This window comes from Oncorhynchus mykiss, chromosome 8, assembly GCF_013265735.2.
Source record: "Oncorhynchus mykiss isolate Arlee chromosome 8, USDA_OmykA_1.1, whole genome shotgun sequence".
Classification (NCBI taxonomy): Eukaryota; Metazoa; Chordata; class Actinopteri; order Salmoniformes; family Salmonidae; genus Oncorhynchus; species Oncorhynchus mykiss.
This window is the reverse complement of record NC_048572.1, coordinates 52,024,295-52,096,082: the sequence shown is the minus strand read 5'-3', so window position 1 is coordinate 52,096,082 and position 71,788 is coordinate 52,024,295. Positions and strand designations below refer to the sequence as shown.

Genomic DNA, 71,788 nt, shown 5'->3' with positions numbered 1-71,788 from the left:
TCCACTTTGTCAACACTGATTGAAGTGGATTTAACAAGTGACATCAATAAGGGATGCTTTCACCTGGAGTCACCTGGTCAATCTGTCATGGAAAGAACAGGTGTTCTTAATGTTTTGTACACAAGGCAGAAACATTGTTTCCTTGCTGAAAACATCAATGCAACTTTGTAAAAGCTGACCCCGTTTTTCCAAAGCCAAACCCTCCCATTAGCCTCTGAGTCGACATTTTAAGGTGCCAAAATGAAAAATGATATTTTTTTCAGCAATTGTTTTCAGTATCCTAATGTTTTTATGTTGTTGTTTTCTGTTTCAGTGCAAATCTGCTTGAAAATCTGTAGCAAGACTTGAAAATGGTTGTCTGGATATGATCAGCAACCAATTTGACAGAGCTTGAAGAATTCTGAAAATAATAATGGCCAAATATTGTACAGTCCAAGTTTGCAAGCTCTTAGAAATGTACCCAGAAAGACTCACAGCTGTAATCACTGCCAAAGTTGATTCTAACATGTATTGACTCAGGGGTGTGAATACTTATGTACATTAGATATTTCTGTATTTATTTTTCAACACATTTGCAAACATTTCAAAAACACGTTTTCACTTTGTCATTATGGGGTGTGGATGAGTAAGGAAAAATATACATGTGTATTTAATCCATTTTGAATTCAAGCTGTAACACAACAAAATGTGGATGAATACTTTCTGAAGGCACTATATATCAGCCTAATCGAAGTGTAGGTTACATCACACATTCCAATGTTCAAACTTGCAACACGGCTGCATGAGATTTCTACTAATGCAATTCGGTGCATCCTATGGCAATGTCCGTAATAGGTATAATGCCGCAATGATATGTTATGCATTTGCCGCTTGTCGCAGGTTATTGCCAAACTGATTTGAATCCTGGCCATAGTTGAATTCCATGAGAAACTTATGTCCAAGAATGTATCAGTTCCTCCTCGTCTTGTTTGTATGCATACACCTCAGAGAGTGTGGGCACACCTCAGAGACACAATCGCACACCTGTTTTGGAGTTGATTTGTCACCCTACTTTCCACACTCCACTCTAGAAGAACCTTCACTTATGGCCAACACATCACTGGCATATATTCCTACACATACAAGTGATAAAAGTCCAAGTTGCGTTGGTCTCTGGTCTTCAGGCTGTTTTAAGTGACTTGAATTACGGGACAGCCATGCTAGATTGCGCCAGTCACATTCCACCCTCATCAACGCATTGGAAACACCCCTGGTGGTTTTCCACTGGCAATTATAAAATACAGTGCATTCGGAAACTATTCAGACCCCTTGACTTTTTCCAAATTCTGTTACGTTATAGCCTTATTCTAAATTGGAATAAATCGTTTTCTCCCTCATCAATCTACACACAATACTCTATAATGATAATGCAAAAACATGTTTTACCATTTTCTTTGCACATTTATAAAAATAAAAAAAACATATCACATTTACATTTTACTCAGTACTTTGTTGAAGCACCTTTGGCAGTGATTACAGCCTCGAGTCTGACTTGTCGCAAAGCCACTCCTGTGTTGTCTTGGCTGTGTGCTTAGGGTCAATGTCCTGTTGGAAAGTGAACCTTCGCCAAAGTCTGAGGTCCTGAGCAGGTTTTCATCAAGTATCTCTCTATACTTTGCTCCGTTCAACTTTCCCTCACTGAAAGACATCCCCACAGCATTCAGGCCACCGTGGCCTGAATCTTGTTTCTCATGTTCTGAGAGTCCTTTAGGTGCCTTTTGGCAAACTCCAAGCGGCTGTCATGTGCCTTTTTTACTGAGGAGTGGCTTCCGTTTGGCCACTCTACCACAAAGGCCTGATTGGTGTAGTGCTGCAGAGATGGTTGTCCTTCTGGAAGATTCTCTGGAGCTCTGTCAGAGTGACCATGGGGTCCTTGGTCACCACCCTGACAGAGGCCCTTCTCCCCCGATTGCTCCGAGTTTGGCCGGGCGGCCAGCTCTAAGAAGAGTCTTGGTGGTTCTAAATGGAGGCCACTGTGTTCTTGGGGATTTTCAATGTTGCAGAACTGCCCAGATCTGTGTCTTGACACAATCTTGTCTTGGAGTTCTACGGACAATTCCTTCAACCTCATGGCTTGGATTTTGCTCTGACATGCATTGTCAACTGTGGGACCTTATATAGACAGTGATGTGCCTTCCCAAATAATGTCCAATCAATAAAATGTACCACAGGTGGACTCCAATCAAGTTGTAGAAACATCTCAAGGATGATCAATGGAAACGGGATGCACCTGTTTTTGAGTCTCATGTCAAAGGGTTTGAATACTGTATTGTTAGCTCATGTCTGTATAGGACCCTTAAGGCCAAGTGATAAAGCAGCTCAAAGCTTACTCTATATGGATAGCATGTGCCATATGATGGGGAGAATCTTAACTTCTACGGTTTAACTGATGGCCAGATTTACTAGGCGTTTGCAGATGAGTCATCACAGTCTGCAGTCTTACATCATGAGGTATTAAAGTCTGCTTCCTGTTATCTCATGAGGAAATATATACTTAGAAGGTAAATAATAAAGGTTATGAGAAGGAAGAGGATGTGAAGTTTCATGTTTTGACTTTGTTTTTATTTTGCACCCAGTGTGAATGCTCTCCGTTTTGCTATGTGAAAGGACAAATAGATGGCGTGTAAAAGTCTTTCTCACAGTTCAAATTGTAATTTTTTTTTATCTGTATACCTGTATGTCTGAAATTAAGTTTATGGGGGAGTTGTGATAAGCCAATAAAGTAATACTAACCTATTTGAGACATTTTTAGATTCCATTCTTCAAAACAACAAGGGAAAGTATTTTCACAAGTTGAAATAGATGAAATATTGCAGGTGACTCCAACACCTGTCTGTAGGTCTCCTGAGGACACGATCAATGCAGGTTAAAGTTAAATCCATATAGATTGCATATGGCTTATCATGGGTAAATAAACTCAGCAAAAAAAGGAATGTCCCTTTTTCAGGACCCTGTGTTTAAAAGATAATTGCTAAAAATCCAAATAACTTTACAGATCTTCATTGTAAGGGGTTTAAACACTGTTTCCCATGCTTGTTCAATGACCCATAAACAATTCATGAACATGCACCTGTGGAACGGTCGTTCAGACACTAACAGCTTACAAATGGTAGGCAATTAAGGTCACAGTTATAAAAACTTAGGACACTAAAGAGGCCTTTCTACTGACTCTGAAAAACACCAAAAGAAAGATGCCCAGGGTCCCTGCTCATCTGCGTGAATGTGCCTTAGGCATGCTGCAAGGAGGCATGAGGACTGCTGACGTGGCCAGAGCTATAAATTGCAATGTCTGTACAGTGAGACGCCTAAGACAGCGCTACAGGGAGACAGGACGGACAGCTGATCGTCCTCGCAGTGGCAGACCATGTGTATCAACACCTACACAGGATCGGTACATCCAAACATCACACCTGCGTGACAGGTACAGGATGGAAACAACAACTGCCAGAGTTACACCAGGAATGTACAATCCCTCCATCAGTGGTCAGACTGTCCACAATAGGCTGAGAGAGGCTGGACTGGGGGCTTGTAGGACTGTTGTAAGGCAGACATCAATGGCGGTTTTGTCTTACCAAGGGTGATGGTCGGATTCACGTTTATCGTCGAAGGAATGAGCATAACACCGAGTCCTGTACTCTGGAGCGGGATCGATTTGGAGGTGGAGGGTCCGTCATGGTCAGGGGCGATGTGTCACAGCATCATCGGACTGAGCTTGTTGTCATTGCAGGCAATCTCAACGCTGTGCGTTACAGGGAAGACGTCCTCCTCCCTCATGTGGTACCCTTCCTGCAGGCTCATCCTGACAAGACTCTCCAGCATGACAATGCCACCGGCCATACTGCTCGTTCTGTGCGTGATTTCCTGTAAGACAGGAATGTCAGTGTTCTGCCATGGCCAGCGACAAGCCCTGATCTCAATCCCATTGAGCACGTCTGGGACCTGTTGGATCTGAAGGTGAGAGCTAGGACCATTCCCTCCCAGAAATGTCTTTTTTTGACTTTTTTTGATTTTGACCCCCCCCTTTGTTCAGGGACACATTATTCCATTTCTGTTCGTCACATGTCTGTGGAACTTGTTCAGTTTATGTCTTAGTTGTTGAATCTTATGTTCATACAAATATTTGTACATGTTAAGTAAACACAATTGACAGTGAGAGGATGTTTCTTTTCTTGCTGAGTTTATATCTTTCCCATATCATTTTTTTATGGCTATAGTAACTGTTAAAGACAGTTGAACAAATGACGTTGCTGGCATTCGTCGAAATGATACATTATTATAATGTTTTTTTGTGCCCGTTGCCCTCTATTTATTTTACTATAAATACTCGACATTTAAAAGCTTTTTTTTACAGCCCAGTTTAAAGTAGGACTTAATTGTTATTTGCATGTTAACAATGTATACTTTCTGGTACTTATCTAAATGTCTGAAATATAGTTACTTCATGTAATTAAAATACAACATTCGGTCAAAAAAGAAGCATTCCCAATTAAAAGGAAACGGATCAACTTTGTGGCTTCTTGAGGTACGATTTTATCAAGAGAATTAAACAAGATATCCCTTGCAAATGGACTTCTTACCTTCACACTATCTGCGGTGACTGAGCTGAGCCCTATACTACCGTGTGTGGGTTGAGGAGTTAGCGAGGGTAACTTTGGTCAACTCTCAGTTTAACTCCGGATTACCGGTACCACAAAAATGGCTCCCCTTTTAGCCAGGTAAATTTCTATGGCAAAGAATCCTTCAGAACTAACCTCTTCCCGGGCAGACAAACTCAAGGCTAACTCCAATTGTCAGATTCCCTCCCCCTCGCAAAGATCGCGTCATCATCCCCTTCATTTGAGGAAGAGGACTGATTTTAAATAGTTTATTAATTAAATGTTCTTTTGTATTGAAAAAAAAAATATGAATGTTAAAGTACCTATCACATTTTACATTTAGTGATGACAGAATGCATTTGAAACTTCACGCACGGTAAAACTTGTGTATGACCATTGCAATTATTTTATCAATAGGAGAGGCAAAAAAGGTGCTTGTGCATTGATTAAGACGTCATTAACGATAAGTAATCAAATAAAGACGCCACTTCAACAAGCCTTTGTCACACCATAGCCTGCTGAGTTTGCTAGATCACTTTTCTGTCATTTTGACTTCGGCACAAATGAAAATGTGGCAAAATAAATTCAACCACACCTTTGTTTAATCACAAAACCTCTATCTGGTGAAGTTCACGAAGCATATTGTACGTAACAAACAGTTACATGACTTACAGCATGGTCAAGTGTAACAGTATAACTTTAGACCGTCCCCTCGCCCATACCCGGGCGCGAACCAGGGACCCTCTGCACACAACAACAGTCACCCACGAAGCATCATTACCCATCGCTCCACAAAAGCCGCGGCCCTTGCAGAGCAAGGGGAACCACTACTTCAAGGTCTCAGAGCAAGTGACGTCACCGATTGAAACGCTATTTTAGCGCGCACCACCGCTAACTAAGCTAGCCGTTTCACATCCGGTACACAAGCAAGTTAACGTTTTCAACATTTTCGTACCACTTAACAACTATTGATTTAGAACCACAGAGAGTTACCGCAAGTCGTAAAGAAAACAGGAGGTGCCTCCACTATTCCAGCATCATCAAATCACCTCTACTTAGTCTAATACAGTGACAACTAAAAGATACCAGTTTTTGTTGTCCTAGTAGGCCACCTGCCTAAAATGCTTGCTCGCTAGCCTAACTTCCTTTCATGGGCAACGATGAGCCAGCTAGTTAACATTAGCCCACTACATCTAGCTACATAGTGAACCTCCATCCTCTCAAGCCAGGGGCACGATGTATGAATTTATGGTTGGTTTAGAATCGCCGTTTACAATAATTAGCCAGTACAGAGAATGAAGTAAATCCACAAGTCCAAATCCCTATCTCCATCCATGACTAATTTAGAAAAGCTAGCGAGCCACCGGAGGACAACGACAATGAGACGCAACAATTTATTTTTAAAAATTCTGTCATTGTCGTTGTTTTTGATGTGATTGGAGCTGGCTTCCCTTGACACTTTTTTTTGGGTGCGCCAGGACCATTCACAGTTGAGCTCGATGCTGATTGTCTATAAATGCTTGCTGGCTTCCTTTGCATTCAATGCTACGGGCGGCAACAATGGCATACTCTTTTTGACCAGACACATCAGATAGGTGGGCTACACCTAATCTGCAAAATTGTAATTATTCGCCTACCTCATGCCTTTTGCACACATTGTATATAGACTCCCCCTTTGTTTTCTACTGTGTTATTGACTTGTTAATTGTTTACTCCATGTGTAACTCTGTGTTATCTGCTCATACTGCTATGCTTTATCTTGGCCAGGTCGCAGTTGCAAATGAGAACTTGTTCTCAACTAGCCTACCTGGTTAAATAAAGGTGAAATAAAAAAATAAAAAAATAAAACACACGCAGAGACAGAGGGGTGCTTTTTCGCCCAATCGGAAGCTTTCTCCAGTGAGATACATTTAGCCTCTTGCGGATTGACAGAATATGATGAAACACAGAGAGATAAAATAAAAACTTTTTTTGGGGGGGGGGGGGGGGGGGGGGGGATGCATTGGGATGCAAAACTTCAACATGTGATAACATGAAACTACACGTGACAACATTTGAGCAGATGTGAAAACCCAGGGCTCAAATGTGATTTAAAATATTTGACTTTGAAAGGCATAATTGACATTAATTCAATTGGTCATGGTCCGCTGCAGGTTTTGTCTATTTCCCGGGTTTGTTCCAAGGACGTCTTTAGGACGTTCTTAGAACATTGTGTCATGGTCCCATGGAGGTTTGTGTCTAGTTGTAGATTTACCGTATTTTCACCTCAACTAGTTACTGTATTTTTACAGATAAATGCAGGTGTTAACAGACAGTATGCTGCTGTATACTAATATATGTATATATGTATACTAACTCACAACCTCTTTGCTGCTAGCTACCTAAAGTTCCTGCTGTGTCACCACATCTGTGGACATGAGAGATTGGCAAGAATACATATCTGCACTTTGCCTAAAGTTGCAGTAAAAATAAAGTAAATATACACAACTTGATGGTGTTATTTCTATAAAATGACAGTATGCTGCTGTATTCTGATTTAAATTACTGTAAGATATTGTACAATGACAGCAATTGGGACTCTAAGCTTTAAATGGGATTTGAACTCATTACCTCTTGGTTGCTAACAATCTGAAATGTCCCGCAACAGTGCAGCTACACCATCAGATCTGTGAGCATGCAAGAGATTTGGCCACAGACTTATTGACAATAATGGATTTCTGCACTTTGCTAAAAGATGCCCAGAATCAAGTTAATAATTGTCAAATTATCATCACCAACGTTGAACTATCAGTGCTCAAGGACACTTGACGTAGAGTATAAAATCATGATTTGGGGATTTCAACGTGCAACCTTTTGACTAGGAGTGTATCGATGTTTCTGCAGTGCCACGGAGTTCATAAACTGTCAAAAAAGAAGGTTATGGGCAGTGTGCACTACAGTGTTGTAACCTGGGGGCCAAAAACGTCAAAGGTACACTTCACAGGTACATACAGTTGAAGTCGGAAGTTTACATACACCTTTTGGGTAGCCTTCCACAAGTTTCCCACAATAAGTTGGGTGAATTTTGGCCCATTCCTCCTGACAGAGCTAGTGTAACTGAGTCAGGTTTGTAGGCCTCCTTGCTCGCACTCCTTGCTCGTTCTATTTTTGTTTCATCAGACCAGAGGATATTTCTCCAAAAAGTACAATCTTTGTCCCCATGTGCAGTTGCAAACCGGAGTCTGGCTTTTTTATGGCGGTTGTGGAGCAGTGGCTTCTTTCTTGCTGAATGGCCTTTCAGGTTATGTCGATATAGGACTCATTTTACTGTGGATATAGATTATTTGTACCTGTTTCCTCCAGCACCTTCACAAGGTCCTTTGCTGTTGTTCTGGGATTGATTTTCACTTTTCACAACAAAGTACGTTCATCTCTAGGAGATGGAACACGTCTCCTTCCTGAGTGGTATGACGGCTGTGTGGTCCCATGGTGTTTATACTTGCGTACTATTGTTTGTACAGATGAATGTGGTACTTTCAGGCGTTTGGAAATTGCTCCCAAGGATAAACCAGCCTTGTGGAGGTCTACAATTTGTTTTCTGAGATCTTTGCTGATTTCTTTTGATTTTCCCATGATGTCAAGCAAAGAGGCACTGAGTTTGATGGTAGACCTTGAAATACATCCACAGGTGCACCTCCAATTGACTCAAAGGGTGTCAATTATCCCTATCAGAAACTTCTAAAGCCATGACATACTTTTCTGGAATTTTCCAAGCTGTTTAAAGGCACAGTCAACTTAGTGTATGTAAACTTCTGACCCACTGGAATTGTGATACAGTGAATAATAAGTGAAATAATCTGTCTGTAAACAATTGTTGGAAAAAAGGACTTGTCATGCACAAAGATGTCCTAACCGACTTGCCAAAACTATAGTTTGTTAACAAGAAATTTGTGGAGTGGTTGAAAAATGAGTTTTAATGACTCCAACCTAAATGTATGTAAACTTCTGACTTTAACTGTATATGAACTTACACCGTACAGTTTGGTACCTTGTAGGTATAACGGGACATGTTTCTGCCCAATATTTTGAATTTAAGGTACGATTATCACTGTGCTTTGATAGGTGGGGGCAATGTACTGGTGAGGCTCATCAGCATATTTGGGGGCATGGTCAAATATATGTGTATTTTTGCCTATCGTCAGTAGGGGTGGAGTAGCTGTTTAAGTGGTTGATGGTTATTCTGCCAGTAGAGCACCTCCTTTGACGTAGAGCACCTCCGTCTGCTCTGCAAATGGTGTATGAGAATATGTCAGTAATGAGCTGCACTGTGAAGAGGTAATTGTGCATTTTCTAGTAACATAATTGTAACAATTAAAAACATTTTTTTTTTGTATTTTTCATGGTATCCAATTGGTAGATACAGTCTTGTCTCATCACTGCAACTCCCGTATGGACTCGGGAGAGTCAAAGGTCGAGAGCCATGCGTCCTCTGAAACACAACACAACCAAGCCGCACTGCTTCTTGACACAATGCCCGTCCAACCTGGAAGCCAGCCGCACCAATTTGTCGGAGGAAACACCATACACCTGACAACCGTGTTAGCGTGCACTGTGCCTGGCCTGCCACAGGAGTTGCTAGTGCGCGATGAGACAAGGATATCCCTGCCGGCAAAACCCTCCCTAACCCAGACGACGCTGGGCCAATTTTGCGCCGCCCGGTCGGAGCCAGCTGCGACAGAGCCTGGACTCAAACCCAAAATCTCTAGTTAACACTGCGATGCAGAGCCTTAGACCACTGCGCCATTCGGGAGGCCCATAATTGTAACTTTTTGCTGTGAATTTGTCCTCTCTGGAAACTACTTGTTAGTAACTCATTGTAAAAGTCACATGAACTTCCTGGCAAAATCATATCAGTAACCTACAGGACACACTTGCTAGCAACATACTGTGCCTTCACTGACGCTCATGTTTACAACATACACATCACTTGCTGATAGTCACTGTTACAGTATGCTGCCAATCAGAAGATTGCAAGCATGGCTTATTCGAGCCTTTGCTTTCAGCTAGCTCTTTTTGGTCTCACATCAGTGGGAATGTCATCCCAGTTAATGTGCTCTGTTCATAAACATTAAGGTTGGTGCATGTGATACCAAAGAACCATTTTATGTTTAATTTATAGCTAATCACAATGTAATTGTAATACTCACCTTCCTACCAGACAATCAGGTAAGTGAGTGTGATGGATTAGCTACAGTAAGTTACTGTGAATTTTACAACAGCCCAGTTTTTGACAGTAGATTATTGAAAATGTACTTCCTGTGAACAAGCTGCAATTAAGAGTCTGGAAAATGAACTGTAACCTCTTAAAAGTGCCACTCTTGATTGTTACAAGTTCGTACGAAGACAAAGGAACTGGCAATGTCAAAAAATATGCTCAACCTTAACAGAACAATCAAACAACTTAAACGGGTACAACATTTCCACTAATGGATAGCACAATACAAAATATTTTAGACCCTACCCCAAAATATGCTAATGAGCCCCCCGCCAGTACATTGCTGGCACTACCTACATTTCAAAGTACAGTAACAATTGTACCTAATGCTGCATTCGTAACCAAGTGGGGATTTACCACATACGACTGGGAAAAATCCACTTGAATGGTCCTCCAACTGGTAATTACTATTGGGAAACGTGTCTCTCATCCCTGAAATCCGACTTCTCACACATACTGACCTCTGCCGTAACCTACTAAGGTAATTACAACAATAACCACATTTCTTTATGTCAAAAAACAAATCTTTATAAAAAGCAATCTATTCTTGTTTTTTTGTATGATTTTATTTGCTATTTTATAAACAGCAGAAAACATACAAATACAAACAACATCATATCAACATCAACTGCATCACACCTGCCCAGACCCACTAGCACACACCCATTTCTAGCACCCTCATCACTTTCCATTCCATTGCCTAAAACTGCACCATTTAGTTTCTCTCTGTAGACTATGCACTTTCCATTTTTAATAATAAAGCACTTCACATTTCCATTGCATTAACGACTTCCAGATTTGAAGTATAATTTTGTTTAAAGATGATTGACAGGAAAAGTATAGCCCAACCCATCATGTATCTCACTGCATCCTCAAATGCCACGTCTGGAAATATGCAGACAGGCGGATTAAAAGTACATTTACATTCTAATACGTCTGACAGACAACTTTCTAACTCCGCCCATAACGTTTGGACTTTATAACATTGCCAGAAGGCATGGATTATTGAGTCATTTTTTGTTTTAAACCTCAGACATGACTCTGCCGTTCTGTTGTAGAATTTGTGAATTTAGTCTCTTGTATAATACATTATATATATTAATTTATACTGCATTAAGCATACATTTTGGTTAACTGTAATATCATTAGTTATATTCCAACTTTCCCTCAGTATTGTGCCAATATCAGTAATTTTTAAGTCTTGGTTACAATAGTTAATCTTTTTCCTAGGACATTAGTTGGACAGGCTATCTGCAAGGTTTTGTATAGCTTACCTATATGAATATCTTTTTCTGGCTCCCTCAAGATTGCTCTGCTGTCCAAAAGATTTCAAATCTAAATTTTGTGATATAAAACTTTTATGTTCAACGCATTTGAAAATATCTACATTGGTCAATCCAAAATGGCTTTTTAAAGCTGTCATGGAAATACATGTATTTCACTCATACCAAGTCATTTACGGTTTCTATGCCTTTAGTTTTTAATGTGGACCAATTTATCGTGAATTCTGAAAACCTATTGGATTGTGTTTTTAGAGAATAATATACTGTAGGTTCTTGTAGAATACGTTTCATATTCTTCCATATTGTTATAGTGTCCTTTACTATGAAGTCATTCATGTTCTTAGCTTTATCCCTTGACATTATACACGTAAACAGATTCTGGGGATGAGCATGCGCATCTTCAATATGTACCCATTGTTCCTCTTTAATACATGTAACTATGTGCCGCAAGTAAAAGTCTTGGGTAGCGAGTTGATACAATTCCAAGTCGGGAAGGTTAAATCCAGCCTCAGACGTAGGAAGATGTAAAACTGTCCTTTTTATTCTTTGAATTTTATTTACCCATATAAAGTCTGTTATGACAGAGTATACTTTTTTTTTTAAAGAATGTCTTCGGTGGGGTAATTGGTATTACCGAAAATAAATAGAAAACCTTTAGGAGCCATGCCAATGAGGTTTATTTTACCTGTACGATTTATGGGAAGATTGTTCCATTTAATTAGATCTGCTTTCATATAGTTGAGCAATGGAATATAGTTATCTTAATATACGCAACCTTGATCGAAAGTGTGTGGACACCTGCTTCTCAAACATCTCACTCCAAAATCATGAGGATTAATATGGAGTGGTCCCCCCTTTGCTGCTATAACATCCTCCACACTTATGGGAAGGCTTTCCACTAGATGTTGGAACATTGCTGCAGGGACCTGCTTCCATTCAGCCACAAGCATTAGTGAGGTTGGGCACTGATGTTGGGCGATTAGGTCTGGCTCGCAGTCATCATTCCAATTCATCCCAAAGGTGTTCAGGGCTCTGTGCAGGCCAGTCAAGTTCTTCCACACAGATCTCCACAAACTATTTCTGCAGTGGCGATTTAAGCATGTTAATCTTGGTGAGGCAAAAAAAATCTAAGGTTTTAGATGCATTCCAGCAAACCCACGACACAACACAACACTAAACAATACATTAATTGCACTATAACGGTGACACAGTGCCCACAAACTGTTAGGACCTATGTCAAGCTGTCCCAACAGCAAAGCTTTCTTTTCAGCACCAAGGAGTGAATCCTTACCACCGCTACAACTGGCTATCAGCGGAGCCTTGTCTGGCAGGTAAACAGTTCATTCAGCCTCATTTACTGCCTTTTTAACAAATGTGGTTTCTACTGACAATTGAGATGTACAAACTATGACATGGGATGAGGAGCGGATAAGTGGCAATCCGTAAATTCGATTGACATTAATGAGCGAGCTAAGACGGACGTAGTCAATATAACTATTTGCTCAGCACTTTTGAAATGTACAGCAACAGAATTCAGAACAATGGCCATTCTTACAGTATTCTCCCTGTACACTAAGTCAGAACTGTAGGATAAATAAAGTGGGCATATAAGCAGACAATGAAAGCTCTTACAATATTGGAATTGGATGACTGTTCAAAATGTATTTTCCCAGTCAGAGCTCGTTTTTTCCAGAATCTTGAACTCACTGAAGCCTGAGATTTCTCAGTTCCGAGTTTCCAGTTGTTTTGAATATGGCAGAAGTCATGCTGTATTGACAGCATGGCCAATGTATTGAACATTTTCTGGCCCATGGTGTTGCCTGTGCATGATTTTCCTTTTAAGCATGGAAAAGAGACCTTTAAACACAGACTTGTACCACACACATTTTTCCACCAAATAGCAGGCGGAGGAAGCTAAATCGGGATTGCTTTGCAACGCTTGCAGTTAGCCACTGATTCCTTCCAAACCACTCATTGCTTAATTTGTCATTTTCAACTTGTTGTGTAATGTTTGTCCAATGAACACAGATACACTTTTATCTTTAATTTATCTTCATATGACAAGGATTGAAAAGAATTTGCCAGTAGATTGTTTACATGATTCATGATGATGACTGCTTGCCTAGCTTGCTAGTTACGGTAGATATAACGTGATTTGAAGTTATTTTATTTGTGGCCAATGACCTTGAACCTTCTTGGATGGGCATTTCTAATGTATATTTATTGCAGCACCCAAGGGGGCTTGAACTTTCTAGCTCCCTGTTGATTTTGCAGTGACGTAGTGTACCCATGAGTGACAGAACACTGAGCCAATCACGGCACAACTAGAGAAGATTACAGCTTTATTAACTCAATGTTGTTGTTTTTTTTACATTGTTTGCAAACTGATTTGTGACACGTATTAATGCCAAAATAACATGTAAAACAGGCAACAATCATTAAAAAAATATATATTTTAAAAAGCCACACCTGCCCTGAATGACGTGTCACCACTGCATTTCTGTATGGACCTCGCTTTGTGCATGGGGACATTGTCATGCTGAAAAAGAAAAGTTCCCCAAACTGTTGCCACAAAGTTGAATTACAGAATCACCTAGAATGTCATTGTATGCTATAGCGTTAAGATTTCCCTTCACTGTAACTAAGGGGCCTAGCCGGAACCATGAAAACAGCCCCAGACCCTTATTCCTCCTCCACCAAACATTAGTTGGCACTATGCATTGGGGCATCCACCAAATCCAGATTTATCGGTCGGACTGCCAGATGGTGAAGCGTGATTCATCACTCCAGAGAACATTTCCACTGCTCCAGTCCAACGGCGGCGAGCTTTACACCACTCCAGCAAACGCTTGGCATTGCGCATGATGATCTTGGGCTTGCGCCTGCTTGGCCATGGAAACCAATTTCATGAAGCTCCGGACAAAAGTTTATTGTGCTAATGCTGCTTCCAGAGGCAGTTTGGAACTCAGTAGTGAGTGTTGCAACTGAGGACAGATGATTTTCACGCGCTACACGCTCCAGCACTCGGCGGTTCCTTTCTGTGAGCTTGTGTGGCCTACCACTTTGAGGCTGAGCCGTTGTTGCTCCTAGACATTTCCCCTTCACAATAACAGCACTTACAGTTGACCGGGGCAGCTCTCGCAGGACAGATCTTTTGTACTGTTTACCCCTTTTTCTCCCCAATTTCGTGATATCCAAATGGTAGTTAGTCTTGTCCCATCGCTGACACTCCCGCATGGACTAGGGAGAGGTGAAGGTTGAGAGCCATGCATCCTCCGAAACATGACCCTGCCAAGCTGCACTGCTTCTTCACACACTCCTAGCTTAACCCGGGAAGCCAGCCGCACCAATGTGTCGGAGGAAACACCATACAACTGGCGACCGAAGTTAGTGTGTACAGCCTGGGATCAAACCTGGGTCCGTAGTGATGCCTCTAGCACTGTGCTGCAGGGCCTTAGACCGCAGCGCCATTTGGGAGGCAGCAGGACAGAAATTTGACCAACTGACTTGTTGGAAAGGTGGCATCCTATGACAGTGCCACATTGAAAGTCACTGAGCTCTTCAGTAAGGCCATTCTGCTGACAATGTTTGTCTATGGAGATGGCTGTGTGCTCGATTTCATACACATGTCAGCAACGGGTGTGGCTGAAATAGCCGTATCCACTAATTTGAAGGGGGGGCCACATACTTTTGTGTATATATAGTGTATTTGTGGTTAGTTGTCACTTATTAATCCTTCTAAGTATTTCATATTTGTTGTTGTCCACTTAAAGGATTGCTGTAGATCCGGGGTATTCAACTCTTACCCTACGAGATCCCGAGCCTGCTGTTTTTTTGTTCTACCTGATAATTAATTGCATCTACCTGGTGTCCCAAGTCTAAATCAGACCCTGATTAGAGGGGAGCAATGAAAAAGAGTTTGAGGGCTGTAGATGGGGAGTTATTATCTTTCCTATTGCCATTATGTCTCTTTTTTTCCACCTTATATTTCTAACCTGAGATTTTAGAGTATTCTGAATAAGTTAAGTTTATATGTTTACCAATACTGATGCGTGTTACGTTTGGGTCCTGTCTAATTATTTCTGCAGTTCAATTTCCAGTGCAAACAGGACGGGGAGAGGGGAAATCCCTGTCTTGTGCCCCTTTCTAAAGCAATTTCATGAGATAATGTATTATTTTCGCTTTAGGGCATTTATATGATGGTTTTTATTAAATGTATTATTTCAGCTGGAAAGTTGAAAGCTTACAATGTCTTGAATAGAGAAGGGCATCAAGACGGCCAAAAGCCTTTTCGGCATCAACTGCCATTATTGATAAATCGATATTTTGTTTTTGTTGCGTATTGTATTAAACTGAAATATGTTCTTGTATTTGCTTGTAAGTGTTTATTTTTAATAAACCCTTTTTTGATTGATACAGTAGGTTTCAAGTCTGGTAAGACTTGCCATTCTATTGCTTATAAGCTTTGTTATTGTTTTATTGTAAACTCATGGGTCTATAATCAGTAGGGGACTCTCCATATTTGTATATAACTGAAATAACTGTTTGATACATGGAACTAGGAAGTACTGAATTGAGCAATGTGTTGGCATTTGTTCAAATTTTTTTTCTCAAAATGTTGAATAGAATTCTATGGGAAAGCAAACCATTTCTGCTGCTTTTATCTGCGCAAATGTTTTAACAGTAAATATTTATTTCTGGGTGATCTCTTTTACCAACACATTTTTTTTTGTCTGCTGATAATTGCTTCAGGGTTGTTGAGTCTATTTATATACATTTTCATAGAAGCCGTTAAAATGGTAATTCATCATGTTGTTATTTGTAATTACTCCATTTGTATCTTTATCTTTAAAAACTATAACTGGTTTAATTGTATTCGTTTTGTGAGAGCTGCAAGATATTTGTCAAGTTTATTTGCCATTGAGTTTAACCTGTAATTGCTGCCTCTCTTCAAAAGTAAAAGATACTATTCCAAGTTCAGCCATTTTATTTTCTTCTTTACCTTGTAAAGATGTTTTATGGGCTTTTTATAAGATAGTGATTTATTTTCCTTTCATTTTCATTTCTAAATCAGATTTAGCTTTTGCTGAGTATGAGATTATCATTCCCTTAATGTATGCCTTAAAGGCCTCCCAGATTATATCACGGTCGGATTTTCTCTATCCTCTATGACTACATTTGTAATGGTAAAGGTTTACATTTTTTCGTACATTTCGGGTCCTGAAGATGCGCTCTGTTCATTCTCCAAATTGTATTTTCTATTGGTGCAATTAAGCATGATACTGGAAATTATCCGATATCACTTTATTATGAATTTTTGAATACAGTAAATTAAGTTACTTTTTAGAAATGACAATGTAGTCAATTATTGAATAGCTTTTCTTACTTTGAGAAAAAAAGGAATAGTCTTTTGTAGTTGGGAATAATAATATTCAGGTGTCCACAGCTGGTATGTGGACTGAGCAGACATTTAACAAAAAGCACACAAAAAACATAAAGCAAAGAATGTCTTTATACTTGAGGCGCTATGCCTTTTTTGTGCTTTTAAGCTCCATCTCCTCTCCTAATGTACCCCTCAAAAACAGTGGATTATGTCATTATACATACATTGGACAAAGATTGCCACTCGAGTACAGCGGTGGGTTTATATTATCTTAGAAATTTAATTAAAGTATAGTGGAAGAAGATCTACTTGGGGAGAGTGACAAATGGGGTGAGTGGAGGCCAATCACCCTGTAGCGGCTGTCTTCCTCCTCCTCCGACGAGGAGGAGTAGGAAGGATCGGAGGACCAATGCGCAGCGTGGTAAGTGTCCATATTTAATAGAACAAACTGAACACGACAAAATACAAAAATAACAACGTGAAATAACAAACCGAAACAGTTCCGTGTGGAGCACACAGACACAGAAAATAAACACCCACGAAGCACAAGTGGGAAAAGGCTACCTAAGTATGATTCTCAATCAGAGACACCTGCCTCTGATTGAGAACCATACCAGGCAAAACGCAAAACACAACATAGACAAACCCACCCAACTCACGCCCTGACCATACTAAAACAAAGACATAACAAATTAACTAAGGTCAGAACGTGACAGTACCCCCCCCCCCCCCCAAGGTGCGGACTCCGGCCGCAAAACCTGAACCTATAGGGGAGGGTCTGGGTGGGTGTCTGTCCGCGGTGGCGGCTCTGGCGCGGGACGTGGACCCCACTCCACCATAGTCTTTGTCCGCCCCCGTGGCCTCTTTCGAGCGGCGACCCTCCCCGCCGACCTCGGACTGGGGACCCTAGCAATGGGTCCCGAATGCACAGGAGATTCCGGACAGAACAGGCGTGAGACTCCGGCGGCGCCGGAGTGAAGGACGACTCCGTTGCCGCCGGCTCCTGGCTGACGGACGGCTCCGGCGGCTCCTGGCTGACGGACGGCTCCGGACAGACGGGAGGCTCCGGCGGCTACGGGCAGGAGGAAGACTCCGACGGCGCTGGACAGGCAGGAGCACCTGTAGGGAGGAGGCGGAGAGACAGCCTGGTGCGGGGAGCTGCCACCGTAGGGCTGGTGGGTGGAGGTGGCACCGGATAGACCGGACCGTAAAGGCGCACTGGCGCACTGGAGGTCTCAAGCACCGAGAAGGCCCAACCCTACCTGGCTGAATACATTTTCGAGGCTGCCTCTCGGGCTTCCAGCCGTGTTGCCGTGCTGCCTCCTCATACCACCGCCTCTCGGCTTTCGCTGCCTCCAGCTCAGCCTTGGGGTGGCGATATTCTCCAGCCTGTGCCCAGGGTCCCTTGCCGTCCAGAATCTCCTCCCATGTCCAGGAGTCCTGAGATCGCTGCTGCTGCCCGTTACCACACTGCTTGGTCCTTTGGTGGTGGGTGTTTCTGTAACGGCTGTCTTCCTCCTCCTCCAACGAGGAGGAGTAGTAAGGATCGGAGGACCAATGCGCAGCGTGGTAAGTGTCCATATTTAATAGAACAAAATGAACACGACAAAATACAAAAATAACAACGTGAAATAAAAAACCGAAACAGTTCCGTGTGGAACACACAGACACAGAAAATAAACACACATGAAGCACAAGTGGGAAAAGGCTACCTATGTATGATTCTCAATCAGAGCCAACTAACGACACCTGCCTCTGATTGAGAACCATACCAGGCCAAACGCAAAACACAACATAGAAAACAGAACATAGACAAACCCACCTGACTCACGCCCTGACCATACTAAAACAAAGACATAACAAAGGAACTAAGCTCAGAACGTGACAGACCCCATCCCAATCTCCCGGCTAAAGCCCCTCTCCATTCTCACCATGTCACAAAAACATTTCATAAAATGACATTGTAGTTTAATTAAGTCCTTCCTTTCCTCTCTCCCAAACCAAATCCATCCTTCTCTTACCACCCCTTCCCAGTTCTCCCCCATCCTCTGCGTTCCCTACCATACCCACAGCACTGCTGGGAATCGGAGTTGGGACTTGATTGTTTTTTCCTCCAGTAACTGTCTAATAGGAATGAATTGTTTATATTTTTAACTCAGCTTAGCAGACAGATCCTAGATGAATCAAATTGACTGGACATGGATTTTAATCTCCTTTCCTTCCTGTGCCTTCAGAATATTGACTTTGGTCTGATAGTTCCACATTTAAAAGATTACCATGCAAGGATATTTAGCTTTCTTCTGTTTCACACTGATCTGATGGCATCGCTCCAGGTCCTTCGGTGATACATCCATGCCAAGCTCCTCCGATAGCAGCTTGATCACGTAACTGGAAAGGTCTCCTTCTGCCTCATCGTCCGGTAGGTAGAATATTCTATTTTTTGTTGTTGTCTCATTCTGTTTTCTTGCTGGTCCAATTCATCATCTAAAGTTTGCATGTTGTTGTCCTCTTCGTCCACATGCCGGCCCTGTATATGCATATCTGACATGATAGACTCTACTTTCCTTTCGAACAAATCAAAATGTTTAGGTTGTAACAGTTTGTTTGTTTTGGTGAACATTGAGAGCATTTTAGCTATGTTTTCCTGAATATCCTTTAGCTGTTCGTTCCTTTCATTTGCATCTCCAAGTCGTTTTTTTGTCTTTTCCTCTAAGGGAAGCCATGGTTTGTTGGGTTCGAGGCGCATCGTCGCTTTTCCCACAGATTGGTTCACTCTTGAATTGAATGTTAATTTCACTACCATAAGCTGCCTCCAATGTCGTTATAGAGAATTTGGCAGTACATCCAACCGGCCTCACAACCACAGACCACGTGTATGGCGTCATGTGGGTGAGCGGTTTTCTGATGTGAACAGAGTGCCGCATGGTAGCGGTGGGATTATGCTATGGGCAGGCATAAACTATGGACAAGTCCCACCCATATTCTGAAATTCCATTTATGTCCCAGTCAATTCAGAAAGTAAACAAAGGAGCAATTCCTACTTTTCTGGTATTGAAAATAATTGAATTAGAATTAGAATATTTGTGTACTTCCTGAATCAAGTTTGTTGTTGTATATTTAGTAACAAAATATAGTTCAGCTGTAAAAATACATTAAAAGTTGTTTCCACTAAGATTACAGGAATTATTATTGTTATTTTTATTTTTTACCATTTTATGCCGTAAGAGCATCTATAGTATCCTATAAGTTTAAATGCCATTGCAAGGGAGGCATGCCAAGTTCATTTGCAGGATGGGCCAAAAAGTACCCAAGTGCATTATTCTAAAATGGATTAAATATTTTTTTCCCCTCATCAATCTACACACAATACCACATAATGACAAAGAGAAAACAGGTTTTTAGACATTTTTGCAAATGTATTCCAAATTAAAACTGAAATACCTTATTTACATAAGTTTTCGGACCCTTTGCTATGAGACTCGAAATTGAGCTCAGGTGCATCCTGTTTCCATTGATCATCCTTGGTGGTTCTACAACTTGATTGGAGTCCACCTGGGGTGAATGTAATTGATCGGACATGATTTGTTAAAGGCACCTGTCTATATAAGGTCCCACATTCAAAGGAATTTTCTGTAGAGCGCCAAGACAGGATTGTGTCGAGGCACAGCTCTGGGGAAGGGTACCAAAACATTTCTGCAGCATTGAAAGTCTCCAAGAACACAGTGGTCTTCTCCATTATTTAATGGAAGTAGTTTGGAACCAGAGCATTCAGGATCTCAGTCTGGGGGCGAAGGGTCACCTTCCAACAGGGCAACAACCCTAAGCACACATCCAAGACAACGCAGGAGTGGCTTCAGGACAATGTCCTTGAGTGACCCAGCCAGAGCCTGGGCTTGAACCCGATCGAACGTCTCTGGAGAGGCAGTGACGCTCCCCATCCAACCTGACAGCGCTTGAGAGGATCTGCAGAGAAGGGGAGAAACTCCCTAAATACAGGTGTGCCAAGCTTGTAGCGTCATACCCAAGAAGAGTCTGTAATCGCTGCCAAAGGTGCTTCAACAAAGTGCTGAATAAAGTGTCTGAAAACTTGTGTTTTTCATTTTTTTTATAAATTTGGTAAAATTTCTAAACCTGTTTTCTTTTTGTCATTACGGGGTATTGTGTGTAGATTGATTAAAATGATTTTTCCCCCTCATCAATCTTAGAATAAGGCTGTAACGTAACAAAATGTGGAAAAAGTCAAGAGGTCTGAATACTTTCCAGAAAGCACTGTCGCAATACACGAATACAGTATTATATTACTGTACAGATTTACTGTATGACTGTAAATTCTAGCACAAAATGAATAGCAATGGCTGATGGTGTCATTTCAGGTTTTCACAAGTTGAATCACATGATTTCATTTATGGGAAATTATATGATATCACACATGAAGTTTCACATATGAAAATCATGTAAAAACGTATTTTTGGAGCACACTTCTGAAGTGTGCCAAAAACACATGATTTCACTTGTGCAAAATGTGGAAATGTCACGTGAAATCATGTGGTTTTTCCATCAGGGAAGACCTGATAATTGGTCTTTGTTTAAGTAAGTATTTACCACAAGCTGTGTGTGTGTGTGGGCTTGTTCTTTCCCGTGTTCAATTTACACCAAAGGGTACATCGAGTCTCGGAACGATGCCGCTAAGATGATTACACCGCATGATATTTCAACTACTGAAGATAACAACGAGTACGACAGACCTACAGATTAGGCATCACATCCTAAAATAGACCTCTTAGTTGCCATGGTCACCTAAACCTCTTTACCTTTTGTTAAGTCTGTAGGTTTGAGAACAGCTGGAGATGTTCCAGCTTCAAATGCCTTAATTAAGATATTACAGGGTAGCGTTTTATTTTAGTCTAATTTCAGCAGTTTGTCTGTTATTTACTAAGCAATAATTTAGTAACAATGAGTACTTGCCGTTAGTTGCTTTTAAACACAGTTAACTACAGGTATGAAATGGTAAGTCATATTGTTTATTCTTTACAAAATTATGTAAATAAATGCCCTTTCACAAGGTTATACCATTACCTTCACCTCCTCAGTCTTACCACATCATTGGGTTTAGATTAGCCTACTCAAGAATCACAATATAGATTAGAATGCAAATAAAATTGACAACCCAGAGAGTGCTTTTCCAAATGTTTCATAACTCACGGCTAGAATTGTATCACTGCCATACGTTGCACGCAGCTTCTTTCCAAAGGCTTTGAATGGAAACATATATTAAATCTGTTTTAAAGAATGCGGAAACATGTTTGGAGTCCCATTGGACAAAAATGAAACCTCTGCGATACTAGAGTGAGGTCAATAGATGAAACATATTTTGATGTGCCCTTGAGCAAGACTTTAACCCTCATTGCTCCTCTAATTTGCTCTGGATAAGAGTGTCTGCTAAGTGACTAAAATGTTAATGGCTTTAACTAGACAGCATAAATCTATGATAAAACACAATTGTATTGTATCTTTATTTGGGGTTGGCCTGGTTATTTAAAAAAATATTTAGTACAAATATGTAAATGTTTTCCTATTGGGCTATCTGCTTATCTGAATCGATTGATTCTAGTATTTTACCTTGCAATAATTTACAATTAGCATGATTGTATTCTTGTTTCTATTATTCTGTCATAATGCGTAATAATGCATGTTGTCCAACATGTATAACATGTAGCAAAACATGGCTTCATAATAAATAATGGTAGCCTTAGTATGTGTCCCACACACCCCATAGACGTTCAATAGACGTTCTATTGAAATGGCTTCATGTCCGTTGTTCCATTTTCAACATTTTAAGTACAGGGAAGTAAGCACAGGGAAGGTTTCTTGTCACAGTTCTTGAAATTGACAACACACAGAACATTATAATTTATGTCATTGTAATTAGTAGACTTTATGGAACACCCATTTGACAGTTTTCGGTGTTTAAATGAAAAAAATATAGAAAATTAGGATGAAAGTATGTTCAAGAATCAGGACATTTGGTAGATTTTTGGGCACTTCACCGGTTTTCTACAAAATATCTAAAGGATACATAGATATGGCATACTTGGGCCATTTTATTGTGTTCTCCAGACCCCCTCAAACATTTTAAGCCATCATTGGCCTGTGTACCAACTATTTATGGAGATACGACCATATGAATCGTGTCCAATATGGAGCTGGTTGGTGGTCATTTTGGAAAACGATGTGTAATCAGCGGTGTCGTGCTGCCAGAGCTTAATGAAGGATTCATTAGTATTCTGCATGACAGCCTGAATATAATAGCATACTTTAAAGTTACTGTAAGACCAAAAAACACCATGTCATTTCTAATAAGTATTTAAGGATGATTGTGCTGAATGGTCATGTTTTCTTCTCATGACGCAGCCAAAACTAAACAGTGTGTGCCATAGGCTGAATGTGCTCTGGTGGAAACAATAGAGGCAGGCTAGTCTGTAGCGTGTTCACATCATCTGCTCAAAGTGCATTTACTCACATCCCTCAAGAAGATCTGAATGCATATTCGGATGAGACTGAGTGAGATCAAATGTTTATGGTTGGGCATTCAGATGCCGCTTGGACGTTTCGCCTGTAAAAACGAGAATAATTATCATTCACGACTGACAGTGATGATGGCCTATTTTGAAGTTAGTTAGGCCTTTTATATGGTGGAAACGTTGGCTGAGAAATTATGACCTCATATTTTTTTGGCCGCTCCGTCCCCTTTTATTAAAAAAAATAACACTGACTAAGTTAATAAGTTACATCTAGAATGGCACTAAAGCTAGACATCTTTGTTTAGACGTTTATTTACTTTTTGTAAAGGCTGAAAGGTCTCATCAACAAAGCATTTCTAATGGACATAATATTTGGTTCTAATCCACTGGACTAAATCTTGTGACTTGAAACACCCTGGCCAACAATAAATGTGTGATCACGTCAACTACTGTGTATGTAGTGATTACTAATGATGGAACCAGTGATCCTGCATCTGATAGACTGAGTATTGAGTGAGATGAATGGATGTGAAACGGCTAGCTAGTTAGCGGTGGTGCGCACTAATCAGCGTTTCAATCGGTGACGTCACTTGCTCTGAGACCTTGAAGTAGTGGTTCCCCTTGCTCTGCAAGGGCCATGGCTTTTGTGGAGCGATGGGTAACGATGCTTCGTGGGTGACTGTTGTTGATGTGTGCAGAGGGTCCCTGGTTTGCGCCCGGGTATGGGCGAGGGGACGGTCTAAAGTTATACTGTTAGAAATTCAGTTGGCCTATATTGACTATCATTGAGAGCTGTAGAACAGAACCCAATGCAATTAGCCAAGTATGAGACTGTTTTTGTTGATGTTGCCAAATGTTTTGGACCCTATCTGAAACTCTCACTCACTCACACACTCACTCACACACACAATGTTACTTGATTTCAAGTATACATCGTAGCCTACTAAACAGGGAATTCCGGAAAACCCCATGGGAGAGTTAACTAGGCAAAATAGGCCAATGTTGTATATCTCCTTTAAGTGCTCTGAAACTTGTATTATCTGGGTAAGACCAAACGTGAACTTCAGAAGGATTTGTGAACATAAGAGCTCCATTCGCAAACATAATGAAAAATCACCTGTTGCCAGGCATTTCAAAATCCAGAATTATGAACTAAGTGCCTTATATGGTCATTGAATGGTGAAGGTGAGACATAGGGGAGGAGATGGGGATAAATGACTTCTCCAAAAGAGAGATGTATTGGATAGGCTGCTCAGTGAGGAATGTTTCTGTCCTCATTTTTTTGTAGGCTATAAATACCCTGCTGACATTTAGGCTTTATTGTGTGTTTGCGAATAGATTTTGTATTTATTTGATTTTCTTGCCCCCTCCCCCCCCCCCCCCAGCTCCCTCTGCTGGGATCTTTTGATTGGACCATTACTGACTTTGTGAATCTGTAAGTATGCCCACCTGTGTGTGGCCTGTATTATTGTTGTAACATTGATTGCCATTACGTCTTAAGAAGAGCTCATACCCCAAACATTAGTGCAGAAATATAACTGTTAATTTAAGTTTATTCACCGGAGTGCTGTCCTATTTTAGATACATTTTGTATATATAGTGTATGTGAAAACCCCTTCAAATATGTGGATTCAGCTATTTCAGCCACACCGTTGCTGACAGGTGTATAAAATTTAGCACACAGCCATGATTTCTGATTTTTTACCTTTATTTAACTAGGCAAGTCAGTTAAGAACAAATTCTTATTTACAATGACGGCCTTGAACAGTGGGTTAACTGCCTGTTCAGGGGCAGAACGACAGATTTGTACCTTGTCAGCTCAGGGGTTGCAACCTTCCGGTTACTAGTCCAACGCTCTAACCACTAGGCTACCCTGCCGACCCAGCACAGTGACTTTCAATGTAGCACCGTCATAGCTTGCCACCTTTCAAACAAGTCAATTCATAAAATGTCTGCCCTGCTAGAGCTGCCCCGGTCAACTGTGTGCTGGTATTGTGAAGTAGAAACGTCTAGGAGCAACAATGGCTCAGCTGCAAAGTGGTAGGCCACACAAGCTCACAGAAAGGGACCGACGAGTGCTGAAGCGCGTAGTGCGTAAAAATCGTCTGTCTTCGTTTGCAACACTCACTACCGAGTTCCAAACTGGAAGTAACTTCAGCACAATAACTGTTCATCGGGAGCTTCATGAAATGGGATTCCATGGCCGAATTGTCTGGGGCTGTTTGTCATAGTATGGGTTAGGCCCCTTAGTTCCAGTGAAAGGAAATCTTAATGCTACAGCATACAATGACACTCTAGACGATTCTCTGCTTCAAACTTTGCGGCAACATTTTGGGGAAGGCCCTTTCCTGTTTCAGAAGGACATTTTGTGCCCCTGTGCACAAAGTGAGGTCCATACAGAAATGGTCTGTCGAGATCGGTGTGGAAGAACTTGACTGGCCTGCACAGAGCTCTGACCTCAACCCCATCGAACACATTTGGGATGAATTGGAACACTGACTGCGAACCAGGCCTAATCGCCCAACATCAGTGTCCGACCTCACTAATGCTCTTGTAGCTGAATGGAAGCAAGTCCCCGCAGCAATGTTCCAACATCTAGGGGAAAGCCTTCCCAGAAGAGTGGAGGCTGTTATAGCGGCAAAAGGGGGACCAACTCCATATTAATGCCCATGATTTTGGAATGACATGTTCGGCGAGCAGGTGTCCACATACATTTGGTCATGTAGTGTAAGTAGGCCTAGGGTTTTGTTTAGCTTACATTTTGCCTGGCACCTGCACTTCATAGGTTAGGCTACATAAAGCAGCTATTAGCAGATGAAACAATAACAAAGTGAATTCCCCACCCGTTTTTGTAACAAGCTGGGGGATGGGGCTGGAGAAATGTAACCACTCTAACATTCATAGACAGAGCAATGTATGCAAGGACTGACCGTACATTTTTTACATTTACTTACTTTACACGCATTGGAGTGAAACATTTTGGGGTCCTGATGGGGTATGACAGTTGAACTAACCCCATTAGGCATTTATAAGTTATATTCTTCAAGAATCAATGGGTTCATATCATCAATTTCAAGTCCAAAAATGGATGTATCAACTTCAGATTGCCCCTTTAAATTACATAGATGGAATAGCCTAAACACAGGCAAAAGTTCACACCTAATTTTGTGTCTCAAGCAGCCTACTCGTCGGGCAGTATGCTATCCCTAAAGGAATGATCTCATCTTCGTGTCCAATCTCTTTATTGACTGGGCGTGCTAGGGAACATTGTAAACGAGTCATGTAACAGTAGGTTAAATAAAATAGGGTTCAAGTGTAAATCCATTCCAACATGTGTATTACAATTTATTACAATGTAATAAAAAGATAAACAATACAGAGCGGTTCCGCATGACGCCTAGCCTATAGCCATATAACGTTAGCGCATAACCATTGCTGCCTTTGTAGCACTTGTGCAAAAGTTTTATTCACGCCTATGTAGGTGGAGATTTCTGTACATGTTTTTGCCTATACTTACTATTAAATTACTACTAATACAGAGTCCAACCACCTTAGACTACAACGTTGGGCATTGTGGTGCTATAGGCTACCATTTCCTGAAACTAGCGTGCGTTTCCGTCAAAAATATTATAACTGTTATGTCCCCCACAATACAAAAATTAATGTAATTGCTCCTACTTCCACACAACAGTGAACGGAAAAAGGTTTTACAATCCAAAGTGGATAGCTGAAACTGAAGACGTCTCCAAAAAGTAGTCTGAACATGTTCGGCAACAAATAGTAGTGAAGGTAGGGTTGCGCATAAAATAAAATAAAACAAAGCATCTAATGACAGGCAACCCACCTACCTATCGCCTGATTTATACATCAAATCTCTTTACGCAAAACCTTGCTCGTGTCCATCCTCGTGAACGAGCTCGTTTTCTTCGAGGTCTATATAGAATGGTCAGGTGACCTTGTATGTGGACAGTTACACTAAAGAGGTATAATAGAGTAAAAATGAAATAGTTGTCATAGTTAAAAATCCATGTCACCGTTTATTTTTGAAACTTAATCAATAGTATATCGTCTCTAATTTACGGCCTAAATAGAATATCCAAATATATGTCGTGTAATGACGATAAAAAAAGGCACACACAACACCATGTACCCTCCCCACTGATTTGGAAATGGTATGGCCCACTGGTAGAATTCCGAGAATTAAACCCTTGAGTTTCTTAGAACTTGATTCTCAGAACTGGTGATGCACGAAGTTTCCAGGAAAGTTTTATAAGGTGAATTTTTTCCCCTCATTATTTTACAGTATAACGGTAGAAGTTGCTTGTAGTGGTAGACATTCGTTGTGGCTCATTGACCTCTATTGATACACTTGAAATACTTAAATTCTTTAGATGGTTTTATGTTTTCTTTCGTTTTGGGAACAGTAGGGTCTCTTAGGCTGCAGTTGCTAGACTTCTTGCTGATGTTTATTACTTGATTAATGGTCAAGTCGTCTAGGATCTCCTCTGCTCAAGCAGCATGCTTGCCAGATATTCAGTCGGAAGTTCGTGGTCCATTCTGTCATTGGGAAACTGTATTGCCACATTATGCTCACTTTTTTTTTAATCATGTTGGTTAATCGAATATCTAGATATTATCGAGAGATAATATATTAGGCCGAATGTGCAGTTCCTTTATAGCCTATCCTACTGTACATAAAGATTACTTTTGGGTTTATATAGTCAGAATGTTTTTGATTTATCAAAAAAAAAAACGGATAAAATGAATTTGATATTATCAAAAAGTATGCATCTTTAATAGTCGTTAAATATCAGTAAACTTAAGAGCAAGAAAATTCGCGCAACAGGGCGAGTCTGTCTTGTTAGATCACTGCGTACTACATTTGAGCTTTGAGCACTGTACTTTTCTCTCTCTTGATGTTGATTTAACTTCGCTGGTAGATATCCACTAAGGATCTGTCGAATACTTTTTCGTTCAATGCTGAGACAAAACAAACAATATTTTGATGTAGGCCTACATTCTTGATTTGTTTTAATGGACCGTTATTATCAATAACTGCCTACTCGTTGTGTACTACATTTACAGTGGGGAGCCTCTGTGCAATGTGTAGTCCTGTGGGTACATGCATTTGAAACTCCTAAAAATCCCACAACCTATTATTCGCATTGCCGTACTCCAATTTTTCTAGTTTATTTTTATAGTTAAAATAAATTGGGTATAACCAGTGTTAAATGTCATCTGTTAAACAAGCTGGCTTTCCACGTATAGGCCTATCGAAGAACAGGAAGCGTATTTAGAAGCAACCTAATCTGTGCGCACCCCAAAACGGAATGTACTAAATGCGAAACATGTTCCAAGCGTGAGCCGTCAGCATTTATGGGCTTGGCTATAGGTCAAAAGCAAATAGGAAACGGGGTTTAAATGTGTATTTTATTAAAGTGTTTCTTAAGTAATGCATAGTAAAATATTTGCAGTGAAATAAAGGTCATAATTCCTAAATGTACAAATATTTTATTTGTACGTTTATTGTAAGGGTTAAATCATATCTATGGTAAGTCTAATAGCAATATGTAATCCAATATTTGGGTAACAGCAAATGGCCTAACTTGTTTACTGTAGCCTGTATAAAGTCTACTTTTCCACAACAATCATGGCTTGTCACTATTTTTATGTCATGAACATGAGTTCAATGCCTCGGAGTTAGCAATAGTTGACATGGTATTTTAGATCTGTAGCCTCCCTCAGACGTGGTCCCATTTCCAGCAATGCTTTTTACTTCGTTGGACATTGAAATGGTGCCACCTACACCAAGTTCAATGGTAATAGGATTACAATGGTAATAGGATTATGATGCTATGATGTCCTCATACACAGAAGTATGTGGACACCCCTTCCAATTAGTCAATTCTGCTATTTCAGCCACTCCAGTTGCTGACAGATGTATAAAATCATTGCTAGTAGATTGGCCTTACTGAAGAGCTCAGTGACTTTCAACGTGGCACCATCATTGGATGCCACCTTAAAAACAAGTCAGTTTGTCAAATGTCTGCCCTGCTAGAGCTGCCCCGGTCAACTGTAAGAGCTGTTATTGTGAAGTGGAAACTTCTAGGAGCAACAACGGCTCAGCCGTGAAGTCGTAGGCCATACAAGCTCACAGAAAGGAAGCGTAGCACTCTGAAGCTTCATGAAATGGGCTTCCATGGCCGAGCAGTCGCACACAAACTTAAGATCACCATGTGCAATGCCAAGTGTCAGCTGGAGTGGTGGACTCTGGAGCAGTGGAAACGCATTCTCGGGAGTGATGAATCACGCTTCACCACTTGGCAGTCCATCAGGCTGGGTTTGGCGGATGCCAGGAGAATGCTACCTGCCCCAATTCATAGTGCCAACTGCAAAGTGTGGTGGTGGAGGAGGAATAATGGTCTGGGGATGTTTTTCATGGTTCGGGCTAGGCCCCTTAGTTCCAGTGAAGGGAAATATTAATGCTACAGCACACAATTACATTCTAGACGATTCTCTGCTTCCAACTTTGTGGCAACAGTTTGGGGAAGGCCCTTTCCTGTTTAAGAATGACAATGCCCCTGTGCAAGCCAGGCCTAATCGCCCGACCTCACTAATGCTCTTGTGGCTGCGGAAGCAAGTCCCCGCAGCAATGTTGCAACATCTAGATGAAAGGGGGGACAAACTTCATATTAATGCCCATGATTTTGGAAAGAGATGTTCTACGAGCAGCTGTCCAAATACTTTTGGTCATGTAGCGTATAACATATGACAAATATATGACTAGAGCAGCTTTGCATACTTTATGTTTATGTTAATCAGCAACTCTCCCAGTCTGAGCTTGGCGGATGGTCCTTTATCAATACTGTATTTTTCCATGTTTCTCCAGATTCTAACATCATGGCCTCATTGGCAGATGGCTGCATTCAATTCACCCGCCATGCCGGTGATGTTCTGCTCAACTTCAACCGCCTCCGCAGTAGAAATATCCTGACGGATGTCTCAATCCAGATTGACGGTCAGCGCTTCTGCGCTCACAGGGCAGTCCTCGTGGCCTGCAGGTACGTTCAAGACCCAGCTACGTGTTTTTCGGCCAAACGTCCTTCTTGTGCTGTGCGACTGCCATTGTGAGAGAAAAGGGCACAATCCTAACATGCGATTTTCACATTTCTTTCCCGTTTTATAGTGGGCTCTTTTACTCCATATTCACCGACCCCCTGAAGAGTAACCTGAGTGCCATCAGCCTGGACCCCACGGTGGACCCTGATGGTTTTGCCATCCTGCTGGACTTCATGTACACCTCCACCCTGACCCTGAAGGACAGCCTGGTTTTGGTTACCATGAACACAGCGTCATACCTCCAGATGGAACATGTGGTGGACACCTGCCGCAGGTTCATCAAGTCCAGGTACAAACAACATTTACATAATTGCTCGTCCATTTATACTTGGTTGGTAGCCTACTAGTGTCTGGAACTTTTCCTGGTCGGGTCTGTGAATATTCCAAGCCCTATTTATTTTATTTTTTTTACTTATTCACATCTGAATAGTATCTGTTTGGAACTAAATGGGTGTTTCTCCTTCTTTCCTGGTCCTTTTAGAGAGCAGTCTGTGACTCTGCAGAGAGATGAGGTACTGACTAGCCCGATGCGTCTCTCTCAGGACCTCCCTGCTTTCAGGGCTCTGGAAGGGTTGGCGACCAGCCCCAGCCACACATCCATGTCTCCCCTCAGAGACCGGAGGAGCTACTGCCCCAGTGTATTCACTGGTATCAATGCTTCAGGTAGCTCCCACCACGTCCACGGAAAACACATCCCAATGCCCATCGGAAAGCTGCCAGACGCCCTCAATTTCAGTGACCTCCACAAAGGGGATTCCATCTCTCAGAAGCTCTTCTCTCCCGCGAATCGCACAGAGGCCACCACCATCGTCCACCACCCTCTTTCATCCCAGTCCTCATCCTCCTCCGTTACGATCCTCCGCCCCCTCCCCTGCTCCAGCTGCCCGTCGGGGCCCTTCATGGGGCTCCAGGGACCTAAACACAGAGGGGCCTCCCCCATGGAGGAGGACAGCATCCAACCCCCCCAACCAGACTCCCTCAGCCTGTCCCCAGGCTGCAGCAAAGGTGTGATCTGCAGCCCGCAGAGCCCCCTCCGCTCTGACTGCCAGCCCAACTCCCCCACCGAGTCCAGCGGCTGCAGCAGGAATGCGACCCAGCCCTCTGGCTGCTCCCAGGAGCCCAAGGCCCGCAACTGGAAGAAGTACAAGTTCATCGTGATGAACCAGACCTCCAGGGAGAAGGACGAGGATGAGGCCCAGGGAGGGAGCGCTGAGGCTGGGGACTGCACCACTCCTCAGGGCTCTAACAGGACTAGTGGATCAGAGGGACCGATGAAGGAGCTGCAGGCTGCAGAGATGGTCAACGTGCACGCAGAAGAGATCCTTGTCCCACAGGCCAGCCATCACAACATTAACCAACTTAGATGCTCCTCCTGTGGTACAGATGCCCCTCAGCACCTGGTGGTGTGTCCCCGCTCCCCTGGCACCTACAGCGGGGAGGACAATGAGCTGCACTCTGAGTACTCCGACTCAAGCGGTGGTGAGTAGTGTACTTCAATTAGTGGGGACAGTGCTATAAACATTGACGCAGTACATTTACATTCATGCTGTTCCACTTTTCATTGACTAAATCTCAATGTTTCTGTTGTAGAGAATGGTTGCAACTTCTGCAACTCAAAGTTTGCGGAAGCGGACTCCCTGAAAGGCCACATGCTCCAGGTCCATGCTGACAAGCCATACAAGTGTGACCGGTGCCAGGCTGCCTTCCGTTACAAAGGGAACCTCGCCAGCCACAAGACTGTCCACACCGGTAAGACTTCTGTTACATCTTAAAGGAGAGATTCGCCCATTTTCAATGGTTTATCGTATTTGTGCATCTCTGTGCGATGCACCAGGATTCACCTGGTCAGTCTGTCATGCAAAGAGTAGTTCCTAATGTGTTGTTTTTTAAAATACTTCTTGCAATCCAGGCGAGAAACCGTACCGCTGTAACATCTGCGGTGCTCAGTTCAACCGGCCGGCCAACCTCAAGACCCACACCCGAATCCACTCAGGAGAAAAGCCATACAAGTGTGAAACGTGTGGCTCTCGCTTCATACAGGTGAGGAAACAGCTATGAACTGTGATTCACTCATGAAGGACAGCTATGTCCAAAGCTGTATGTGTTATTGTAATATAATTCATGTATTATTTTATATTTACTTGAATTTATCTCCGACAAATCTAAAGTATCTTATGGATTTTCTTCCTAGGTCGCGCACCTCCGCGCCCACGTGCTGATACATACGGGGGAGAAGCCGTATCCCTGTGAGATCTGTGGGACACACTTCCGCCATCTTCAGACCCTCAAGAGCCACTTACGCATCCACACAGGAGAAAAGCCCTACCATGTAAACACCTTATCTTTCCGTTCACTTGACCCAGTGTGTATCAGCTAAATTGGGACTGGTCCACTTCCTCAATCCCTTCCTGGCTTCCTGTGACTGTCTATCAATAGCATAAGCAGAGTATCGCTATATACAAGCCAGGGCATCAGCTTAAATGAATATCGGCTATAGCCTCTGTCCTCCCGCTAACCCTTCATTGAATGCATGAATGAACCCGTTGACAGACAGTTTGATTGAATTAGTGACTCATTGCGTTCCATTCTTTTCTTCCTCAGTGCGAGAAATGTGACGTCCACTTTCGCCACAAGAGCCAGTTGAGGCTGCATCTCCGGCAGAAGCACGGCGCGGTCACCAACACCAAGGCTCAGTACCGCCGGGCGAACACGGACATGCTCGTTGGCTTGGCCAAGGCCTGCTAAATGGACACTGGGAAGATGGAGTTTGATTGGCAGACAACCGTCTTACGGTTGTAGCAACACATCATAGCGTCTTAGTACCACACTGTCAGAGATTGTTGTGTTTGTTGGCAAATGGCAGATGGCTTCCCTCCAAATGTGAACATAGAACCATATTGTATAATTCATAGCCATTTTACTTTATGTTTGTATAGAGGTCCGGTACGTACTGATGGAATGTACATTTAGAAAATTATAGTTTTGGAATATGAATTCTTATATATTGTAATACTTTTTTCCTGAATGTTTTCAATTGAAGGACAGTGTTCTTTTAGAAGACACTCAAAACTGTTAGAGAATGAAAAACACTGTTACATGGGGTACAATTATATTATAGATAAAGTATATTGGGGCATGGTCAGCTGAAGATAAGCTAATTTATTATCCAGTTCTTTGTAGTTTCTTATATCTTGTATATTGTGAATACATATATATAATGTAATATCTATCCAGATTACCCTCTGCTGGCAGAGTATATGTCTGTAATTACTAAGGTACCAGCCGCTTTTGTCTTTCTACCTAGTGAAAGTTTGTTATTGCGTCTGTCATTTGGTCAACATAATATATTATCCGACACGGGTACATATGCAATGTATTTAAGGTGCCTTACACTAAGTTGTTTTTTTGTCTATTCAGTTCATTACCGCAAAGTCCTACGTCAGCACTTTCTACCGTATTTGTTTTCTCTGCTTTTTTTGTCTCAGGCCAACAAGCTGTAAATACGCCAGCTCTCAAGCTACAAGTCCTCAGGACCGTGATCAACATTTGTCTTTGTAAACTGCAGAGCTTTATGTGAAATAGAAATAAAGGAATGTGTTATGAAAACACGAGTGCGTCTTTTGGTATCATTTGTCAATGTGACAATGCAAATAAGAACGTCTCGGAAATATCACATCCAATCATGATCTGGATTGATATGTGATCAACTTGATAGTATGTGTGGGGAGACGCAGACCCAGGGGGAAGGGAAACTTAACCAAGTATGTTTAAGAACCATATTTAAGTTTTTTTTTTTTTTTTGGTACTGATATTCTACCTTTGACCTGTTTCTTCTGCCAGTATCAAATGTCTGCCAGTGTTGACTGCTATGGTTCAAGTTTGATGCCAGACTGAGCAAAGGGCACACTGATAATGTTTTGGCGACACTGTGTTTCTGTAGCCACTGATGTGACTTCCTATACAAGCCTCTCGGTGAATAAAAGCCTTCTCATTAAATTCACCTTTTAAAATCTCTATTACACAGTGTGTTTCATTTAACTAAATAATGTGCATTCACAGAAAATCAATTTTGGCAACCCAAGTTTATCATTGAAAAGTTATTTTGTTGCATTGGGAAAGCTTCTGAAGATTTGTATTTATTTAAATGTGATTAGTGATTCATTTACATGTGTCAATCAAGTTTAAGGTCAACTCTGTAAGGTGAACAAAACTTTTTTTTCTTCTTCCCAAAATAAACATTGAACATCTAATAGTCAAATGAGTGTCAAATTAAGTGTGCAAATTCTTCTAATTTTGGCAATTGTCTGTTTTGTGGTGGAAAACTGAGTGTGCCGAGCAAAACACGTCAACCCTGTTACGCATAGATAAGTAGGCTGTTTTGTGAAGCATGCATTCAATTGTCCATCCCTGTTGCACACAAGCTTCCGTTCCCCCTGTTACGAGGGAATTTATGGCTGATTTAAGGTGAAATTGTCAACCCTGTCACTTTAATTGGAGTTTTTCTTAATTTAACCTTTTGAGATGGGAAAGCATGTTTAATATTAAGTTGTTATTAAGTGGAATTAAGTTAATGACAGAATGTCAAAATTAGGTGAATAAATTGTTATTTTTTACAAAATGACACTGCCCAAAAGGCACTCTATTCGTGGAATGACACAGGTAGTGAAAGGAAACAGGTACAGTTTGGCATTATAGTTGACTTATGATTGTGTAGCAATATTGAATGTCCTCATTGGTCATGTACAGACAGACAACACATTTTGTTTTAATATTAGGCCAGAGTTGAAAAAGCACTTGTATTTCCATAAAATAATTACATTTAGTTTATTAGTGCTCTTTGAAGATACGATGATTCAATGGACATTTTCCTTGAGCACATAACACACATAAGATACAAGATACAATTCGATGATGTGTATTATTCATTGCATAAGATGTGAATGCGAAGTTTAAAGGGACATTCAGCAGTTGAAACAATAACAAAGCATGCTCCCCTCAAATGTGGGATGGGGCTGAAGAAATGTAACCACTCTCAAAATCATAGACAGAGCTATGGATGCAAGTCATGACCAGCCAGGGTATCAAACGTTCTAGTTTTAACCATGTCGAGGCTCTAGTCTTTGTTTTACATTTACTTTGTTCAGAAAAATTGTGGAAAAACAAGTGTGTATTTTGGGTTCTGATAGGGTACGGCAATTAAACTAAGCTCATGAGGCATTCATAAGTTATATTCTTCAAGAAACAATGGGTACATAGCATTAAGTCAATAAAACAGATGTACTGTTGCAACTGCCGATTGCCCGTTTAAATTGAGAAATTGACATGAAAAACTCAAATAACAAATAAAGTCAAAATGGCGACGTGACATTTCTCAACAAGTGAACCACTGGTGATGTCAGTCTGCCCTCTGCTGGCTTATTGGGTTGACTGACATGGAAGTGATTCCTATCTGTACCCATCAGTATTTCCATTGTGGTTACATGGTTAGGTAGTGTTGCAGTGGAACTGTACATTGTTACATAATACTTACTATGATGGCTGTTTGTACACTTAAATTACACAATTGCATTCTCAGATTTAAAAAATATATATAAATAAAATGTAACTATAACTGTGGCTATAACCACTCACCCTTGAACTGAGCAATAACACACCAGGAGTTTAGCTAAAGCTTGCTAAATGGCATATATTATATAAGCACATTTGTGATCATGGTAGCCGACAGAAAGCTTGGATGAAATCAAATAAATGTAATGTAAACAACGTCGAAGGAGTTTGGTCTGATACGGCAAACTAGTTATACCAACAACAACCGTTAGTACAAGGCTTGTGGTAGGCACAAAATGAAGAGATTATAAAATAGTTCAAAAGATATCAAAATCTCAGTGAGGAACAATTATATTGAGCTCTGTAGAACTAGCCACATTAGTCTCAGGGACCCGTCAGAAAACAGTTGAGAGACACCCTTGAAACAGTGTGACCTGTCTGACTGGAACTACTGGTGAGTTTGTCTGGCTCCGTCAGTTTTCACCTGTCAAAGTCTAGATTCTTAGGTTGACTGTTCCCTTGAAATAGTGTGACCTTCTGTGAATGCTGGAATTACCTGTTTCGAGTGGCTCCATAAGTATTCACATGTCAAAGGAAGTAAAGTACACACAGACAGAGGGGGTTATATTTGGTTTGTTTGTATTTGACGATTTCTCCCACTTTATATGGCAACATACTCCGATTCGACAAAACTGGTCCTTCGTCCTTTGTCGCATAATCAAAGATTTAACAAATAACACACAACAGAAACTTAACTGTCGGGAGCTGATCTTTGTGCACTTTTGTAATGACACATACATAACACAGCCAAGTCCTTGTTGGAGAACAAGGTAAGCATTGGACTTCACATTTTCAGTCACACTACATGGGGCGACAAAACATGTCAGTATTTCAGCATTCGGGAGAACACCAAATACTCTTTCATGTGCAGTGACACAAACTTGCGGATAGTCCCAAGTTTAAACTTGATTTAACAAGTTTAAGTTCAAAATTGGTCCCACACCGTATGTGCAGTAACAACTATCGTTGCCATGCCAGTTTAATCCACAAATTTGTAATACTGCAATCACGGCTGCTGTGACTCGATTCCCTGTGGTCCTATGGGACCGCTGTTCATATTTCTTCCAACATGAGACTGGTGCTTTCTATATTTTATTAGTACACAGGGGAAGTTCATAAGACAATGTTCATCTCTGAGTACCTGTTCCTCGAGCTCTACCGTCCTGTAGGTTCAGTCCAACCCCAATCTAACACAAGGTTTCCCAACTCGGTCCTGGCGCCCCCCCTGATCTAATTAGCTGGTTAATAAACTGAATAAGGTTAGTTATAACTGGGGTTGGAGTGAAAATGGACAGGATGGTAGCTCTCCAGGAACACGGATGGAGAGCTCTGATTTAGTCCATAGAATTGGTTGGTCGGTGAAAATGCACGTTTTCGCTTAGGGAACGGCTAACAATGGTGTGTACGCAGATTTGATCACAACAACAAAAAAAAACATTAATTTAACATACATACATAAATAAGTGCCTCGCCAAGCTAAGAGCAATTCTATTAGTCTTGTCCGTATACAAAGCCCCACGACTACAATGACAGGCTTGTCAGTTGGTGTACAACTACCGTAGTGAAACCCAGTGCGGTTGGTCAGTAGAGCATCTTACTACCCATCTTATTCACTCTTACACACACATTCAATCACACCCTTGGAAGAGCAGCTCGGCACTGACAAAAAAATGTTTTGTTTTTTTAAATGTAAAAAGTAATTTGAATGGACATGTAAACTGAGTATAGTGTTGCTGCAGTTGATACAAAGACAAACAAAACGTAACTGTGAATGTTACAGTTGTTGGCAGTTGGCGGGGATTTCAACCCTCTTTGTCCAGGATGGCTTTGACGTTGTCAAAAACCTGAAACAGAGAGGGAGAGAAAGAGATGCATTAGAGAAAACAAGAGACATTGTGTTTTTTGACAAGTGTGTGATTGCCAGAGGGTGCAGGGGAACAGAGAGAAAACCAATAGGGAAAGAAAAAAACTCAGACAGAGGGAATTAAAAACTTCTTGAATCTACTTGAGACGCATATGTCCCAAGTAGGCACCTGGAAATGCAAATGCGCTACGCTAAATGCTAAATGTACTCGTTAAAACTCAAACCTTGATCAAAATTCACAAGCAGGGTATTGAATTAAAGCTACACTCGTTGTGAACCTAGCCAGCAAGTCAGATTTTTAAAATGCTTTTCGGCGAAAGCATCAGAAGCTATTATCTGATAGCATGCACCCCCCAAAATGCCAGCTCGACACGTAAACAACAGATTTTGCGATAGCCGGCGCTACCCAAAACGCAGAAATAAAATATAAAACATTCATTACCTTAGACGAGCTTCTTTCTTGGCACTCCTATATGCCCCATAAACATCACTATTGGGTCTTTTTTTCGTTAAAATCGGTCCATATATACCCAAAATAGCTTTGTATAGAAGTAGTGTCATTCTGAGAAAATCATAGTTTTTAAACGCTGCGTAATTTTTTAAAATTAAAAAAGTCGACGATAAACTTTCACAAAACACTTCGAAATCCTTTTGTAATCCAACTTTAGGTATTAGTAAACGTTTATAATCTATCAAAATGATTACAGGGCGATGTCTCTTCAATAGGTCCTCACTTCAAAAACAATGCAATCTGATCTCTCCCTAAACTGCATCCGGGTGAAGACTGGAGAACTTGAGGTCAGACAGATGGATTTTCCAACAATTAATTCGATTGAAAATTAGTACAATGGCGCCATCGTGCGGAATTTGTATGAGGTGCAGGCAAATTTCCATTAAATTCTGTTCTCTTTTAACAACTGGTGGAAGTGACTTATGGAAATTATTTTTTGCTTTCAGAGAGCAGTTTTTCTTGCGTTTTTCAATGAAACACACGCTCTGTTATAGTCACAGCCGTGATTTAACCAGTTTTATAAACTTCAGAGTGTTTTCTATCCACACATACTAATCATATGCATATACTATATTCCTGGCATGAGTAGCAGGACGCTGAAAAGTTGCGCGATTTTTAACAGAATGTTCAAAAAAGGAGGGGGTAGGATGAAGATTAACAAAAAACTAAAATATAAGTTAAGAGTGAATAACTTTGCACTAATGAGTGTGTTCCAACTGCCCATCATGTGTGCCTTCAATGGCTGTAAACTCCTTTGCTTACCTCGTCCACACCGCACGAGGCATCCACGGTGCGCACCTTGCCCTGTTTCTCATACAGTGAGATGATAGGCCGTGTCGACTGCAGGTATGTCTGGATCCTTCAGGGGAGGAAATGGAAGCTCAGAAACATGCCTGACCAGCACCCAGGACTCAGAAGAGACCCAAAATGGGGTCACAGTGACGTATATACAGCCAAGCTAAAAACAAAAATCGCAATCTCAAAAGCAATGTTTTTTTCACTAGAAAGTCCATTATTAAAAGTTCCATTATGTCGTTTAGTGTACAACCCGACTGATATCATACAGAAATACACGTTATAGATCTGTCACACTCATTGAAATAGTCTGATGAATGGTAGATCTGTTGTATATGCAATATTTATATGCTTCCCATCTGTAAATTGTTTTAACGTCTTATTACTTTCAGTTTTGTATCACACCTTACAACTACAGAAAATACAGTATTTTTGGTGACTAAAACTATATTTCACAGCGGTTTAGATGGTACAATGATTCTCTACACTTTGCTTATGTGTCATATGAACTGAAATCAGGCAAACATTTTAGAAACCAGGAAATGTAAGTACCCTTTTTTTTTATGAACAAGAGCGGTGTCTCCTTTTGAGAGTTCCAGTTCATATGAAAGAGGTCAATGGTCAGTGATCATTGAAAGCCTTAGTGTTTGGACGCTACCTTTTCTCCAGGCTCGCTCTGTTGTCATCGGTGCGCCCGCTGCTCTTCCCTCTTTCTAGACATCGGTCGATACAGACCTGTAGACAAGCAAAAACACAGCTCTCAGCATAAAACATTACACTGTCAGCTAAGCACTAAAGACATTAACACTAGGATTAACACAATTGTGGCTTAGATCTGAGGTATGTCTTCCCCTTCCAGTGATTTTGCCCCTTCCATTTCATCTCATCCCCTCCCCTCCCCTTCCTCTTGGGAGATCCTCCCCCCCAAGGAGTGTTTTATTACCTCACTAGTACAGTCGAAGAAAAGCACAAATTTGACGTTAGCCTTCCCTTCCATGACAGTGGTCCACCCCTGGAGGTTGTCTTCATTTCGGGGGAAGCCGTCGATGAGGAAGCGGAACTTCTTCTCGTCCATCTCCATGGTTTCCTCCATGGCCTGAGGACAAAGGAAAGTGAACGTTAAAAAAGGGATATTCTGCCCCAAATCAGCTGTAGACCTTCCTATATGCATCTGACATCAAAAATATTTTGAGGTGAACTATTTCTTTTGGGTATGGATTAATTCAGCCCATGGAGCAATGACAGAAACTATTTCAGTAAGAGGAGGGGCGAGAAAGACTTACTCAGACCACAATGACTGTATAGTGCTACTACGCTCTACCCCATGTTAACTAAGCGAATAGTAATTCTGATTCCTAACTTACTGTACGTCAACCTGCCAACACAAACCTTGTAGCCATAGGTACCTGGAGTTGGTGCATACCTTCCTGAGTAAGTTAATGGTGATCTCGACAGGGACGATCTTGCCATCCTTGATGTAACTGTCAATGAGCTGTCCGAACTCTGACCCCTCTCGGCTTCGCTCGGCCCTCAGCAGGTCTCCGGCAGACAGGTGAGTGTAACTGTAGTTCTGTGAAAAACGTAAATTAATGCCAGCTTTTACTAAAACAACAACGCACTCTAAGAATAATCACTGATCCAACCACTTACGTGGGACAATAGTACAGAAACATACCTGTTCTGTACTAACAAAGTATGTTACTTTCCATAGGAATCAATTGGATATGAGAATCCAATTGTCTGGGACTAATGTCATTTATAAAAAGGAGTCCAATAGTAACAATGCATTAAGTAGAGAATACACAGAAAATAACATTGTCATAGGCATCGTGGGTTATTGTTCTAAAATTATGCTGCTGTGCTCCACTGACACTGAAAGCAAGGGGAGGGATTTTTATATTTCGCTGTATGAAGACAGGCTTTATAAGTGGGTGGCTGGCTTAAGAACGCGTGTGGTTTCATCATGCTTGAACAGGATGCTTGCGCAAACAATTGGCCCAGCTCTGTTTGAATATAGGTCTAAACAAAGTCATTTGCAAATGCAGGAAACAGAAGAAAGCCCATGGGGAGCTACAATGTAGTGTGTTAATAGTCAGACAGCTGAATAGCAGTAGTAGTTTATCTTTTGACTAAAACCCCACCCAGATACACGTCAGCCTTCATTTCTCAAGACTACGTGTTCAAGGGCATTGGCTGGAGGTTTAGAGCAGGTGCATTGCAGATAAGCTGAACTTTACATAATGTGAATTGCTGAACTGATAAGATGTAGACTACACATGGGTGTGACATCAAGAGCAGTGCATAGGTTACTCTGTGTATGTAGCTAGAAGCCTTTCACAACGAACATAGAGCTAGCCCATTCCGAGACGGTATATACCGTCCATTCACGAACCTATCTCCCGACTGAGGACAGCGCCCCGATGATGCCAAAATGCTCGGTCTAAAATGTAAACACGTCTCCCACGCGATACGGTTTGAGAACATTTGGAACATTAACTTTCACATCAGCGAGAAAATTTAAATAATAATAGTAATTAAAAGGTTAACACACCTTTATATGGTTAGGGTCCCACACGGCAATATTTCCGTTACAGCGCTTGTTTACCGAAGACGGAGGCGACTACAGTTGCTAATTAGCTTTCTGCGGGCGCCGCACACCTGTGTGTAACGGAAGAAGGACGCCCACAAACACGTTGTAACTGAAAAATAAGTGTCAGCTGCAGCTGTTAAAACCGCTTAAAAGTGTACATTCTATCTCTGGGAAATTATTTTTGATGTCATATCTAAGTAGAGGGCTTTTGTATATATGTACTGCAATTGAGAAGCACATTTAAATTGAGTATTTGGCTGCCAATTCGCCTCTGAACATAATAGGTCTTTGGACTAAAAGGAGTAGGCTACCCTCTTCTGTCTGTACTCTCTTCTTGGTGAGTCATAGCCCACTGATTCCTGAGGGGTATACTACCAAGCAGGATCAATGAGTTTTCCACATAAAATTGACTAAATATTCTGAAAGAGTTCATTTTTAAGAAACTAGAAATGGGCATGGTCTAATTTACTCAACAACCAATAACAACAAAAAAACATTTCTGGATGTTTATCAACGTTTGCTAGCTAACACATTGATTCTGCTTTGTAGTACACCCTTCTGATATTCAGGAAAAATCTTCAGATAGTTTGCTTGTTGACAGGTTGACTGATTGAAATATCATGTATTAATTGCTCACATGACTAGCTAGTTAGCTGGCTAGCTAGTGTAGTCTTGTATAGCTATGCTAGCTAACATAACAAGTAGATTACATTGAGGACAAGAAAGGGAAGTTGATCCATTTAGCTGGTCTCCCGTGGACAGAAGCCAACAAAAGTGAGCACAAACCCCTCATATCTGTTAGTGTTTTCCCCCCCAACACAATTCAATGCCCTGTCAAATTATCTTTGTCCTTTTCATTGTTCTTTTCTCGCCATCTTACCTCAACGATTCTGGCACACTGGGTCCCTTTCCCCGCCCCAGGCCCTCCCAACACGAACACAACCTGCGGCTTCATGATCAATGCGGCCCTGTACACAACGCTCGGCACCTTCACTGATAACCTACTCAATAAATGGAAAATCATAAACCGACAAACCAAACAATACACTAAGTGAACCCGGTTCGATGAAGAACAGATCTAATGCCCGGTTGTTGCGTGTCAGTGGGAAGTCCGCCAAAGCAACACCACTTCCGCGTTTGACGTGGCCAACCAATGGCAACAAATGGGGGAGTGTCCATGGGGTGTAAATCACGCCCACATGATGTAAACTTTTCAATACAGGCGTCTAATGACGCCTCTCCCTCTGTGGTTGCCGCTGTCTTATCCTCCCAGCATCAGCACCTAGCCGAACTGAACAGCGACCATTGTCGAGGAAATGATGCTCTACCAAGCGAGGGAGTTTGAGCAATAATGCTCAATCGGGAGACGGAGGTATTATATATGGATGATTCGTGTCACCAAAACATTTTAGGGTTGTCTGGGCGTCTGGGTATTACACCTAGTCGCGGGCACGTTTGTGAATCTCTCGTTGCGTTATCTCACCATTTATGATGCACCATTCATGATGCGAGCTTCCCTTATCATTGATCTCAAGAATGGAATGAAGAAAACGTTGAAATAGCGCTAAGGCGATTTATTGTCTCAACAGGGCACCATAGCCTGCCACGCGCACGTTTCGTTGATTTATATAGCCTATAGGCTATACTTAGCATACTATCTTCGGTTTTTAGGTAGGATATGAGCCATTGTATAACGTCTTCTTGTTGTGACGACCAAGACTATCTCATTTGAGGGCGCCGTACAGATAACAGGGCTATGCAAGCCATCCAAACAAAGGCACCCGAACAACCCCATTGACACACCTGCTGCCCTGTCGCCACTGACATGACAACGCTGAGTCGAAGGAGCAGGTGCAAAGGGCACCGACCTGCAGCCGGACGCGTGGACTCGAAAAGGAAGTGGGACTTCGGGCTCGCAGAGAGTAAGCAGCATCCCGGAGGGGGACCTATTGCAGTTTCTGGGGACAAGCACCAAGGGCAGTGCGGCACACAACAGTCACACCGGGGAAGGCTGCAGGGGGCTGTTCAGTGTACCTTCCCCACACTCACTCTCCATACCGCACTTGCATTAACGTTCTGTTTTCCCAGTGCAGAAAAATGCTTAACTGCTGCTGTATTGATTTGATATCGAATGTTGCCTCAATGTCTGTATTCGAAATGATGCCTCTATTTCGTTTTCTTCAACCCAGTAATTTGACCGTATCAGTGATGGGTAAATGAAAAGATTGATATTGATTTAAAAGCTGGATGGAATCCGAGAGGGACTGATGTGCATACTGGTCAGGTATCGTCTTCTCCCTTCGTCTCTGGTTCTGCTTACTCTGCTACTTGCCAGCACCATGGGCTGTATCCAGAGCATCTCCTGCAAGCCTCGCATTAGAAGGGAGAACATTGTAGTTTACGAGGTATCGGCCTCCATTGACCAGTGCCCAACGGTGATAGAGGAGAACTCGCCCATAGTGCTGCGGTATAAGACACCTTACTTCAGGGCCTCCGCAGGGATCGTGATGCCTCCGGTGCCCCGCAATGAGACCTGGGTGGTGGGTTGGATCCAGGCTTGTACACAAATGGAGTTCTACAATACTTATGGGGACATTGGCATGTAAGTTCTGAGTTGATGTCATCCACCATCAGTCATCTCGAAGTGCCACTCATTCAATCTCTGACACACACTCTCTCTCTATGACACACACACACACTACGCCCACAGCACTTAAGTGTATTGGCCTAGGATTTAGTTCAGTGGGCTAACACAGTCTTGAGTCACTTGGCCAGGCAATCCTAGTCTGTCACATGTGAGCTGTATTATTGTCTGTTTGTATCAGTTGTAGACCTTGGTGAATTTCGAGCGCCGGTGAAATTCTAGCCGTGCATGGCCTACTATAAAAACAGAGTCCCATTAAGTGAGGTCTTTGCACATGTATCATGTTCTGTTGTATTGTTTTGTGTATTACTAAAGACATTCTACATGTCCACTACCCCAGGTCCAGCTGGGAGTTACCAGAGCTCCGTGAGGGCCGGGTCAAGGCCATCAGCGACTCGGACGGGGTCAGCTACCCATGGTACGGCAACACCACTGAGACGGTCACCCTTACGGGTCCCACGTCCAAACCGTCGCACCTCACAGTCAGCATGAACGACAACTTCTACCCCAGTGTGACCTGGGCCGTTCCCATCAGCAACAGCAACACGCCAATGCTGTCACACATCACCCGAGACCAGAGCTTCATCACCTGGTTGGTTGCCATCAACTCTGTCACCAAGGTAGGCTTCAGAAGATGGACTTTCTTGGATTTTGTGAACTGCTCTGTTAAATTGTATGGTTTTTTATCTTAAAGGGATAGTTCATTTAAAAATCTAAGTTTGTCAGATGTTTTCAGACCTCTAAAGTGGTCTAATCTCAAGATAAATCCACATCCCACACCATCTGTTGTGTGGATCCAACAATATGTACCTCAATCCCAAATGAATGGTAAAGATTAGCCCCATCTAACTAGTTTGAGCGACACAACGGATGGTGTGCAATGTGGACTCATCCCAACATACTTGAGGTCTGACTTTTGTCTGAAAACATCTGACAAACTGTGATTTTGAAGTGAACAATCCCTGTACATTTTTTGTTGTCGCTCAGTGTTAATTCTGGACAAGAACAGAAATGTACAGCTTTGGGGTCAAAGTAGGCTACAGATTGTGAAGCAATGCTCCAAGTGCTAACTGTAAAGCACTTTGGGTTGCAGCATATTACATATAAGTTGCTATAATAGTTAACTTCACTATTATGTTTCGGACTATCCAGGAGCGCATCGTGCTGCAGACTGTGCGGTGGCGGATGCGGGTGGACATCGCCGTGGACCCTGACATGCCCCTGGGCTCCCGGGCCTCCCTAGTAGGACGTCCTCACCAGGAGCAGCCCCATATTCTCAACTACCAGGAACCAATACCCCCCAACGCCCTGGGACGACCCAATGCCAATGACGCCCAAGTGCTGATGTGGAGGCCCCGCAGAGGGGCACCCCTAGTGGTGATACCGCCCAAATAAGGTTGTAAAGACTGAGAAAACACAATGTGAGTAGTTCATGGTAATGAGGAAGTGTGGCCCAAATTAGGGAAATTTGATAAGGGAAGTTCCCTTATCAAACATGGCAGCTGCAGCTCTTCACTCGCACCTACTGTCAGGGTTCAATGGATGATAGAAATCGTGAAAAAGTTGAGGTATTTTCTCTGGACTGGACTGCATTGGAATTGACACAGCGGAAGTCTATAGAGCTAGACTGGTTTCGGAGGCAGGCTCAGCACTGCATCAGCGTTTGATTGAGTCCGACTGTTTTTGGACGGCCACAGTGCTGTACTAGAGTTCTATCTATCTGCCTTTGGAAAGAAAGGGACAGAGCTATCGGAGTTCTACTGAGGTGGACTGAACACAGAACCTATCGTACAGTAGGTCTTATTGCATGAGAGAGAAAACGGTCTTTGACTGGAATAAGAATAGTATTTTGTATCAGCTGATCACACTTAGGACATGGAATGGAACTTCTTACATTGGCCATGATATCCTGAAAGCTGGAAAACTCCCTCCGTGCCAAATATGGACGTAACAGCCTTTAACATAGAACACTTTAAGAACACTTTGTTAAGATATTTAAATGATGAGGCAAATCAGATTATATGAATCTTCTGTTAGTTTACAGATAAACTCAACCATCCATCAGATTGTATTAAGAGCACCTACTTGGTATAAAGGTCTAAAATGAAATGGGCTGATTGTGGTCTCATTTAAATGTGCCATGTCTATGCACTCACATAGAAAGGTTTAAAAGGTGTGGGTTTTCTGGTGTGAGTTGAGTATCTACATGCATACACATGAATGTCCAATGTCTCGATCCAACCTGCTAGCCCCTAACCATATTGCTTATCTATACAATCGTTTCAGATCTACACCAAGTGCCTTGTGTTAGGGGCTAGGGGTTGATTTTGGGATTGGGCCATAGCGCCACAGTACACTATCAAGGCAATAGCCTGGGCTAGCGGGTTCATTCAGAGGGGCCCCTGCCATATGACACAATGTCACAAGACTCATGCTCCATCTGTGCTGCTCACCAGTTTCAGTCGTCACCTTCCCATCTGTCTGTCCATCCCTTTCATCACTCCATCATTTTCTCCCCTCTCTGCATGCCTCCAATCCCTCATCTCCACTTCAAGACTATGCAAACACAGAGGGACTGTTGACCGAGAGAGATAGAAGGATACATGAACAGGAAAGACAGGGTGGTGGTAATATTCACAATGACGGCTTTGTCGTGTCCCCAAAATAGCTGCCATTGATTGGGTCTCTTTCTATCCACATTCACAAATTGTCATTCTTGTGTAAGATGGAAGCTATTTCCATGTTAGATACACAATGAAATAAAAATATATTATATGAACAGTTTATGAACTTTTGAATTGGTACCAAACATATTCAGTGATCTCAACTCGATAGGAACCAGGATTGCCTTCCTTAGGGCACACCACAGCAAAATGTTTTTCCAACACAAAACGCATTTCTTATTGGACGAGTTCGGGCTGTCTGTCCCTGTTTCCGCCCATTTTGTTCCATTTGGTGCCTCATGAACATGACCCAGTTGTTGAGAAACATCAAATAATTTATGACCTCTTACTCATCAAACAATCCTGCTTTGGGATTTCATAACTAGATGAAACAACATCCACAATACAAGCTCTTTCAATACAAAACATCAGTTTAAACCCTTATTTTACATTTGATCACTTCATTTATTCATTTTATCTTGCACGACAGGCCATTTTTGCATAAAAACATCAGCAACTGGATGTGTAATTCTTTGGATCTGAATGGCCGGACAATGAGCAGCAAGTTTAAAGCATTCCTTCCTTTAATCTTTTTCTTCCTTGTCCCCAATAAAAGGACATCCACTATCTCTACAGTCATTGGTCTCAACCCCTCCCCTCTGCAGTAAATGTGCTACAACCCAACGCTCCCACTAGGTGGAGCTGTCACTCAAAAACAAATGAGGGGCGGTAACCTGTGAGGCATTACATTCATTTAAATGTCCTCCCCCTTACTGACCATCAGTACCCCTAAAATACATTCATACTACAAATTCCCATTCCCCTACTCCCCAAATACATGATAAAATATTTTTAAAAATAGAACATTCAAAAAACAGTAACGTTGGCAGTGAATTCTTGGATTCGTCGATGAATTCTCGTTGTTCCCTGTAAAGTCCATTTTCCTATGATTCCATGCTTTGGTGAGTTTGGCTCTATCACCCCTGAGGTGAGAGGTCACATGTGAGCATAACCCTTCATATGCCCTGCATAGGCATCATAGTGGCTTCAGCTCCATGACGTGTGTGTGTGTGTGTGTGTTTGACGTGCATACAAGTGTGAACTGTGGAGGAGTCACATTCATGAGCCTGTTCGATCAAGAACTTGATGGCGTCACTATGGGAGAGTGTGGTTGCATTACTAACCCCATGCAACGTAAAGCGCTTCGAATTTCAATAAAGAGCTTTAGAAATGCTATGACCTCCATCTTGACGACTAGTACCAGTATTGGACAATCAAAACCTTGTTTTGAAACCAGGCGACTCCCATCTGTTGTTGTGTACATTAAACATCTTACGACTCCTTCCGCCTACACTCCTTTCCCAGGAGTTCTGCTCCTCCTTGACTACGCGGACCTTCTCAGTAGCTCTGAGTGATTATTGCTTTTCGAGGTCGTTTTGGTTTCAGATTTTCAAAGAAAAATTTAAATTAAAAAAATGACATTAAATGCACTATGCATTACATCGAATCAAATGTTATTGGTTGCATACAGATATTTAGCAGGTATGTTATCTGGGTTGAATGCTGGAACACAGAATATTACAAAATAAAAATAAAATAAAAAAGTCCTATGATGGTAGTGACTGCACATTACTGCTTATTAACTATCAGTTATTCACATGACTTTAATAAAATATTTTAGTTGTGTATATTGCATTTGTTTCATTTGATGACTTTATTATTTCATTCCAAGTCATCATCTCATCTCATCTCTATAGAGCTGCTGCCTATGCTCTCTGACAAATCTCTATTTTGTAGATCTTCACAGTAAATAAGGCATGCTTTTATGACCGCTAAATACCAATACCTCACGAAGCAACTGCTCTCGGATGTATGCACTCTTGATCACTCATCCCTCTTGTCTCTTACGTTGCAGGCGTAAAAGAAACAGACAAGTCAACTAGCCGCGCAATGAATTATGGTCTTTGTAGTTAATTATCACGTTTTCTGCACTAAACTATGAAGAACATTGGCCTGTTGGAAACTACAACTCCTTACTACATCGCACAGTTCTGGCATGGTCTTATTTATCTCTATGGAAACTGCAGCGCAATGTGTGTATTGAGCAAAGAAATTAAAAATTAAATGGAATGAAATTCAAATAATTGAACTAAGGTCGGTCAATTAGTCGTTTTAAAATGGAAAAATAACCGACATTTTGGTTAATTGCTCAGCACCACTTCTTGGCAACATATTCCTCCCTCCATCTTGCTCCGTGTGTCTCTTCTTTGGGATTCCTGGGCTGTGGGGTGGTGGGTGGTGGAGGGGACACCCTCTATACTTTGCTGTGGTTGATGGCAGGCCTCTTGCCCTCATAGCCATAGAGGAAGGTGGCAGCAATGACCAGCATTGCTCCCAGGAAGAACACACTGGGAGAGAGAGAAAGAAGACGTTGTTAGAGCTATAGGCAGAAATGCATAATCAGGGCGTTTTCACATATGAATTCAGCTTCCTGGTGCGGATGCCTTGAACAACTGCTGGTACTCTGGTCCTGGAAATTTGTTTGCGTTTCAAATATGCTTCATAGCACAGATCAGGGTATCAAATGCTCCAGGATCTAGATAATACAGGTATGTGTGAAAATGTCCTTGATTTGTATCGTTTATTCTTCTTCTTATTATTATTATTATTATCATCTCTATTTTACCTCTGGACCTGGCCAAATGATTTATGAAAGTGTGTTTGTTTGTGTGTACCTGGTAGGGTCGAAGTCCTTCAACCAGAAGTAGGATATGAGTGTCGACAGGATGATGGAGAGTGACGTGGCGAAGCCCTTCAGGATGTTGTCTGCATACTTAATGACTGCTGCTATGACCAACCCTCCCAGAGCCTGGAAACACACAAAAAGGACACGGGTTTGATGGAAGACACAATTTCACACAACCAGTCACACATAAAAATACATAGGCGTTCATGCATGAACACACATACACTTACTTTGCCTCTCTTTCTCATTGACTCTTGCTTTCTCTCTCACACACACACACAAGTGTGCACACACACCTAGAGTGAATAGTCAGAATAGGCAGAGTAAAGGTTGTTAAGGTATTTTTTATAAGGAGGTTCACTTCCTTTTACGCTGGCTTACCTCACTTTACAGTATATCAGGTTTGTATGGCCTACGTCAGGGGTCGGCAACGTAAGGCAAGCGTGCCAGCCTTGGCACGCGACGTTATTTCCCAGTCACTTATTTTTGCCAGTTTATTTTTTTAACTGGAGAAAATATTTGAAATTGAATGCAATGGTTTTGATATTGCATTGGTATTCAGTGCAATGTAGTAGTTCCCAAGTTATGTAATTCCTGATTAGCCAATGGGCTTTCATGATTTTGCAGGAGTTTCATATTATTAGTTCAAGGCAAGACGACCCACCTCGCCTCTCCCGCCAAATTCAAATCCCAAGGCAGCGCTGAAGATGAGATTCATTTTCACATAGCTAGCAACTATCAAGCCTTCTTTAGTTATTTTGAAAAGTTCAGGGCACAAAATGTTATCAGCAAAGAAAAATGTATTGCTTCTTGGACAAAGGAATATGGATTCGTTGAACTGAAGGACCGGTCTGTTGTAAAACTTGTTTGTTGGGCATTAAGTGTGCCACGTCCTTTTGAAACGAGGCATGAGGGAAAACTTCAAGGATGAGGGGGACAAGGCAGAAGGAATCACGAGGGCGGTGTCCAGGTATGAAAAGCAAAGCAGTGTGTTTACAAATCTACATGCAGTCAAAAATCAAGCGCTCTAGCGACTCCTAGTGGCGGGCTGGGCGCTTGCAGGCTGACCCCAGGCATCAGTTGAACTGCGTTTCCTCCGACACATTGTTTTGGCTGGCTTTCGGGTTAAGCGGGCAGGTATTAAGAAGCACGATTGGGGGGGTCATGTCTCGGAGAACATACGACTCGATCTTCGCCTCCTGAGCCATTTGGGGAGTTTTTTGTTGTTGTATTAAATAGATACCACCTGTGATTAGTGTGGCTCTTGATGAGAGTGTGGATGTGAATGACATTCCACGTCTGACAGTTGTTGCAAGAAACTGTGACTCCGAGCAGGTACGTGAGGAGCTGCTTTGTCTTAAACCCATGCATGGTACTACTGAAGGAGAAGACGTAGCAAGAGCCTTCACAGATCATTTTGAGAGAAGTTGTCGATATTAAAAACACATTCGCTATTACAACTAATGGTGCCCCCGCTATGGTGGGGAAACAAAGGATTCGCAAAGCTGATTGAAGATAAGATTGGCCACCCCGTGGTTAAATGCCACTGCATCACTCACCAAGAGAATCTGTGTTCCAAGATGAAGTCCATGGAGCTAATGGACAGCGTGCCTCTGTTCAGCAAGCTATGTAATTCTTCCATTATTCGGGCAATTAGATATTCAATATACACAATTAGTTGTAATGCACATATGAAAATCATAACTGGCACGCAGATCGTTAGAAATTTGTAGGATAAATTGTCAATCCACACAAAAAAAGATTGTCGACCCCTGGCCTACGTTATAATTAAATGTATGCGCTTTTTGAAACTATAACTTAAGCATATTTACAGTACCTGCAGGGCCACAACGGTCCAGGTGAGTGAGTTGTAGCCTTGGAACACTCCGGACTCCCTCACTCGCTCTCCGTCGTACACAAACACTCCAATAAGACCAAACACCAGACCAAACAAACCTAGGAGAGGGAGGGAGATCAAATCAAAGTTTATTTGTCAAATGCACAGGATACTTTATTTGCATTTATTTATATAACGAACAAATTCTTATTTACAATGACGGCCTACCAAAAGGCCTCCTGTGGGGACGGAGGCTGGGATTAAAAATAAATGAAATTTAAAAAAATATAGGACAAAACACACATCACGACAAGAGAGACAACACAACACTACATAAAGAGAGACCTAAGACAACAACATAAGGCAGCAAAACATGACAACACAGCATGGTAGCAACACAACATGACAACATGGTAGCAACACAACATTGTAGCAGCACAAAAACATGGTACAAACATTACTGGGCAAAGTCCACAGCAAAACGGTCAAGAAGGTAGAGACACCAATACATCATACAAAGCAGCCACAACTGTCAGTAAGAGTGTCCATGATTGAGTCTTTGAATGAAGAGATTGAGATAAAACTGTCCAGTTTGAGTGTTTGTTGCAGCTCGTTCCAGTTCGTTCCAGCTCGTTCGCTAGCTGCAGTGAATTGAAGAGGAGCAACCCAGGGATGTCTGTGCTTTGGGGACCTTTAACAGAATGTGACTGGCAGAACGGGTGTTGTATGTGGAGGATGAGGGCTGCAGTAGATATCTCAGATAGGGAGGAGGGAGGAGTGAGGCCTAAGAGGGTTTTATAAATAAGCATCAACCAGTGGGTCTTGCGACAGGTATACAGAGGTGACCAAAAACACTCAAACTTTTATAGATGCACAATCGAGAGCATACTGTTGGGCTGTATCGCCGCCTGGTACGGCAACTGCTCCGCCTACAACAGTAAGGCTCTCCAGACGGTAGTGAGGTCTGCACAATGCATCACCGGGGGCAAACTACCTGCCCTCCAGGACACCTACACCACCAGATGTCAAAGGAAGGCCAAAAACATCAAGGACAACAACCACCCGAGCCACTGCCTGTTCACCCTGCTATCATCCAGAAGGTGAGGTCAGTACAGGTGCATCAAAGCTGGGACCAAGAGACTGAAAAACAGCTTCTATCTCAAGGCCATCAGACTGTTAGACAGCCGTCACGAACATTGAGTGGCTGCTGCCAATATACTGACTCAAATCTCTAGCCACTTTAATAATGAAAAATTGATGTACTAAATGTATCACTAGTCACTTTATATAATGTTTACATACCCTACATTACTCATCTCATATTTAAATACTGTACTCTATACCATCTATTGCATCTTGCCTATGCCGTTCGGCTATCGCTCATCCATATATTTTTATGTACATATTCATTCCTTTACACTTGGGTGTATAAGGTAGTTGTTGTGAAATTGTTAGATCACTTGTTAGATATTACTGCATGGTCGGAACAAGAAGCACATGCATTTCGCTACACTCACATTAACATCTGCTAACCATGTGTATGTGACAAATAAAATTTGATTTGACTAGTTTACAGTCAGTTTACAGAGTGCAGTGACGTGTCCTATAAGGAGCGTTGGTGGCAAATCTGATGGCCGAATGGTAAAGAACATCTAGCCGCTCGAGAGCATCCTTACCTGCCAATCTATAAATGATGTCTCCGTAATCTAGCATGGGTAGGAAGGTCATCTGAATCAGGGTTAGTTTGGCAGCTTGGGTGAAAGAGGAGCAATTACGATAGAGGAAACCAAGTCGAGATTTAACTTTAGCCTGCAGCTTTGATATGTGCTGAGAGAAAGACAGTGTACCGTCTAGCCATACTCCCAAGTACTTGTATGAGGTGACTACCTCAAGCTCTAAACCCTCAGAGGTAGCAATAACACCTGTGGGAAGAGGGGCATTCTTCTTACCAAACCACATGACCTTTGTTTTGGAGGTGTTCAGAACAAGGTTAAGGGTAGAGAAAGCCTGTTGGACACTAAGAAAGCTTTGTTGTAGAGCATTTAACACAAAATCCGGGGAGGGGCCAGCTGAGTATAAGACTATCATCTGCATATAAATGGAGAGCTTCCTACTGCCTGAGCTATGTTGTTGATATAAATTGAGAAGAGCATGTGGCCTAGGATTGAGCCTTGGGCTACTCCCTTGGTGACAGGCAGTGGCTGAGACAGCAGATTTTCTGACTTTATACACTGCACTCATTGAGAGAGGTAGTTAGCAAACCAGGCCAAAGTCCTGTCAGAGACACCAATACTCCTTAGCCGGCACACAAGAATGGAATGGTCTACCGTATCAAAAGCTTTGGCCAAGTCAACAAAAATAGCAGCACAATATTGCTTAGAATCAAGGGCAATGGTGACATCATTGAGGACCTTTAAGGTTGCAGTGACACATCCATAATCTGAGCGGAAACCAGATTGCATACCCGAGAGGTTACTATCGACATCAAGAAAGCCAGTCAGTTGATTATTGACAAGTTTTTCCAACACTTTTGATACACAGGGCAAAATAGAAATAGGGCTATAACATTTAGGATCAGCTTGATCTCCCCCTTTAAATAAAGGACGAACTGGAGATAGGCTTTGCGATGATAGGAGCAGCAACCTTAAAGGGTCTAAATCATCTGACCCAGATGCAGCAGGTGAAAAACAGTACAGTGAAATGCTTACTTGCAAGCTCTTACTCAACAATGCAGTATTCAATATAAAAAAACGATATCGAAAAGTGTCAAAAAGAGCATAGAATCAATAATACTAAGTCAGGTAAAATACACACAAGAAAAAAATGAGAATATACACTATATACAAGGTCAATACCAGTACCAATATCAATGTGCAAGGATACTGGTGATAGTTGAGGTAGTTATAGTATGTAGATGTAATCAGAGGTAGAAGTGACTGAGCCGCAGGATAAATATTATAAATAGTATCAGCGGTCGTATATGGTGATTGTGTGTGTGTGTGCGCGAGCGCACAAGGACACACACACACAGATTTCAGTGATGCTGACCTAACTGGATGTTGCGGACCCATACACTCTGTTTGGTTTCTTTGAGGATCTTCTCAAAGTAGACTCCAGCGAAGCCACTGGAGAAGCAGGCTATTAGTACGGCTATCACACCGACTAACTGGGAGCCTGCAGACAGAGGCTTCGAAGATGGTCCACCCAAAGACTCTGTAGGCCACTGTGGAGACAAACACACAGTACATCAACAACATTCAGTATGTAACATCCACAAACAAGGATGCACATGTGGAGTATGGTTGCAAAATCCTGGAAACCTTTCATGGAGATCGTGTTACCACTGATTTATGCAAATAATTCGGAAAAACCTGTGAACTTGTGAAAGTTTAGACTTCCGCCTCCCTAATGTAGATACATGACTAATCTGACAAAAACACATCTAAACAGACCAACCAATTAGATTTGGTATGAATGAGAAGTTATTGACTTGTCGGGTGTGTTTAATCTTGTCACCTGTACGAGAGCGATACCAGTCATGAGGATGAGCAGAGATAGCCACTGGTAGAGCCCCAGTCTCTTCCCCAGCATGGACACTGAGAACAGGGCCGTGGTCAGGATTTTCAGCTGGTACGTCACCTGGTTGGGGACAATATCGATTTAAATTCCTGCCAGTCAAAACTGGTCAAGAAATGCAGTGTGGAGTCCCTCAGGGCGCCATTCTTGGTCCACTTTTGTTCCCCTTATACATGTTGCTACACACAAGCGTGCGTACGTCACGTCTCTCACCTGGTAGGTAGCAGCATCCAGGTTGGACAGGGCGACATAAAGCAGGTTGTTCTGGAGTGTGTAGATGCCTGATGGGATGGCCAGCTTCAACGTCTCCATGGGCTTGTTGAGAATCTCTTCATTCAGCACACGATTCAATGCCCGAACACTGAAGCCTGACAGGAAGAGAAACAGAGATTTAACACCCATACACTGAATACTAAGAACGAGATAGATAGACAAAGAGACTGTAGCATAGATCCTATAGATAGACAAAGATACTATTTTCTGTGTTGTCATTGTTTATCCATTCACTGTGTCACAGACAGAAAGCCAGGCGGCCGGACAGCCAGATTGATCACTATACCCACTGTGGTCGTAGAAGACGAGCAGCAGGCAGGTGAGGATCTTGAGCAGCTCGGCCGAAACCACGGCTGAGGAGGCTAGGTAGCGCGGCCCCTCGCCCAGCAGCGTGCGCGAGTACCTCATGGTGAGCACCAACGAGGTGGTCTGCAGCACCAGCACTCCCAGGGACACGTACTTCAGCCGCGACTGGGAGGCTGAGGGCAACGACATGGAGACGTGGCAGGACGACTCCTCAGAGCCAGGGGGCGAGGCCAGAGGGGTCAACCCTGGGTTAGGCTGTGGGAGAGATGGACAGTGAGACAGGCTGTGGGACACACATACAGGACAGTGAGGACACAGGCTGGGTTAGGCTGGAAGGCGGCTATTTAACACGCGCAATCCCTTGGTCATTATAAATAAAAGTTCCGAATTTTCATAGCATTTCGAAAATATTCTTTGTTTACGCATGACCAAAAATCGAATTTATGTTATAGTGAGTTTAAGGCAGTTAGGTGGAATACTACGAAGCTGTGTTGTTCGTTTCGAGAAGTGCTACCAACTGATTGCTTTGACTGGTTTATGCATCAATGTATGGTGTATGTATGGTTTATGCATCAATATCCAAAGAAAAATGTTGCTGAAAAGTCAAGCTGCCAAATACATATTCGCAGGGAACATTGTGCAATTTGGGTTGATGAACAATCACTTGTATTTAGGCCTTACACAGTAAACACATGCATTAATGGTGCAGGAGTCTAACCCACAAGAAACACGGAGAACACCAAAAAAAGAGCTTGCTACTAGAAATGGAGGACAGACTAACCTGGGTGCCAGACTGTTTCTGCTCTTTTTTCCAACTCCTTATGGAATTGTCATGCTATGTTTGGCTTGACGATGACAACAGAGTAGGCAAAACACAAACAGACCACATGCATACTTGAAATACCAGTATGCATGGCATGCCAACTCAAACATGCATATAGTAAGTACTATAACATTCAGTCTCACCTGTGTACAGTGGTTCAAATGCCTAAAAAAGACAGTCATTCAACTACTAACTACTGAGAGTTAGAACTTAATTATATAAATACAATGATAGACTTCGGGGCAATTCCACAAAAACAGAATGACACACTGAGACTCAAGATAATTTTTTTTACAAGAAAAGTATGCCAAACAAGAACCGTTGATAGCAAAGCTAAACCATACAACTGACCATTTTACACAAACACATTTACTAGACAAAAACAATGCAGATCTGAAGTTTGGTAACAGAATGACGGTCAAATCTCCCTCAGTTTTTAACGTGACCATGTTTTCCAAAAACTCCTAAATATCTACTCCAAATTAAGATTGAAAATATGTCTCACAGATCACAGTACAGCATATTTCAGTACAGTACTGTGCTGTCCAAAATTGGGAAACGGATGTCTATGATTGGTTCAGAGTTGGACTGACAAAATGTCAACTTTTCCTTTGTCAGTTGGTGCTCAGTGGGTGAGAGGGGTGGTTACATAAAACAAAAGGGGGGGGGGGGGGGTCAATAAGAGCCATGGGTAGGTGTCAATAAGAGCCATGGGTAGGTGTCAATAAGAGCCATGGGTAGGTGTCAATAAGAGCCGGGAGAGGTGACATTAACTGGGGAAAGAGAAGAGAGAAGGGGGGAAGGGTTGTCCAGACTCACACTCTTGCTTTGACCACCACATAACAGAAAGAGAAAGAGAACAGTTATGAGCTGAACATAACAGTATTACAATGGAAGGGAGGACAGTAGCAAGTGACCAAAGGCGATTTGTGATTACCATGAATTCCCATTGTAGCCAATTCAGTCATTCTGTTACCGATTTCTTGGTCATTCTGTATTACAAGTTTTAAATCACTTCATAGATCATAAACCAAATGATCAGTAAAAATACTATAACTATTTGGTAGGTCTACCTTTACATGTTACTCATTTGAACTTTTCTTTATCCTCCCTGAAAAAAATCAAAAAATTATGTGTTTTTGGTAACAGACAACAAGGCAAAATCTCTCAAACCTATAGAAGACAAATAAGGGCCCTGGTACAATGGTGACGATGGGGGAGTGGTGCCAGGAAAATGACATCTCCATCAACGTCAGTTTGGACACACCTACTCATTCAACAGGTTCTTTATTTTTACTATGTTCTACATTGTAGAATAATAGTGAAGACATCAAAACGATGAAATAACACATATTGAATCATGTAGTAACCAAAAAAAAAAGTGTTAAACAAATCTAAATATATTTTAGATTTTAGGTTCTTCAAGTAGCCTTTGCCTTGACGACAGCTTTGCACAATCTTGGCATTCTCTCAACCAGCTTCATCAGTTGATTTAAAAAATCAATTAAAAAATTAAAAAATACAAAAAATAACAATATATCCCTGGATAAATTAGCTAGCAACAGTAAGCTAAATTGCCATACATGTTTAATGCTTTTCAACCTGTCCACAAATTAATATAATTGGTTCAGTGTTTGTTTTGATATTTCAACCTGCGTGTCGTGATCACGTTTGGTGTGGGGGGACAAAATCAAGTTGCCGGTTTGGGCATGGTGTTAAGACACTGCATCGTAGTACAAACTGCATTGCTACAGATGCTGGTTCGAGACCCGTGCCGGCCACGACCGGGAGACCCAAAAAGTGACGCCCAATTGGCCCAGCGTCATCCGAGTTAGGGGAGGGTTTGGCCGGCAGGGATGTCCTTGTCCTATCGTGCTGTAGCGACTCCTGTGACAGTGAATTAAATAGTTTCTTTGTCATCTTGCTAGGTAGACATCTAGCTGTGGCCATCTGGCTACGATCAACATGGGCTTTCTACAAAATAGCAACATTAGCACAGCTAGCTAACATTTGTGATGGGGGGGGGGGGGGGGGGGGGGGAATCTATACAGTTACATATCAGGATATTATTTTTGACGATATATCGTGTGGACAATATCAAATATTATTTTTGACGATATATCGAATGGACAATATCAAATATTATTTTTGACGATATATCGAATGGACAATACCAAATATTATTTTTGACGATATATCGAATGGACAATACCAAATATTATTTTTGACGATATATCGAATGGACAATACCAAATATTATTTTTGCGCTAGTTGGCTGTACCTGAACCAAAAGATCAGTATTTTTCCTTCATAGCCTGTTCTCAATCTTCTTTTTAAACAGGGAGCCAATTTGTTTTCAGCACTTATTTCCATGACTCATGATCAAAACTTGGCTCTCTCTTATCCCTCTGCAGCAGACATTTGGTGAGCAATGTATTTGGAACATCGAATTGCAATAAAAACACAGTATTGAACCGCAATACATATAGTATCGGGCACATAAGTATCATAATAATATCGTATTGTTCAGTCCCTGGTAATTCTCTGCAATAGCTAATATTGGAATCAAGAACATAAGCAACACACACAGACTTGCATTGCCAAACAAAGGTACTGCCACCTTCTGGTTTGGAGTATTTTAACACGGCTGAGTGGCTGACGACTTCAGGTCTTTGCTGTGTGAACACAAAAGAGTACTGTCGGCAGGCAAATGTTTGACAATCCTACCGGTGTGTCTTGAGCTATAACTTGTCCCACAAAAAAACGCTCCAAACCTTTCCTGAGCAACTCATAACCTTAGGCTACGGTTGGCCTCACCTAGGAACATCCACTCCTGAGCTAATACCCCTCCGTCAACCCCCTTCCCTTCCCCCAATCAATAAAACAAGACAAACCATAGAAGGACGGCTGAGGAGGCAACGTGGCTCCTGGAGGTAAAGTCAGCTGTGTCACCTTGGCCAGCTAGAGAAAAGATTTGAGCAGAGGAGAGAGGCAGGCTGCCACTCCTTCCCATGTGCTTAGCGCTCAGTGACTGGTGAGCCGGATGGGAGAAGGATATTCAGTGGTGTTGCAAGAGCTATGTCAAAATCCTGTAAGGGCAGGGCCCCGGTCGTGGACTGTAAGTTGTTTACACATGCTGACTGGGCCAGCTGTAAGCACACTCACAGGCAGGCACTGTTTTTAACTCTGTTACCCATAGTCCTAGTTTATTTCAGGCTCCCCTGTCTCAACCCACCACTACAATGTCACCAAGCAAGATTGTCAGGCGTTGGGTTTCTTTTGAGTGCATTCAGGGAACTTAATTTCAAGGGGAAAATGTGATGCTCTGATGAAGGTCGACCGACCGAAAGCTTAGCAACCATTAAAATAAATGTGCATCTGACTGGAAGTGTGCATAGACTTTTTGTTGATTTTCAGGTTTTGCATTTCCCATCAGAACCTACACTAATCGGTCTTGGGTGTGTGGTAGAGTTAGCTTATTAAGGGCAAAAATGTTACCACTGATACACTACATGGCCAAAGGTATGTGGACACCTGCTCTTCGAAAATCTCATTCAAAAATCATGGGCATTAATATGGAGTTGGTCCCCCGTTTGCTGTGATAACAGCCTCCACTCTTCTAGGAAGGCTTTCCACTAGATGGAACTAGTTGGAACATTGCTGAGGTCGGGCACTGATGTTGGGCGATTAGGCCTGGTTTGCAGTCGGCGTTCCAATTCAACCCAAAGGTGTTCGATAGGGTTAAGGTCAGGGCTCGGTGCAAGCCAGTCAAGTTCTTCCACCGATCTCGACAAACCATTTCTGTATGGAACTCGCTTTGTGCACGGGGGCATTGTCATGCTGAAACAGGAAAGGGCCTTCCCAAAACTTGCCACAAAGTTGGAATCACAGATCATCTAGAATGTCATTGTATGCTGTAGCGTTATTTCCCCTTCACTGGAGCTAAGGGGCCTAGCCTGAACCATGAAACCATTATTCCTAGCCTGAACCCCAGACCATTATTCCTTCTCCACCAAACTTTACAGTTGGCACTATGCATTTGGGCAGGTAGCATTCTCCTGGCATCCGCCAATCCCAGATTCAGCCGTTGGACTGCCAGATGGTGAAGCGTGACTCATCACTCCAGAGAACACATTTCTACTGCTCCGGAGCAGTCCAACGATGGCGAGTTTTACACCACACCAACCAATGCTTGTCATTGCGCATGGTGATCTTAGGCTTGTGTGCAGCTTCTCGGCCATGAAAATCAATTTCAGGAAGCTCCTGACGAACAGTTCTTGTGCTGACGTTGCTCCCAGAGGCAATTTGGAACTTGGTAGTGAGTGTTGCAACCGAGGACATGCGATTTTCACACGCTACGCTCTTCAGCACTCGGTGGCCACGTTCTGTGAGCTTGTGTGGCCTACCACTTCAAGGCTGAGCCGTTGGTGATCCTAGACGTTTCCACAATACCAGCCCTTACAGTTGACCGGGGCAGAACTAGCATGGCAGAAATTTGAAGAACTGACTTGATGGAAAGGTGGCATCCTATGCCGGTGCCATGTTGAAAAAGTCAATGAGCTCATCAGTACGGGCCATTCTACTGCCAATGTTTGACTATGGAGATTGCATGGCTGTGTGCTCAATTTTATACACTTGTGAGCAACTAATATGAAGGCGTATCCACATACTTTTGGCCATGTAGTGTATATGCAAACGATGGAAATGAGTGCTCAACTATTTGTAAATCATCTCAGTTAAGTCTCACTCTCACTCACAGTAAGCCCAGTTGTGTAGGCTAAGTAATCTCCAGTTTGACTGCACACAACAGCCACTGGAACTTCATCTGGGAGAGAAACAGCAATTTCACAAGTAAATATTATTTAGGCCTACTTTGTAGCATAAAATGGAAAATAAATGTGTACATGCTCTAATATTAGTGAGTAGGTAACGTAGGTGCAGAGAGCAAGTCGGGCTAACGGTGAGTGAGCAGAGTGGTGACGAGGCAACAACACAGTGGCCTCATTATGTAGACACTCTCCAGCTGCTGCTAGTGGGGAGTGGCCACATAATCCCTCTCTGTGTGTGTATACCGGGAACGGGAGGGGGAAGGGGTGTAGGGATGTCAAAGCACTGGGTTGCAAGAAAGCAGACCTTCACACACACATATGCATACACAGTCATCTTAACACACACACACACCACTCTGCCTTCTTAGGAACCAGACCTGGGTTCAAATACTATATTCATTTCTTTCAAACATTTTGAAGTACAGTGCATTCGGAAAATATTCAGACCCCTTGACTTTTTCCACATTTTGTTACGTTACAGCCTTATTCTAAAATGGATGAAAAAATATATATTTCAACAACCTACACAATACCCTATAATGACAAAGCAAAAACAGGTTTTTAGAAATGTTTGCAAATGTATAAACTGAAATATCACATTTACATAAGTATTCAGGTCGGCAGGTGGTTAGAGCGTTGGGCCAGTAAGCGAAAGGTTGCTAGATCAAATCCCCGAGTTGACAAGGTCAAAATCTGTCGTTCTGCCCCTAAACAAGGCAGTTAACCCACTGTTCCTAGGCCGTCACTGTAAATAAGAATTTGTTCTTAACTGACTTGCCTGGTTAAATAAAAGAATTCAGACCCTTTTCTCAATACTTTGCTGAAGTACCTTTGGCAGCGATTACAGCCTAGATTCTTATTCGGTATGACGCTACAAGTTTTGCACACCTGTATTTAGGGAGTTTCTCCCATTCTCCTCTGCGGATCCTCTCATGCTCTGTCAGGATGGATGGGGAACGTCGTTACACAGCTATTTTCAGGTCTCTACAGAGATGTTAGATCTGGTTCAAGTCCGGGCTCTGGCTGGTCCACTCAAGGACATTCAGAGACTTGCCCCGAAGCCACTCCTGCGTTGTCTTGGCTGTGTGCTATGGGTTGTTGTCCTGTTGGAAGGTGAACCTTCCCCCCAGTCTGAGATCCTGAGCGCTCTGGAGTTGGTTTTCATCAAGGGTCTCTCTGTACTTTGCTCCGTTCATCTTTCCCTTGATCCCAGTCCCTACCGCTGAAAAACATCCCCACAGCATGATGCTGCCACCACCATGCTTCACCAGACCAGAGAATCGTGTTTCCTATGGTCTGGGAGTCCTTTCGCCATTTACTGAGGAGTGGCTTCTGTCTGGCCACTCTTCCATAAAGGCCTGATTGGTGGAGTGCTGCAGAGATGGTCGTCTTTCTGGAAGGTTCTCCCATCTCCACAGAGGATCTCTGGAGCTCTGTCAGAGTGACCTTCAGGTTCTTGGTCACCTCCCTGACCAAGGTCCTTCTCCCCCAATTGCTCAGTTAGGCCGGGCAGACAGCTCTAGGAAGAGTCTTGGGGTTCCAAACTTCTTACACTTATTAAGACAAATCATGTCCAATCAACTGAATTTACTACAGGTGGACTTCAATCACGTTGTAGAAACATCTCAAGGATGATCAATGGAAACAGGATACACCCGAGCTCAATTTCGAGTGTCATAGCAAAGGGTCTGAATACTTATGTAAATAAGGTATTTCTGTTTATTATTTTTAATACATTTGTAAAAATGTCTAAAAACCTGTTTTCGCTTTGTCATTATAGAGTATTGTGTGTAGATTGATGAGGAAAAACATTTATTTAACCAATTTTAGGATAAGGCTGTAACCTAACAAAATCTTGAAAGGGGGAAGGGGTCTGAATACTTTCCTAATGCACTGTAAGTATTTAGATATTTAATGTGATTGAAATCTTGTACCTTATTATTATTTGGAATTACATTTGTCGTACACCATTTAAAGATGGAATCCTTAAAGAAAAATTCCACCCCAAAACTATTAGTCCATTGTTGACGTAGTTCAAAAATGTTTTGCTTGTCAACAATCAAGTTGTATGTAACTTTCAAAATAGAGAATTTATTCCCCTATGATATATTTTGCGTCATATGATGCAAAAAGCTTCATACAGGGATGACTGTATTTTGAAAGTAAAGGCAGGGAAGAGCAACTGCGCCCTCACCACGAAGATTTGAAGTTGAAGGCAGTCCGCGGTACTGCAGGCATTGTTCCATAAAACAGGATGCGCCATTATCGTGATTGGGGAAATGGTGATCTTCATGGTCAATATTCTTGGATATAAAACAAATCATCAAACACAATCATGGTAACAATAATTGCTTCTATTTCACCAGATGTATGTCCTTGAACCGATTACTTTAAAATCACACACAGACTAAGTTAGGCCGTCATTGTAAATAAGAATTTGTTCTTAACTGACTTGCCAAGTTAAACAAAGGTTAAATAAAACTTTGTTAAACAGTTCAAATAATAATTGAGTTGCTAATGGCAGCCTGCAGTACCTCAGTCGGCCAATTTGAGATACTCAATGAGAGGGGGAGCACTGAGCTGGCCTGCAACATAACTTCCTATAACTAGAATTGAGCATGTGATGATTCCAAAAACTCCTTCATATAACAAGATGGTGACATGCTAAAATGACACTTCCCGATCTTCAAATGGGCCACTGAGTATCCCAATAGGAAACAATTGGGTGACTTCCTCGATGGCTTCATACATATTTTTTTTTTACAGTCTATGAGTAAAGGCGGCATTCAGTTTCATTCTCCATGCCAAAACTCACAATTTGCTCACTCCTACCAATTGATGCATTGACATCAGTCTTTATTATGGCAATTCAAGATGGCGCTACCCATACCTGTTTCTATTCCCCTTGTAAGTCCCATCAGGTAGCCTGATTTGAGATGTGTCCATGTAAACAGGGTTATTATGGAAATCGTCCTTCTTGCAAAGCATGTAAACGTTTCAAACCAACTATGATATTAATCTGACTAACCACAATAATCGTGATACTGTGTGCAATGTAACCGTACTCATGTTGCAGATACAACAGTAGGCTTCTTGCTGGCGTGCGAATCTTGACATATACACGTGTTTAGAATGACAGTAAACACTTGAATAGAGTCGCAACATACCTGTAGTAGGAGAGGTGAGCAGGGGGAAATACTGATGATGACGACAATTTATTCAAATAACTCTCTCTCTCTCACTGTCCCACTCTTCCGACTGGTCTAACAGACTTCTGGCAGAAATACATAGTCTAAATGGCAGAGATGCTGATGTCAAGACGTCCATTCCAGGAATGTGGGGTTTCTTTCTCAGTACTTCTCTTTGTACATCTGGCTGAAACCTTCCTCCACAAACCATCAACATGTTTCAGTTTACTTTTCCCTAACCGAGGTTTAGAAACTCTGTGCCTGAGCGGAGTTCCCTCATACGTTTTTCAGGGGAAACGTAAAGTCGGTTGAAAATACTTTATCCTTAAAAAAACTAAAATAAAAAGCGACACCAGAGTGGTATACTGCGAAACGAGCTAGATGTACTCAGGCTTTTATGAAGCTAGCCGGGTTCAGTTAGCGTCACATTCCAGGTCAGGCTTCATCCGTTCTACGATGGTGAATATTGCTTGTCCGCCTGCTGCTAACTCTAGCAAGGGACACACCCTTTTCGCGCCATTTCGCCCGTTGTTGGGAAATGTTAAAAGTCATATGGTGGATGTAGATTTCAGCGCGCACACGGTTATGCTAGTGATGTGCTGTTCGCGAGTGACTCGTTCTTTTTGAACGACTCTTTTTGCTGACTCAAGAGTCATGATTCGTTTTTCGGAGTGACTCGTTCATTTCAGTCATCTGTTTGACCAGCTGGCTGACCGCAATTACATGGAGTGTCTGAAAGTGTGTGTGTGTGGGGGGGGGGGGGGGGTCAACAGCGACAGGCGTTACACCTGTGCTATGTAATTGGTTAGATGGTTTTAATTTCTTAACACGTTTTTATTGTTCAGTTCCCGACCGTGTGAAACAAGACTGGGAGAGCTAAAAAGACACTATTCTTGATAGACAATCATACTGTTCCATTTGAATGTTAGCAAAACACACATAACAAACACCTCACTTAAACTAAAAGGAATGTTGACGTTAGTTATTAATCTATCAGTTTTTCATTTATTACCAATACATCTTAATTATTAGGCCTATAACTCATTATGATGTCTCTTCGGCTGTCATCTGTTGTGTTTTGTGAATAAAGGTTATTATAATTACTCTTGTATAATTGGGCAGCGAACAGTCTACCGGTTTTTCATTTACCAATAAATCTATGTTTGATTATTAGGTAAGACTTCCTTTTAAGGGTGCATTATTACTGTGTAATTACATGTGTAATTAAACTAACAAGTATTGTAGTTAACTGTAATGACTCATAGTTACAATGTAATAACATGTACCTGGTAGTAGTTGCAGTCTGTAATTACAGAAGGATCTTGCAAGCTCATGATTGGCTCTGCCCACCTCATTGCTTGTTCTGCCAACTCGACTCACAAGTGTCCCATTGGAAACATCAAGGTGTGGTCTATCTTGGGTCAGTTGTAAACATCTATGGTGGTGGGGATGGTGCCAGGTTTCCTCCAGACTTCTCCCTGACCAAGTCCCTTCTCCACCAATTCCTCAGTTTGGCCGGACAGCCAGCATTAGGAAGAGTCTTGGTGGTTCCAAATGTCTTCCATTTAAGAATGATGGAGGCCCCTGTGTTCTCAGGGACATTCAATGCTGCAGACATTTGCAGATTCCTTTGACCTCATGGCTTGGTTTTTGCTCTGACGTGCACTGTCAACTGTGGAGCCTTATGTAGACTGATGTGTGTCTTTCCAAATCATGTCCGATCTATTGAATTTATCACAGATGGACTCCAATTTAGTTTTAGAAACTGCTCAAGGATGATCAATGGAAACAGGATGCACCTGAGCTCAAATTCGAGTCTCATAGCAAAGCGCCTGAATACTTGTGTAAACAAGGTTTTTTTTTTTATTATTTGTAATACATTTTCAAACATTTCTAAAAATCTGTTTTCGCTTTGTCATTATGGGGTATATGTGTGTAGATTGATAAGACATGTTTTTATTTAATCAATTTTAGAATAAGGCTGTGGGGGAAATGTGGGGAAAATCAAGGGGGTCTGAATACTTTTAAAATAGCTAAATCCTGTGTAACACCTAGTAACTACATTGTATTTATACAGATATAACATGTGCTCTGTGGTGTACTAGTGTGTTTATTCTCCCACTTGGATGGCACGTCCATAAGCTTTAAATTGAGGGCCAGGTTGTGAGGATGGGTAATGTACTGTGAAGTACACATTAATTACAATTAAGTACTCCTCAAGATACATAGGATTTAGCTAGTTAAAATTAAGTGTAACACCTAGTAACTACATTGTACTTATGTAGATATTTAATGTACTCTGGTGTACTAGTGTCTTTATTTTTCACTTGGAATGGCGCTTTCAGAACGTACTTTGCAGGTACACTATAATTACAAGTAAGTACCCCTCAAGATATACTTCATTTGAACTAGCTAAATCCTGTGTAACAACTAGTAATTACATTGTACTTATGTTAAGTGAATATTGCATGTACTCAATGGTGCACTAGTGTGTTTATTCTCACAGTTGGATGGCGCTTCCAGAAATGTAATAAATGAGGGCCAGGATGTCTGGATGGGTATAAGTTCCCTTTTAGTTACAAGTAAGTACCCCGCAAGATACACTCCATTTTAATTAGTAATTACAACTAGTGATTACATTGTACTTAGGCAAACATTAAATGTACCATGCTATAAAATCTGTTTTCATAAACTCGACCAAGTTAATCTAGATGGTATGCTATATGTTGGGGGAAAGTGCTAGCAACAACGTTGACTGGAGATACTGTATATTTTGATCAGTGTACATTCGTGGTTAAGTAATTAGAGCCTATTGAGCATAGGCTATAATCCCTCAGACACCCAGCGCATCCACAATGGATCCCAACTTTTGTCACAGGTGTTAATGAAATGGATGCAGTTGGTGAAGTTAGTGGGAACCTGCCCATTTGTAACAAGCATGATAGCAAGCATTAGTTGTTACACTTCTGTAATTACAGACTGCAACGACCTCCAGGTACATGTTATTACATTGTAACTATGAGTCGTTACAGTCAACTACAATACTTGTTACAGTGTAATTACACATGTAATTGTACTGTAATAAGGACTGCTTAAAAGGAAGTGTTACCAATTATTATAACTCATGGCATTTATTTGACTATAATCAGATGATAACAATAAAATTGTGTTTGGCTCAGTATAATTACTCTTGTGGAATTGGCCAGCAACCCAGCTTAGAATAAGAGTATTCAAGGACAATGGTCAACAATAAAAGCCATCCCTAATATGACTCCCACCAGAAAACTACTGTACACAACAGATGAAAAGACAATGGCAAGTTAACTTAATGACTTCTACATAATGTTATGTTGATGTATGACTCGTTTTACTGTGGATATAGATACTTTGTACCCATTTCCTCCAGCATCTTCGCAAGGTCCTTTGCTGTTGTTCTGGGATTGATTTGCACTGTTCGCACCAAAGTACGTTCATCTCTAGGAGACAGAATGCGTCTCCTTCCCGAGCAGTATGACGGAAGTGTGGTCCCATGGTGTTTATACTTGCGTACTGTTGTTTGTACAGATGAACGTGAAGGTAGGCCTTGAAATACATCCACAGGTACACCTCCAATTGACTCAAATTATGTCAATTAGCCTATCAGAAGCTTCTAAAGCCATGAAATTTATTCTAAAACCATTTCCAAGCTGTTTAAAGGCACAGTCCACTTACACGGAACCCAAACTGGCAATGCTCGTGTGCCATCGTGCATAAATGTATTTTGTCCCCCCACACCAAACGCGATCACGACACGCTGGTTAAAATATCAAAACAAACTCTGAACCAATTATATTCAATTAGGGACAGGTCGAAAAGCATTCAACATTTATGGCAATTTAGCTAACTAGCTTGTACTTGCATGCTAATTTGTCCTATTTATCTTGCTTACTCTTGCTAGTTGATTTGTCCTGGGATATAAACATTGAGTTGTTATTTTACCTGAAATGCACAAGGTCCTCTACTCCGACAATTAATAAAACAGTCAACCGAATCGTTTCTATTCATCTCTCCACCTTCCAGGCTTTTTCATCTTTGAACTTATATGGTGATTGGCATCTAAACTTTCATAGTATTACCACGACGACCGGCAACAAAGTTCCTATTTCAATCACCCACGTGGGTATAACCAATGAGGAGATGGCACGTGGGTACCTGCTTCTATAAACCAATGAGGAGATGGGAGAGGCAGGACTTGCAGCGCGATCTGCGTCAGAAATAGGAATTACTTTTATTTTAACCATTGGCAACGCAGATGCGCGAGCAGTGTGGGTGCAATAATTGAATAACATAGATTCCTAAATTTATTTTGCAACGCTCGCGACACGAGCGGTGTAGGCTGGGTATTAGGCGTTCAACAAGCCATGTGCGACATGCACGCGCAGTTACAAGCCTGCTAGAGGTAGTGGCAGGCGGACGAGCAATATCCACCGTCATAGTACAGATGAAGCCTGATCTGGTATGTGAAGCTAACTGAAGCTGGTTATCTTTATAAAAGACTGAGTAGACCTAGCTTGCTTCATAGTATGCCACTCTGGAGTGGCCCTATAACATGAACTGTCTGTCAGCAGCAGAGGAGACTGTGGGAGGATCTATAGGAGGAAGGGATGATTGTAAAGATTGGAATGGAGTAAATGGAACAGTAACAAACAAATCGAACATATGGAAACCATGTATTCCGATCCTGCCATTACGATTCGCCCCCTCTTCCTAAAGATCCTCCCACCAGCCTCTTCTGGTCTGCAGTGTAGTTGAGTCTCTCACATTACATTGTCTTGAAGTCTATTCCCAGAGCCCTGTACTACATATGTGGTTTGAGGAGTTAGTGAGGTAACTTTGGTCAACTCTGAGTTCAACTTGGGATAACCGGTACCAAGACAGTGGCTCAACTTTTAGCCAGGTACATTTCTATGATAAAAAATCCTTCTGAAATAATCTGCTCCCGGGCAGCTAACTCCATTTCTTGTATTTTTTAAATTTTATTTACGGATAGCCAGGGGCACACTCCAACATTTAGACATCCTTTACAAATGAAGCATGTGTGTTTAGTGAGTCCGCCAGATCAGAGGCAGTAGGGATGACCAGGGATGTTCTGTTGATAAGTGCGTGAATTGGACCATTTTTTAAACTAGTACTTTTGGATGTCAAGGAAAATGCTTCTACACCTGCATTGCTTGCTGTTTGGGGTTTTAGGCTGGGTTTCTGTACAGCACTTTGAGATATCAGCTGATGTACGAAGGGCTATATAAATACATTTGATTTGATTTGAAAATGTATGGAGTAAAAAGTACAATATTTTCTTAAGGAATATAGTGAAGTAAAAGTAAAAGTAGTAAAAAATAATACATAAGTAGTACCTTAATTAAAGTATTTTTACTTAAGTACTTTACACCATTGGAATTAATAAAATTATTATATTGATATGAGTGGGGCAAAATAGTACTTGTGCATTGATAAGCACACCAAAGGACCTCAAACACGTTATTAATGTTAAGTAATAATAAAAAGAAGACAGCACTTCAACAAGCCTATTTCACACCATAGCCTGCTGAATTAGCCAGATAACTTTCATTTTATTTAAATTTAGGCACAAATGAAAATGGGGCACTCACTCGTCCACGGATTGGGGTTTCTGCATTGTCTTAATAAAGAGTTCGGCGTTCGACATGTACGTGCAGTTACAAGTACATACTCCTGCGCAGTAGATGGCGGTATCACACAATTTATTTATTTATTTTTGGAGGTATGATTCTCTTTGTTTGCGAATCAGCACCAGGTCGCCGAAGAAGAAAAACATGCGCTTCCTCTTGGTCCGGAAAGCGTGGAAGTAAATGTATCTTGGTAAATACATGTTAGTTTTCTAGTCACAAAATTATTACGGCAAAATGGTTCGAAAATTGAAATTTCATGAGCAGAAGCTGTTGAAGAAGGTTGACTTTATCAATTGGGAGGTAGACAACAACCTGCACGAGGTGAAAGTATTGCGGAGGTATCACATCGAGAAGAGAGAAGACTACACCAAGTGAGAATGCGGTTTTATGGCCTTTTTCTTTGTCTCCAGCTATATGTAAAATGTGTTTTAAGTTAATAAGTTTAGGTTTTGATGCGGAAGTTATTGTTAATTTGGTATATAGTATAATAAGGGTGACTATTGCTAATTCTAAAATGGCCTACCTACAGGACGCATTCTAGTTTAATTATGATGGCTTCGATATGGGCAAACATCCAACCCTATTATTCCATCTATTGTATTCAAATTTGTTCTATGTGGAGGCATTTTTAGCACATTGACAACCCCTAGAACACTGTCCCTACTCAGCAGCCTCAGTGTGTTTTGATTAGCCACAGTCTGCTAACGTTATATCCATAGGTACAATAAGTTGAGCCGTAACATCAGAGAGCTTGCTCAGAAGATACGTGATCTGGACGAGAAGGATGGCTTCAGAGCCCACAGTACATGTCAACTACTTGAGAAACTGTGAGTATCAGTGTGACTGAATTCGAACCCGGGCCCCTGCGCCCATAGGAAACTGTCTGTCCTCTAAAAGTAATGTGGGTAACACACAGCTACTACAGAGTGATGATGGTGTCTAGCATTTTGCATCTCTTCTTAAAGGTACGGTACTGGGCTGATCCCCACCAAACAGAACCTGGCTCTTACAGAGAAAGTCACCGCCTCTTCATTCTGCAGGTGAATAAACAAACCCATTCCATCTCCCAATAACAATAGTAAGAGTAAAAGTAGATGTTGCATTCTATCCATCGCTTGCAATACCTCTGGCTCAATTCGGTCCTATCTCCATCTCTCTGATTTCCAGGAGGCGGCTACCCACCATAATGGTAAGCTTACGAATGGCTCAGAACCTGAAGACAGCCATCACCTTCATCGAACAGGGACGTATCCTTCACATGGTAACAGTACTAGTGATGTAGCACCTGTGCGCATGCTGTGGCAATGGTGTTTTTTTTACCCTATTGTAAGGATCATAGACTGTTATTCTGTGTTGGATTATCTATGTAGTGCTTTGTGGCCTTGACTGTACCTTAGATGTGCGTGTGGGACCAGAGATTGTCACAGATGCAGCTTTCCTTGTCACTAGGTAAGTGTAGGGTTTTGTCTGACTACTTTTGGTACTTTTCTTCCTTTCTGACATCTTGTCAGCCCCCCAAAATCCTAAATGTTTTATTTCATCAGAAATATGGAAGACTTTGTAACATGGGTTGACTCTTCAAAGATCAAACAGCACGTCATGACCTACAATGATGAGGTGAGAGAGACCACGGTCTAAGATAAGAAGTCTGACAA

General features: G+C 41.9%; 5 protein-coding genes across 6 annotated transcripts in view; 3 read left to right on the top strand and 2 right to left on the bottom strand.

Annotated features, from left to right (window-relative positions):
• The first annotated feature begins 27,284 nt into the window (after positions 1-27,284).
• LOC110530070 (B-cell lymphoma 6 protein) lies at positions 27,285-33,802 on the top strand. The gene is made up of 8 exons (XM_021612863.2): positions 27,285-27,349; positions 29,965-30,136; positions 30,262-30,483; positions 30,676-31,673; positions 31,785-31,943; positions 32,104-32,234; positions 32,386-32,523; positions 32,796-33,802. Exons 2-8 carry the CDS (start codon positions 29,976-29,978, stop codon positions 32,937-32,939), a joined length of 1,953 nt encoding a protein of 650 aa, XP_021468538.2. The 5' UTR covers positions 27,285-27,349; positions 29,965-29,975; the 3' UTR covers positions 32,940-33,802.
• Positions 33,803-36,359: 2,557 nt separating this feature from the next.
• cmpk (cytidylate kinase) lies at positions 36,360-42,701 on the bottom strand. Its single transcript, XM_021612862.2, has 6 exons — positions 42,442-42,701; positions 40,395-40,541; positions 39,915-40,067; positions 39,630-39,706; positions 38,939-39,035; positions 36,360-37,645 (listed from the first exon to the last, which is right to left on the bottom strand). The coding sequence occupies exons 1-6, from the start codon at positions 42,583-42,585 to the stop codon at positions 37,604-37,606; spliced, it is 660 nt and encodes a 219-aa protein (XP_021468537.1). The 5' UTR covers positions 42,586-42,701; the 3' UTR covers positions 36,360-37,603.
• A 66-nt stretch (positions 42,702-42,767) lies between these two features.
• On the top strand, positions 42,768-47,703 carry LOC110530068 (protein FAM78B-like). Its single transcript, XM_021612861.2, has 3 exons — positions 42,768-44,163; positions 44,546-44,825; positions 45,358-47,703. The coding sequence occupies exons 1-3, from the start codon at positions 43,829-43,831 to the stop codon at positions 45,598-45,600; spliced, it is 858 nt and encodes a 285-aa protein (XP_021468536.1). The 5' UTR covers positions 42,768-43,828; the 3' UTR covers positions 45,601-47,703.
• On the bottom strand, positions 47,313-65,110 carry LOC110530067 (UDP-N-acetylglucosamine transporter). Of its 2 annotated transcripts, none has more exons than XM_021612860.2 (8): positions 64,426-65,110; positions 55,591-55,861; positions 55,241-55,395; positions 54,968-55,090; positions 54,500-54,674; positions 51,452-51,570; positions 49,604-49,737; positions 47,313-49,276 (listed from the first exon to the last, which is right to left on the bottom strand). In XM_021612860.2, exons 2-8 carry the CDS (start codon positions 55,793-55,795, stop codon positions 49,183-49,185), a joined length of 1,005 nt encoding a protein of 334 aa, XP_021468535.1. In that variant the 5' UTR covers positions 55,796-55,861; positions 64,426-65,110; the 3' UTR covers positions 47,313-49,182. The 2 variants fall into 2 exon arrangements, with proteins under 2 accessions (XP_021468535.1, XP_021468534.1); XM_021612859.2 differs by lacking the exon at positions 64,426-65,110 and adding an exon at positions 59,324-59,979.
• A 5,146-nt stretch (positions 65,111-70,256) lies between these two features.
• imp3 (IMP U3 small nucleolar ribonucleoprotein 3) overlaps positions 70,257-71,788 on the top strand; it is a 2,059-nt gene continuing 527 nt past the window's right edge. Inside the window, 6 exon segments of the mRNA NM_001165082.1 lie at positions 70,257-70,504; positions 70,853-70,960; positions 71,099-71,173; positions 71,301-71,380; positions 71,531-71,582; positions 71,678-71,750. Coding sequence (NP_001158554.1) covers positions 70,368-70,504; positions 70,853-70,960; positions 71,099-71,173; positions 71,301-71,380; positions 71,531-71,582; positions 71,678-71,750 — 525 coding nt within the window. The 5' untranslated portion in view covers positions 70,257-70,367.

Coding starts and splice junctions, on each gene's coding strand:
- LOC110530067 (XM_021612859.2), bottom strand. Junction 51,571..54,499: donor GGTCCGCAACATCCAGTTAG/GTCAGCATCACT, acceptor TCCCTCTCCTAG/GTTTGTTTGGTCTGGTGTTT. Junction 49,277..49,603: donor AAGGACTTCGACCCTACCAG/GTACACACAAAC, acceptor TCTCTCTCCCAG/TGTGTTCTTCCTGGGAGCAA.
- LOC110530070 (XM_021612863.2), top strand. CDS start 29,976: ATGGCCTCATTGGCAGATGGCTGCATTCAATTCACCCGCCATGCCGGT. Junction 30,484..30,675: donor CGCAGGTTCATCAAGTCCAG/GTACAAACAACA, acceptor TGGTCCTTTTAG/AGAGCAGTCTGTGACTCTGC. Junction 31,674..31,784: donor GTACTCCGACTCAAGCGGTG/GTGAGTAGTGTA, acceptor TTTCTGTTGTAG/AGAATGGTTGCAACTTCTGC.
- LOC110530068 (XM_021612861.2), top strand. CDS start 43,829: ATGTGCATACTGGTCAGGTATCGTCTTCTCCCTTCGTCTCTGGTTCTG. Junction 44,164..44,545: donor ACTTATGGGGACATTGGCAT/GTAAGTTCTGAG, acceptor CCACTACCCCAG/GTCCAGCTGGGAGTTACCAG. Junction 44,826..45,357: donor CCATCAACTCTGTCACCAAG/GTAGGCTTCAGA, acceptor CGGACTATCCAG/GAGCGCATCGTGCTGCAGAC.
- cmpk (XM_021612862.2), bottom strand. CDS start 42,585: ATGATTTTCCATTTATTGAGTAGGTTATCAGTGAAGGTGCCGAGCGTT. Junction 40,068..40,394: donor CCATTAACTTACTCAGGAAG/GTATGCACCAAC, acceptor CTTTGTCCTCAG/GCCATGGAGGAAACCATGGA. Junction 39,036..39,629: donor AGAGCGAGCCTGGAGAAAAG/GTAGCGTCCAAA, acceptor CCTCCCCTGAAG/GATCCAGACATACCTGCAGT.